We start from the raw sequence: 72,089 nt of genomic DNA on the forward strand, positions 1-72,089 counted from the left end.
TTCCCTAGACCCCTAATGGGTACTTATTTGTAGTTGTTTCCCTCTGTTTTCCCCCCTTTAGCATTCTGTTCTTCACTTGCACACTTTCTTAGTCTTTAAGTTCTGCCTCCCTCTTGTGAGCCTTGCCTTGGGACCCTTTGAGCTCCCTCTGAACTTGGACACTTGAGGGCTGGCCCTTCCACACTTCACTTATCCTTGTTCTAATAATACATTTGGGTGTGAGCATTGCCCGGAGTCCCATTGAGGCTCTTAGAGAACTTTGACACACTCAAATGGGAGAAAGGCTTTGGATCATGATCTCTTGGAGTTGGTTTACTTCATAACTCAGTGAGGAAGTCAGAATCAGGCTTCCTCTAGTTGTACTTTTATTTATATTTTTCTGATGTATTCTTATTTTTTTCCGGGTTGTAATAATTTTTAATAAACTCTTGGGGATGGTTAGTGAAAAAGGTGGGTAACTATGTATGCAAAAGGTAGATACCATAAGTATTTTGAATTCTGCATATTCAAATGCATATAGAAATCATGCCTATAGGTCATTTTGAATTATGCATATCCCAATTCTCACATAGATACCATGTATATAGGTATTTTGAATTCTCCATACTCAAATGCATATAGACATCATGCCTATAGGTCATTCGGAATATTCAATTCTCATATAGAAATCATGTCTATAGGTATTTTGAATTTTGTATATTCAAATACATGTAAAGTCATGCCTATAGGATTGTTCAATTCTGCATATTCAATTGCACCTAGTTACCATGCGCATAGGCCTTAAGCAAAATTCTGCAAACTAGATACAATGTTTGTAGGATTAAAACCAGTCTTATGCATTTAGATACTATGCCAATAAGGTTTTCTGCATTTTTACACCATGTCTACAAGGTTCAAAATCAACAACGCATAAAAAGCATGCCTATAGGATCCTTGTCCAACGCTTAGGCAAGCCTTAGGGTAAAATTATAAGCTGAATTTGTTAATTATTACAACCAGCATGCAGGCCTGATTCGAACTTCTTATCTGAGTTATGTAATAAACTAAAACTGCCTCAGTAACCGTCCTTCTTCATCTATAATAATCAGACCTAAACAGTATGTGTAAGTCATGCTGATTACGTGCTTCTTTGTTTAAGGAGGTATATCTGAGCCTCTGCTTGTTATGTGCTTTCCCTCAACTTGCAATACGTGTTTTGTATGTCGCCTTAGAGTTTTTACCTTTGAAACAACAAATAAGCCCAATATGCCTCCCTTTAGAATTAGTAGTCCTAAATGCCTCCGGAACTGATAGGATTGGGATGGGTAATTGCATGCAATAAGTAAACTAGACCAACCCGCGCTTTAAATACCTTAACGGGGTGGGAATGGTAGATATGGATATGATGACCACGCGATAACGTCATGTGTAACCCCTCATTGAGGAGTGATTACCTGACGTAGTGTGGGGTGATCCATATTTTTAGTAAACCTAGGACCCCCCTTTCCTTTACTCTTATTTCTTTAACATTTTCATTCTAGAATCCGCTTCCTCAAATTGCTCTTTTAAACTTTGTCTATTTTCAAATCTTTATATGTGAAATCCCCTCCTATTTGAGCTTTATTTGTCTACATGTTAATTGTACCCTAAACTCACAATAATTGTCTCGCTGGGAACCACATTAGTGGATTCTGAGGGGTGCCTAACACCTTCCCTTTGGAATAATTTCAAGCCCTTACCCAATCTCTGGTTACTCAAATCAAACCCTCTTGGTGTCCTAATGCACCCTAATCATTAGGTGGCGACTCTTCAAATCAAACCCAATTCCCAAAAGGAATGAGTTGTCCCTCCAAATGTCATAAACCCGATTCCGCAAAGAACAAGGGGGCGCGACACCAATATATTTCCATAATTTTCTGTAATTTTTAAAAGGATTTTAATTAATTTATTATAACATTTTATTATCCAAATAATTACTAATTGTATCACAAACGGTTTTATGATAATTTTATTGCTTAATCATTTTTATTTATACTAAGCTTTAATTATTTCATGAATAGCCATATGTATATACAAGGCTAAATTGCACATTTTACAATAATAGCCCATATGCATGTATAATTACATTATTCATACAGAAAATAACTTTTTATATTTTTATAATATTAAGTAATTATTTTAAATTATTTTCATGCATAAAAATCATTTTTATCATTTAATTAACTATTTTTACAAATTATTTTATCAAGTAATTGGTATTTAACAAATAGCCTCTTTAATTTTCTTAAATTTTTGGACCTAGCCTAAAACTACCCTAGCCCACTTAAATATAACCCATAACCCAATCTCCAAATAACCCGCCCTAACCCGGATGGAATCCTGGCCGTTGATCTCAGAAGATCAACGGTCCAGGATTCATTTCCTTTTTATTAACCAAACGACCCCCCAAACCCTACCCATTTCTCAAACACCGCCACCCCTGAATCCCTACCTCCTCTCGTCTCTATCTTCCTCTCCCTCCCTACCCCACCATTACTTGAACCCCCTTCAATCCATAGGGTTTCTCTTCGATATTAGGCCCTATCCGGCCTCTTATCTCTATTGGTTGTTCGATTTCTTTGTTGTTTGATGGAACCTCAAGGGGATTCGAATAGATTTGGTTCAAATCCCTCAATCTTCTGATGAATCCATCTGTATTCACCATTTGTTTGTGAGTATTATCACTTTTGTATTTTTGTGGCTTCAAATCTCCAATCTAAAACTCGATTTTTACACCTTCATTTATTTTTGGACAAACCTAACTATTTTTGGTCGAATAGGTCGAGATCTCTTTAGATTTGAAGTGTTTGGGGTTTATTTAACCATTTTCCTTTAAGTTTCTTTTATTTTTACCACTATTATCTTCCGATTTCACTTTTTCCCTAAGGACTATGGTTTCATCTTTTCAGTTTCTGCAAATGTTTTAAAACAGTTAAAGGTTCAACCATGGTCTTTCTTCTTTACTACTCGACTGATTGCTTTGATTGATATTTCATCTCCGTGTTTCAATATGCTTAAAGTTTTCCGTTATTCGATTATTTGCCTCACTGATCTTGCCCGTTTATTTTGGCTCTGTTAAATAAACGAATTAATTGGTTTACTTGCTTAATTAAGGTTTGAAATTATATTTTTCTTTTTAAAATTTGTATCTTTCTGAGATTTTCATTTATTCTTTCCTATATGTGACTTATCATTGGTACTGCCTTCCTTAATTATGCTACTGATCTGATTTCTGGGTTTGATTTGTTCTGACCAACCTATAAATGGTCTCTGACTTATTTTCTACCTTATTAACCCTCAATTCTACCCGCTAATTGATTTCTTATGAGATTTTTCCTAATTTAAGGGGTCTTTCCGGATCCTATCATGTTAGTTGATTGAGTTTAGCCTTAATTAACTGATTGAATAATTTGTATACCTTATTTGTGAACTCTCAATTTACTTGACCTTCTTTGTTCTACTATGCTGAATGCTATATAACCTTACCATTCTGATTTTTTTAAAAGACACATGAACACACACGCTCAGACTCAGACACCTATACTTACAAGCACACATTGATACACACTTACACACCTATAGTTCTTTGTTTTGTTGCACTGTGGCCGGCTGAAAGCCAAGGCTAGACCCTTGGATTTCATTTGTCTTCACCACCTTGTTTGCTATCTCCTTAATTGGTATGCCTCCATTTCTGTTATCATGTTCTCTTCTATATGCTATGTAGTTAGACTTCAATATGATTGTGTTTGCCCTTCTATTTCCTATTTACTACTCTCTCTTGACTAGTATGCCTCAAATCTTGTTAATTTGCTTTGTTCTATGTGGTTATGTGATGGGCTTACCCTAATATGTTCCTTTTTGATACATGATTCTTGTTCATCTTGTTCTCACCTCTTATGCTTCAGTTATTGTTGTTCCATGTGATTATATGTTTAGTTTCTGTTTGCCATGTGTTTCCTTCTTGCATTCTCCCTGACTAGTATGCCTCAAATCCTGTTAATTTGATTTGTTCTATGTGGTTATGTGATGGGCTTACCCTAACATGTTTATGTTTGATCCTCGATTCTATTTACCTCTTCCTAGACTAGAGAGTCTTAGTTTCTACTATCCTGCTCTATATGTTTGTTTGGCTGGTTATCTTAACTTCAACATTCTTCTGTTCAATATATGTCTACATGTCCCTACCTAGTGGTAATTAATAAGTTAAATCAACTTCAGCCATATGAAACCTTGTTGATTCAGTTGTATGCCTCTATTCATAACATGTTTAGATACTGCAAATATGTATGGTCAGTTCTATTTGTAATTCAATTACCCCTACTTCTTTGTGGTTTCTTTAGTTGACACAATATTTATACAAATCTGTCTGGATTCTGCTTGTCTAGGTAGAATTCTACTTCTGTTTGCTCTTGAAGAAAAACAATTTTCTAAAAAATTATTCCCTACCCCGTACATGTACTATTTTTCAAATTTCCACTCTTAGACACTTAGGTTCCTACCAACTCCAATGTGAGCACTGCCTAGGGTCCCAAAGACTCCTTTGAACTATGACACATTGGAGCTGGTTTCCAATCTCTTACGAATCTTGTGTTGAATGTGTTACATCCCATGTTTTTATACATGAAAGTATACCATAAGTGAATTGATGAAAGCTCGGGAATGAGATGTTACATCCCACATTTTCGGACATTAAGGTTTCGTCATAAAGTTAATCGACACAAGCTCGGGAATGAGATTATTTTGAGGATATAAGTATTATGCTATTTCAAACAAGGGATAAGTAAATTCGTGAAGGTGAGAGGGTGAGTAAATTGAAGAATGAGTTTCGTTGAAGGTTATCAATTTGGGATAAAATACAGGCCAAGCTATAATACCCTGTATTTATAGACTAGTGTCATACAAGGTACCATATGACCACGATAGTGTGATGTATAAGGTGTATTAAAAATGAGTAGTATTTTAAGTAATTTGAGATAATTCTTAATTACGCGGGTAATTGATTAATTATTGATTAAATGGGATATTGACTATGTAATTAAGGATTTGTGAATAATTTTAGGTGGGGGACAAATCCCCCCACGTGGCAGCAAGTGGAGTAAGGGCTAAGTGACTCTTGCCTTTAGACTATGCAATTAGAAGGCACATGTATAACATTCTTTATCCATTTTACATGTAAGAAGTAGAAAGTATTAGTCATATCTAACTCATGTTCAAGGGAGATTAAATCCATTTGACAAAGATTAGACAATACTACAAAGTCATTGAATTTAAGCTACAAGAATACACAATGCCGTGAATGGTGTAATTGTGCAATTTACAATGTATATATGACTACAAAAATCTAAAAAATCAAGAATTATTTTGCTGTCAATTGTGTGCTAAGTTAATTGGCAACAGTTCTTTTAGTACAAGACACACGTACATTACTGCTTCACAAGATATTCCCTGTGCTAATCCTCATCCCTCATAATTAGCTTTGGAAATTTTTTCTTTTTTCTCGTGGACTTCAACAATTGGCAAATCATATACAACCATGAATGCAAAAAAAAAGAATGGCATGACCGTCGTCATTCTCTTATGCTTTGGCAAAATGGCTGTGAAATTTCTGGATAAGTTATATTAGATATAAGTACTCCAGCTTCCCCTCCCAAATTATTTTCATTAGGAAAATATAATATAGCATATAGAAGGCAAAACAAGGAACGAAGGTGAGGGAATTTTGAAATTCATACGAAATTTGCACTGCGTAATAACAACGAGATTTTGCAATTCTAGAGGAGTACGGTGCAATTCTTCTCAAAAATATCATACGGATTTTTTCTCTGCTCCAGGTATGTTAAGGCTATCCCTTATTTCTTTTTGGCATGATCTATACGACACGAACGAAACGAGTAAATGCATAACTTCTATAAATAACTCTATTCATAGAAACATTAGAGATGCTTATGTTCTTGATTCTCCATGTGTCATATTATTCTATCATCTGTTCATGGGTATAAAAAATATGTAAGTTGGTAAAACTTATTTAATGGTATTAATCAGAGGCATAATAGTCTTATGACGTACCGAGAGATTTTATTAATTTATCTCATATGCATTTCATGCATTTATACATGCACGTTGACCCATGACCAGATGGCATTATATATGTAAATATATATATATATATATATACGCATAAACACGTATATTATATGTATATCAGATATGGGAAAATGTTAAGGCGTTATATACGCACCACCACCTGATCAGCTGGTATATGTTGATGATTTTGCCCATAGTGGCCGAGATGATATGATGGGATGCCCTTAGAGGCTTGATAATGTTATGAACACATGTACCTATGTACGACATGACATTCATAAGCATATTCATGATACTATAAGTATTCCATGATTTACATAGTTGTCCAGACTTACAGGTTGAGTCATTTAATCTATAATTCTTCTATGTCTTTTATGGACTTATTTATGTGCCTTACATACTCGGTACAATATTCGTACTGACATTCCTTTTGCCTGAGGATGCTGCGTTTCATGCCCGTAGGTACTGAAAGACAAGATGAGAGTCCTCCAAGTAGGCTATCAGCTCAGCGAAAGGTGTTGGTGCGCTCCATTTGCTTCGGAGTTGCTTATTTGGTTAGTATGAATAAGACATATATTGATTAGTATGGTGGGCCCCTGTCCTGACCTTTATAACATTTATGTACTCTTAGAGGCTTGTAGACATATGTCGTATATGTGAAAGATTGTACGGCCTTGTCGGCCTATGTTCAGTATACGAGTGATCTTTTTTGGTCTTATAGGCCAGTATGTAATATGTATAAGTTTGTATTCCCCCATGCTTTACTTCAGTTCATTTATCTATGAAATAATGATACGAAAGATACGTTACGTTGGTACTCGGTTGAGTAAGGTACTGGTACTCGTCGCGGCCCATCGGTTTTGGTTGTGACAAAAGTGGTATCAGAGCAGTTCTATCCTAGAGAGTCTACAAGCCGTGTCTAGTAGAGTCTTGTTTATGGGTGTGTCATGTACCACACTTATAAGCAGGAGGCTACATGGCATTTAGGACTATCACTCTTTCTTCTTACTCTAGATCGTGTGGTAGAGCTTAGTTGTAAGATTTCAATTTCCTAAACTCTATCTTAATCGTAATACAACGATGCCTACATCCAGAAAGACTGTTGGTAAGAGATTTAGCTGTGGAAGAGTTGAGTCAGAGGAACTCAATTTTTGCATCATGCTTATGATGGATAAATATGAGGTATTCAGCAGATTATGTATATAATAAAATGTGTAAGCTCCTTGGTAAGGATACTTAAGGCAAGAATACTTATCCACTCTTACGGTGAAAAGGAATAATAGAATCAGAAGGAAGAAAACAAGTTTCAGCAAGTGAAAGAAGAAAGGTGAAGAAGGGTACGGGGTACGCAGTTAATGAAGATTATCATTATTTACCATTCAGGAAGGGAGATATAAGCATTTGAGTTACCTTCACACATTGACAGATGTACGTAAAATCAGCCACACTGATCTCAGTTATGCCCTATGAGAGCTAACGGATATAGTTTAAGAGAATGACGGGTTATTAGGATCCGACTAGGGTTAGAGTAACCCAAAATAGGGGATGGATTGGTAGATTTAGTTGACATTTCTGAAGGATAGTGTAAACATGGTAATGGATCTCCTTGTGAGACATCTAGATAGTGAACTCTAAAATAGTACAGCTAGATATGGGTGCTACAAAGATAGGATCTAGAAGCCTGAAAAGGATAAATATTATCTTAGTATAACTCCAGTTCTAGTAGAGAGATAATGTTAGGCAATTCGAAGAGCCAGTGGATGAAGCAAAGGGGAGCTAAAAGTAAAAGAATATCTTGTTGAAGTTTTCAGTATAAAGTGATGGACAGAAATGTTAGCAGGATATAAGAAGAAAGCTAATGAAGCATTAAGAGTAAGATGTGATACATGGATGACAACGGTAGGTCAAAAAGATGACAGTATTACATAGTCTATAGTCAAGTAAAGGAAAAGACGAAAGGTGACAGGCCTTGAGACAACAAAAGAGTATAGGCCATGAAGTCATATCCTCACTTCGAGAAATAAGTTTGTGAATCCAATGCAACTACCAGAAGGAAAAGTTAGACCCCAAAGTAATAGAAATCAGTACGAATTGGTGAACAAAATAAACCAAACATGAATTAGGGACTGAGTAATTTGATAATGGTCGGCATCATGAGAGTTTCAGATTTCACTCCGGTGATAATAGAATGGACAATAGAAGAAGATTCATGAGAAATTCAAAGAATAGTCATTCAGGAAGACACTTTCCTAAAGCAAGCAATGTGAGCAAAGTTAAGCTTAAGGGACTATTTGTGCTAGTTAAACTAAGTGCCACCCTCGTGAGTAAGGAATTTTATTATCCTTGGTATAGAAGGAATACCGCAAGGCGGGTAAGGGTCATCGATTTGAGAAAACGCCAATGATTAAGAGGTAAAACATCTATAGGTAGATCGTTGTAGCACTATATAGTAGTACTTCCTTAAATGGGAGAATGTGGAGTGAGGTAGCATCAAGTCAGAATTAAGTGGTTCTAGTAATTATGGAATGGTAAAGGAAGAATGCGATAAAACAAAAAAGGGATGAGATTGCACTTATTCAAATCCTATAGATATGCAACGATACCACAACATTATGCAAACACGACATCAAGGGGAGGAAGTAAGGGTTCCTACCCAAGATATTATTGATTAATAAGGAGCCAGTGCGAGAGGTAAGTTAAGACAAAGGAAATGACCCTAGAAAGATTATGCGGAATATTGACACAGGAACGGGCCAACAAGTAGTTAGTAGTTGATTCAGGAAGAGCCTAGCTGTGGCTAGACAAGAGGATATATATAAATCAACAGATTGTGCAAGATAAACATAGGGAACCCTAATATGTGGAATTAAGCCTCGCAATTATGACATCGTGATCCTTGAAATATATCCATATAGGAGTTGGGGAAGTTAAAAAGGTACTGTATGAATGTTACGGAAATAAAAGAGAGTGCCATTGTGAAGACAATCAAAATATTAGTTCAGAATTAATCCTACAAGTACAAGAGCGTGGAGATAAATAACTACGGGTAATTATAGGCGAGGAAGAACATAAAAAATTCCGTCAGGCATACGATATGATAAGCTCGCAGCCTTACAAGAGTTAGAGAACCCCCCCCCCCCAAGTACCACAAGGAAAGACTAGTTGAGGAAATAAGGAAGAAGGCTTCAACCAAAGCACAGTGACCTAAAGAGGAAATAGTTGTATAACAACAGTCTAACTACAAAATTGTATGCACTCCAAAAGAAAGTTGCACCTACCATGGCTAATGAGCGGGGAATAAAACCAAAAGTAATATTCGAGACCATATGAGCTGTACAAAGGTTTCGGCATGCATGAGAACTAAGATAAACGAAGTATGCACGCAAAAGGAGGCAAAAAGACTAGGAAAAGCAATTGCTTATGTTTGAAGAAAGCTGAGATGGAACGAAAGGAATTATACGATTAATGATCAGTCGTAAAAGACTCTGGTATAAGTTAAAAGAAAAGAATTGAGCCCAGGTCATAGACAAAGGATTGAATTATTAGAATATTGTGTCATAGATAATCCATAGCGTCCACGAAACTAAAGTAATAACAAATACCATGAGCTGCAAATCGGAAGATAGCTTAAGCTTACATAAAGGCTGATTAGAAGGAGGATGCAACTAAAGAGTTACACCAACGAAGTAAATTAGGAATATGATTATCGGACCCAGAAAATTATAGACCTCGTGATTGAGAACATTGTCGAATTACACTTAGATATCAGAGGAACACGAGAGATAGTACAGTAGCCATATTCTATAGTGGTTCTACGATAAAGCCAGTTTGAAAAGTACCAGCCTCATAAGAAGTCAGTATGAAGCTCTTACCGAATTGTGTATGCACCGGAGGTGCAAGTATTATAATAGCGCTTCAAGTTATGGATGTACATTATACCTATGTGGAAGGGAGGCCATGAAAGAGATAGAAGATAATATGCAATATTTTAAGGAGAGTAAGGTAAAGGTGGACAACGTACGAGATACTCAAAAGAAAAAGGTTATGAATAATACACACTTCAGATAGAGGGCTAGAAGCGTCGGGATCCTGTATCCAGGAATAATAGCAGTATCATTAATGACATACCTTCCATCCCATGAGTATCTAGAGGTCTAGTCAAAGGAGTAAAGAAGATCTAAAGGCGATGCAGTGTCTCGCTTGATGTTCCAAAATAACATAAGGAAATTTATGGTGCAAACAAGTTGAAGGAAGGTTGCGAGCGGTATAAATAGATATTTATAGATCGCAAGCTAAAGTATGGAAAAGAAACAAGGTTTTAGGAGGACAGGAGAAAGGATAAGAAAGGACAAGTGAGAAGGTGACGAGAATGGATAATTCCTCAGGACTAAGCCCATGTAAACAAGAGAGCTGATGGTTTCTCTAAGTTGTAGAAAGCTCAGTATAGCCGAATGAACTTAAAGGAGTCTAAGACTAATAACATTTAAAAGAGATGGAATACTGACCTAGTAATAGAATGAGGGTGTAATTGTGATAAATAAAGAGATTTCAGGAATTGTATAGTTCTAAAATACCCATGTAAGTGAATCACATTGGGAAGCTATGAAATACAGTTATCGAAGTATAGTATCGTATCACCTCAGGTGGATCAGGAAAATCACTTCATATGTTCCACGATGCAACATGAGCCCTATGATTACGTAAGAGGTTCCAAGTTATCGGTGGTATATTATAGATCAATATTGAGGTGAATCAACAATAAATGGACATAGGTCACAAAGTATGAAGTGAGATTAGGCTGTCATTCTTAAGTTGAACAAGTAATGAGGAAGCATTAAAGGACTTAGATTTATACATATGGGATAAGTAATGAAAGTAACCTGGAGTTCAGTAGCAGACCTCAGTAATAATAAATCAAAGTAAGAGTTATGGTATCGTATGACCTACCTAAATGCAGTAAAGTCATACGAATGGATACGCGAATCTATGAAATAAGATATAACAATATTGGTAAGTTCAAAAAAAGTACCGAGCAAAAAACTTCAAGTATACCTATAAGTGCCCAAAGGAACATCTTGTCAAGCTCAATATATGTTTAAAAAATGAGGCCTAGAGATTGGCTAAAAGCTAGAGGGAAAAGGAGAGAAGAGCCGCATAGGCGCACTTACAAAGTTAGAGTCATATAGGCTACATGACAAGAGGTAGCAACAGTTACGAGATTGCAAAGGTTTCGACCACAAGTCGTGGTATGTGAAAGAAGACTAAAGGGGGAATACCCTAGATTTTGGAATTATTCACAGAACGGTTGCCTAGATGGCAAGGAAAGTACTAAAGTATTTGAAAGACATACGTTATGAAAATGATAAGTGCATCAGTCAACATTCGAGGACGAATGTTCCAAATGGGGGAATGATGTTACACACCATATTTTCGTACATGAAAGTATGCCATAAGTGAATTGATGAAATCTCGGGAATGAGATGTTACATCCCGCATTTTTGGACGTTAAGGTTTTGTCATAAAGTTAATCGATGCAAGCTTGAGAATGAGATTATTTTGAGGTTACAAGTATTATGCTATTTCAAACAAGGGATAAGTAAATTCGTGAAGGTGAGAGGGTAAGTAAATCGAAGAATAAGTTTCGTTGAAGGTTGTCGATTTGGGATAAAATACGGGCCAAACTATAATAACCTGTATTTATAGACTAGTTCATACAAGGTACCATATGACCACGATAGTGTGATGTATAAGGTGTATTAAAAATGAACAACATTTTAAGTAATTTGAGATAATTCTTAAATACATGGGTAATTGGTTAATTATTGATCAAATGGGATATTAACCATGTAATTAAGGATTTGTGAATAATTGTAGGTGGGGGACAAATCCCCCCACGTGGTAGCAAGTGGAGTAAGGGCTAAGTGACTCTTGCCTTTAGACTATGTAATTAGAAGGCACATGGATAACATTCTTTATCCATTTTACACGTAAGAAGTGGAAAATATTAGTCATATCTAACTCATGTTCAAGGGAGATTAAATCCACTTTGACAAAGATTAGACAATACTACAAAGTCATTGAATTTAAGCTACAAGAATACACAATGCCGTTAATGGTGTAATTGTGCAATTTACAAAGTATATATGACTACAAAATCTGAAAAATAAAGTATTATTTTGCTGTCAATTGTGTACTAAGTTAATTGGCAACAGTTCTCTTAGCACAAAACACATGTACATTACTGGTTCACGAGATATTCCCTGTGCTAATCCTCATCCCTCATAATTAGCTTTGGCAAATTTTTCTTTTTTCTCTTAGACTTGAACAATTGGCAAATCATATACAACCATGAATGCAAAAAAAGAAAGAAAGAATAGCATTACCATTGCCATTCTCTTATGCATTGGCAAAATGGTTGTGAAATTTCTGGATGAGTTATAAGAGATATAAGTACTCCATCTTCCCCTCCTAAATTATTTTCATTAGGAAATTATAATATAGCATACAGAAGGCAAAACAAGGAACGGAGGTGAGGGAATTTTGAAATTCATACAAAATTTGTACTGCGTAATAACAATGGGATTTTGTAACTATAAAGGAGTATAGTGCAATCCTTCTCAAACATATCACATAGATTTTCCCCTACTCCAGGTATGTTAAGGCTATCCCTTATTTCTTTTTGGCATGATCTATACGACATGAACGAAATGAGCAAATGCACAACTTCTATAAATGACTCTATTCATAAAAACACTAGAGATGCTTATTTTCTTGATTCCCCATGTGTCATATTATTCTATCATCTATTCATGGGTCTAAAAAATACGTAAGGTGGTATAGTTTATTTCATGGTATTAATTAGAGACATATGGTCTTATGATGTACCGAGAGATTTTATTAACGTATCTCATATGCATTTCATGCATTTATACATGCACATTGAGCATGACTAGATGGTGTTATATACTCGTAAATATATATGTATATATATGTATATGGGATATGAGAAAGGTTATGGCGTTATATACGCACCACCACCTGATCAGTTAGTATATGTTGATGATTTTGCCCATAGTGGCTGAGATGATATGATGGGATGACCTCAGAGGCTTGATGATGTTATGAACACATGTACCTATGCACGACATGACATTTATACGTATAAGAATGATACTATAAGTATTCCATGATTTACAAAGTTGTCCAGACTTACAATTTGAGTCATTTACTCTATAATTCTTCCATGCCTTTATGTACTTATTCATGTGCCTTACATACTCGGTACATTATTCGTACTGACGTCCCTTTTACTTGGGGATGCTGTGTTTCATGCCCGCAGGTCTCGAAAGATAGGATGAAAGTCCTCCAAGTAGGCTATCGACTCAGCGGAAGGTGTTGGTGCGCTCCATTTGCTCAAGAGTTGCTTATTTGGTCAGTATGAATAGGACATGTATTGATTAGTATGGCGGGGGCCTGTCTTGACCTTTATGACATTTATGTACTCTTATAAGTTTGTAGACATATGTCGTGTACGTGAAAGATTGTATGACCTTGTCGTCCTATGTTCGGTGTACGAGTGATCATTATTGGTCTTATAGACCAGTATGTCATATGTATAAGTTTTTATTCCCCCATGCTTTACTTCAGTTCATTTAACTATGAAAGAATGATACAAAAGATACGTTACATTGGTACTCGGTTGAGTAAGGTACCGAGTGCCCATCGCAGCCTATCAGTTTGGGTCGTGCCAGAATGTATGGATCCAATGTGAGCATTGCCCGGGGTCCTTGAGGCTCTTTGGGAACTTTGACATACTGGAAGCATGGCTTAAGGTGTTATGGATCCTGATAGCTCTGTATATCAGACTTGCTTGCTTGAAGGTCTGGTTTTCGAGATTGATGTTGGGCCTGCTAAGGCTCCCTATAGTGTAATGATTCTTATTGTGTAATTTATTCATATTGGCATATAATAATCTTTGTAATAAATAGATATGGGGTTATTAGTAAAAGCTGGGGTGGGGGGGGGTCCATTCAAATAACTCCTGTTGAAATTGGGTAGAAATCCTGTCTATAGGACTTAACTATGCTGATTTCACTATGTGGATATTGTATTGTGATCCTGCCTGTAGGATTTTTATGATCGTTTGATTCTGTTAGAAACCCTACTTATAGGACTTTATGTTTAATTCTGCGCATTTGAAATCCTGCTTATAGGATCTACATGTATTTTCAACTCAACGTACATTGGTGACCATGTCCATAGGTTTCTGTCTGTTTGATTAACAAATTTTCCTGGCAATGTGCTTAAAGAATTCTCCCCCACGTGTGATTAATAGATAACATGCCTATAGGTTTATAATCGTAGATACAATGACTATAGAATTTCAAAATCAATTTTTGCTTTTAGAAATCATGCCTGTAGGATTTCAAAAATCAGTTCATGCATTTATATATCATGCTATAAGGTTTTAAAATCAGTTTCTGCATTTAGAAATCATGTCCATAGGATTTCAAAACTCGTTTCAGCACTTAGAAAGTATGCCTATAGGATATAAAGATAAAACCTGCCTGTTAAAATTAGTAGTTGATTTACAACTTAGATTCCATGTCTATAAGGTTCTGCCCGACTATCACTTAGGCAAGCCTGTAGGTTAATTAAAATTCTGGGTCTAAAAACTATGACTGCTTGTTTAACGTATGCCCGGATTTAGAGTATTAACGAAAAATTAGTAGGCAACTTCTAGGTACTTATCTGCTCGCTTTGGTAAACTACTGCATATTCTGTTTGTGCTCATTTAGATATCCTGCCTATAGGATCCTAAAATCATTTAAAGTTGTTTGTTTGAACAGCGTGCATTTGTTTGTCTACTTGTGGAGGTTAATATGAGCCCACTTAATTGCTCCTTATGTGACAGTCCTACTTGACTTTTGTTTTTCGCTTAGTTTTCTCCTTTTAAACAACATAGGTGAGTCTAGAACCACCTTAAATAGAGGCCCTAAACACCTCCAGGGCCAGAGGTAAGGGACGGATAGTACACGCATAAGGTACATATTGGATGTTATTAGAACGCTTAGGTAATAATTGAAAAGGGAGGGTAATTGGGTAGTACAGGAAATGATGACATGTGCGCTAATGTTATGTGTAGCACCCCAATTTGGGGGCGATTACCAAGTATTGCATAGAAGTGATCCTATAGGCTAAAAAACCTAGGACCCCCTTTACTCCTTGTTTTAAGAGTAATATCTATTTGTTTAAATTTCTTATAAGACTAATTCACTTAAATTGAGTTTGGACGGGACCTACCATTGTGGACCTCAAGGGGTGTCTAACACCTTCCCCTCAAGGTAATTTCGAGCCTTTACCCAATCTCTGGTAATGCAAACTAGTTCATGAGTTATTTGCTTTAGGTGCCCTAACACACCTTAATCCGTTAGGTGACGACTATTCAAATCTCATACCCAATTTCAAAAAGGAAAGGAGTTATACCAAAATGTCGAAACCCGGACTCCGCGAGAAAAAAGAGGGCGCGACAACATGGCAACTCTGCTGGGGATATTTTAGGCTCTTACCATAACAAACTTGTTTTTGTGAATTAGTCTTAAGCATGCTTTATTATTTTAATAACGTGAACTCTTTCCCTTTCCTCCTCTATTTGGAATTAATTGCTTATTTTTCAAGCATTTATGATTTCCTTTATTACAGAAACTGACTTGTCTCCTTGTTTTCTTTCTTAAACTTCTTTCAATTATTAAATACTGCATTTATCATTTTTAACGTACAAATACATGACAACATGCTATTTATTGTTGCATAAATCATGCTCAACATCTTATTCCACTCGTGCGTAATGAATCCTATAGCAACACTTGATGAGTGTTTGCGCCCTTCCTATATGTCACCTTTTAAATTTGGAAAGACGTATTTGCAGTAAAACTAGTCGACCCTTCCTATATGTCACCTTTTAAATTTGGAAAGGCGTATTTGCAGTAAAACTAGTCGATTACCAGTGCAGTCGACGGTTCCGTGCCTTTTCCCCTCAAGTTTTCCACTTGAGGGTACCAGTCTAGACCTCTCTAGAAACCTTACTCTGATTAATTGTTCATGAATCATGGTCAAACCTAGCTGGGTTAATATGTTGTCCATATAATAACCCTTTAAGACAAGCCTCGTCCAAAAAGTCCATCGGGTTTTCCATAATCCCAACGGACGCAACCACGATTGTGTGCATTAATTTTGGAGAAATAAGTGCCAATATGCTAATCATTATTGTATAAATAGTCAGATCTGGAGGGAGAAAGGGCCTAACCATATTTGTTTTGTAGAAAATGAGGCACGAAGTCCACAGGTTCGGTATATTCCATAACATACCACCATTATTTCTAGATTAGTAGAAGGATTTTCCGTCAAGTGATAAAAATAATGTGAAAAGAGTCTTGGGAAATTTGCCTTCTTTATTGGACCTCCAGTCGAACAACATGTTAATTGAAGTTGCCACAATGTTCTGGGACAAAGAAAGAGTTGTGTTTAGCTTTGGAAACATAGAAATGACCCATCTATTGGAAGAATTAAGGGGATTCGCTAGGCTACCTTGGGATAGTCCTGGTTTATTGGTGCCAGAAAATCGCACTACTAAGGGGTTTCTGAAGATGATGGGATTAAAGAAGAATAATGACTTGGAGTGGCTGAAAAATTCCTACATACCCTTCTACTTCCTCTATGAACGATAAGGTCACAACAGATCTTATCGTATTTTTGATGACGAATTCTCCATCACTTCCTTGGGTTGTATTCACCGTAGGGTTTTTATGTTCATCGTCTGTTTCTTGGGCATGTTAGTGTTCCCGATCCAAGGGGACAAAATCCACACCAGACTGACCATGGTAGCCAAAATCTTGATGGATGGGATTGGGGGGAAAACGTATACCATTATCCCTATGATCATAACAGACATATACCGGGCTTTAGAGCGCTGTCAGAAGGGGTACAAATACTTCAAAGGCTGTAATCTGCTGTTACAAGTTTGGTTGTTAGAGCATCTCCAAAAAGGTCAATACCGTCAAGAGCTTTCGCGAAGGCCGTGGAATGACCACATAACTTTTTATCATCCTAAGAGAATGACTTATATTCCAAACAGGTTTGCTCAACCCAAAAGTGCTATAGGATGGGTGCAGTTTTTAGTAATTTTATCAAGGATCAGGTTCAATGGATGTTTGAATGGTTCTCTACCGACGAGTTCATCATCAGATCTAGAGGTATTCCACACTTGATACCGATTAGGTTGAGGGGCATATACCCTTATGCTCCCATCAGAGTTATGAGACAGGCAGACAGAAAGCAGGTCATACCGCGAGTTGCTAAAATAAGTTACTACAGGGTAGATTTTCAGGATGATGACGTCCTATATAAATGTGAAGCTCAACACATGTGGCATTTGAAAATTATCGTGGAAATGCATACCATCGAGCCAAATCGATTTCATGCTGGTCATGCGTACTTTTACCCATTATGGCTAAAGGATAACATAACAGGAATATTCGAGCCAAAGGTTGGTCTAGGAAATAGAGTCATAGATGAAGTTACCGAGGCATAAGTGAAGTACAACAAACAACACAAAAGAGTTTACGAGTCTGAGTCCGAGCACATGGAGCGACACAAGAATGATATGGTACTAATTAATGAATGGAGGGAGAGGGCTGTTAAATCAAGCGAAAGGCTGGAATAGCTGGAGTACAATCTGATGGAATTGGAGGGAAAAATGAGGAATAGAGTCACCGATTGACAGAACACTGAAGGAAGCGAAGGAGGACATTTAGCAAGGGCATACCTACTGCTAAACCAGCGCGAACTGGGGAATTTGATTGATGAAGCCAAAAATATCTAGCCTGGAGAAGGTCCTTCTAAGACCAAGTGAATTAGGTTTATTTGCTTTCTCAAATGTAATAAGGCCAAGTGCCATTAGTGACTTATCTTATTTATTGTCGTTTTAGATTCATCTATTTTACATTAATGAAATGAGGCAGTTATTGGCACTGAAACTCTCCAAATCTATTTGTCACTAGGCCAACCTCGGGCACAACGAGGCTCTCAAATTAGGACTCGAATTTACATTCCCGCAATATGTGTTTAAATACTACAAACACTTTCAGAATCATTACTGACTTGTTTACCTTTTGTTTTTCTTTATTTTTATTATTCCCATCCCCTAAGTTTGGTTCGCACATACTGGCATCATCAACATATCACACCAGATCTAGAGGCCCTCCACCTCTTCCTCCTCCAAGTAATCCGAGAAGCAGAGGGAAAGCTAAGATGGATGATTTGAGTTGTATCTGAAAAGAAAATGCTGAGAATATTGAAACTTCAGATGGCCGAAGTACTCCGGCCCAGAATGATTTGGTCCTACGATTGGAACAAAAGATACTGGAGTTACAAGGAGAACTTAAGCAGGTCCGCAACTTGGCAAACCTCTCCCTCACCCTAAACGTCCCAGACATCAACCAACAAAATGCTCAAAACCCAGCACCTCCTCAAAATACGCCAAACCAACGTCCACAAAATCCTCCCGCACCCCATCAGTACGCCACAACACCTCAAAATCCTAATCCTCTACCGATACTAACCCCTCCACAACACTATCATCAACCAACCCAGTACCCACAAACCACTACCTATCACACTCCTCAGAATACACCACAACCTATTCTCGATCCTCAAAACTCAACCAACGACCACCATTACACCCAAATCTCTGGCTCCCACCAAAACAACCCCATATAAGTGGAAACCCTACCTCGCTCCACTCAACCAATCTCCTATACACCAGAATCCGCTGAAAAGTACTTGCTCATCAAGAACATGTCCGAGGAACTCGAGAAGTTGACAAGTCGAGTTCAGGGTGTTGAAGGAGGTAAAGGGATAGAAGGTCTGAACTACAAGGATTTATGCATACAACCAGACGTGGAACTGCTGGAGGGTTACAAACCTCCCAAGTTCAAAATGTTTGACAGAACGGGTGATCCCAAGGTTCATTTGAGAACTTATTATGACAAGCTCGTGGGGGTTGGAAAGGATGAAAGAATTTGAATGAAGCTCTTCATGAGAAGTCTTATCGGAGATGCCCTGTCCTAGTACATAAGCCAGAATCCCAAGAAATGAGCCAATTGGGTGAGCATGACATCAAACTTTATGGACCGGTTCAGGTTCAATATGGAGAATGCACCAAATGTCTTCTATATCCAGAACCTAAAGAAGAAGCCAATTGAAACATTCCGTGAGTATGCTACTTGGTGGAGGTCAGAAGCAGCCAAGGTCAGACTAGCATTAGACGAGGAACAGATGAACAAGTTCTTTATCAGGGCACAGGACCCACAGTATTATGAAAGGCTAATGGTTATTGAGAATCATAAGTTATCCGATATAATAAAACTTGTAGAAAGGATTGAAGAGGGCGTTAAAAGCGGGATGGTGACAAATTTGAGGCACTGCAGGCCACAAACAAAGCATTACAATCAGGTACCATATCAAAGAAGAAAGAAGTAGGGGCAACAATAGTGGCCCAGAGCCCAAAATCTCCACTCACATACCAAACACCCCCACCTACGTACCAACCCTCACCTCCAAAATATTCTTAACCCACCAGTCAGCCTACTATCATTCACCTCCAACTTGTCCAAATTACCAGAACCCCGACCTAGTTTTGATCGCAAACCACCCAGACAGTACACCGCTATTACTGAACCCATCGACCAGTTGTACAAAAGATTGAAAGCTGCTGGTTATGTCACCCCTATTCCCGCTGTGGCAATGGAGAATTCCTCTGAATGGGTCAACCCGAATAAAACCTGTGCATATCATTCCGGTATGAAAGGGCACACCATTGACGATTGCTAGACATTGAAAGATAAGATCCAGACATTGATCGATAATAAGGTCATACACGCGAAGGAAGCTGCACCCAATGTCCGCAACAATTCTCTTCCAAATCATAGGGGCGAATAGATCAATGGGATAGAAACGGATGAGGAGTGGAACCCCGAGGGATCAATTGGACTTATCAAAGAGGGTGACGATCCTAAGAAGCCCACAGTCATGCTGAATTCTATTGTAATCCAGGTACAACCGCAAGTTGAGGTTGAGGTAACCGCGTCGGTTCCATTTGAGGTAGAAGTAACACCACCTACAGCCACACCCATTCCATTTGAGGTAGAAGTGGCCATGCCTTTCATAGTGACAGTACCGACCATGCCTCTTTTCAAGTCCAACTCCATACCTTGGGATTACGTTGCCGAAGCTAGGCGAAAGGGAAAAGCAAAGATGGAAGAATCTGGTGCCGCACAGGGAATCACCAGAACTGGAATGATCTAGACATCTGAAAATTTGGGAGGATCAAGCAAGGAGGCTGCTACCAAACAACCTGTCATCGAAACTGGACCGGACGATCTTTGGAGGAAAGCACAGATGGGGGAATACTTCTTCGTCGATCTTTTAAACAAGACCCTCTCTTAGATATCCATCTTGTCACTATTGTAAAATTCAGAGGCGCATAATAATGCTCTGATGAAGGTATTGAATGAAGCTTATATTCCTAACAATATCACCAGTAGAGAGATGGCCAACATGGTAGGGCAAGTACTGGAGAGTCACACAATCACCTTCCACGAGGATGAACTACAGCCTGAAGGGTTAAGTCAAAATAGGGCACTACATATCAAGGTACAGTTTGAAGACAAATTCATTGCCAAGGTCCTAATAGATAGGGTTCAAGCCTTAACATTTGTCCATTGACTACTCTGAAAAGGTTGGGCAAAGATTTCCATGAGATACGAGCAGGAAGTATGAACGTGAAAGCATTTGATGGGTCTCAAAGGGCCATGATTGGGGAGATTAACCTTTGTCTGCATATGGGACCAACTTGATTCGATGTTGAGTTCCAAGTACTAGACATATCAGCTACATACAATCTTCTATTGGGTCGACCTTGGATACATGCCGCTGGTGTCGTGGCTTCCACGCTACACCAGGCCGTGAAGTTTGAATGGAACCATCAGGAGGTAATCATTCACGGAGATAGCAGTACCCCCATTTACACCAGTCAAACTATCCCGGTTATCGAGAATAAAAGAACACTAGGTGGAGAAACTTATCACCACATTGAACATGTCAATGCAATTGAGAAGGACAAGTGGTGGAGTAACAAAATGTAAAGCATATTGGCATGGTTTGGGTATGAACCAGGCAAAGGGCTGGGGAAGAAACCCCATGGCATTACTAAACCGATACAGTTGAAATGTCATGGCACAACTTTCGGGCTTGGATATCAATATACATGGCAGGAATATGATGATTGGTCGCCTCCATGGCGTGGTCCTTATTACCCTCTCAAGTAGCCGATACCACACCTAAGTCAAACTTTTTACCTGGCCGATGCAATATGGGGATCTGTAGAGGAAGAAGCTTTGGCTGGGTTGAGAAACTTGTTCCTAGAAGACGATAATATGGATTGCAATGTGATAATTGAGGAGGAGGAGGAAGAAGGCCTCACCATTCATACTGTGGAGAAGGGAGCTGTTCTTAAGAATTGGACTGCCACACCATCCTGGGCCCGTCAAGTTCCTGGGTAGCTTGACAATTAGCCTGATTTGTTTGAATAGACATGCTAGGCATTTAAGATATTTTCAATAATTTTGTCTTAAAGATGCATTTTGTTTCAAAATAATTGCTCGAGTCATCGAGCTTTTACCTGTTTTGGATATTTTCAAATTTAATCAATGCATTGCTATTTAGTATTCATTATTATCTTTCATATTTTTCTTCTACAGCGTTATTATTACTTTTCCTGATGAACCAATGATTGTGACATGTAATGAGACAACACAATATAAGGACAACGATTCAGAAGAACAGGATGAAATACTTGAGGAAGTTGTCAGAGAAGTTGAGAATTTTGAGAACAAACCTAAATCCAATCTGAACGAGACCGAAGTAATCAATTTGGGAGATTCCGAAACCGTCAAAGAGACTCGCATAAGCATTCACTTATCACCGACAAAGAAGGAGGAATACACTCGTTTCCTGAATGAATATGAGAATATTTTTGCGTGGTCATATGATGACATGATAGGTCTGAGCACATCCATAGTGGCTCATAAGTTGCCTACCAATCCAATGTGTCCACCGGTGAAGCAAAAACTCAGGAAATTCAAACCAGATATGAGCCTAAAAATCAAAGAGGAGAAGCACTCATACTTGCAGAAATGGATGGGGAAGTTTGGCCAAAACCTATCAATTCAGATGCAGTCAAGAGATACTACATTTAGACTATTTACATTTCTTCATCTGATGTAACTGAACTATGCTTGACCTGATTCCCATTTAAGAGGGGATACGTAAGAAGCCCTGTGGGTTCGATCATATCTTAATAAAATTTTCATTTCCCTCAGAACCAAAAACTGGGGTAGAATTTTGAGGAGGACCCTCAAAATTCTGGAGCAAGTCCAGCCGACGCCATCATATGCTAGAAAGTCAGAAATCGGTTAAGTAACTGGGACAGAATTTTGAGAAGGATTCTCAAAATTCTGGAGCAGATCCAACAAACTTCGCTACATGCAGAACGACCAAAAGATCAAACTAAGGCAGAATTTTGAGGAGGACCCTCAAAATTCTATTGCAAGGAAGCTGCAATATCTCTAAAAGTGTTACGGTCATTAGTTCATCTAATTTACTTGATATTATGTACCATTATTTTCTGCAATAACTCTATTTCATCAAATAAGTGCATATTTTTCGAAAGCTTTATTTCTATGGTAGCAGGTGTTACCCAGGACAAATCGAACAGGGCCCCCAGAGCAAAGTAAGCAGATGAAGGCACGAACTAACCTCCCCTACAGAACTCACAACTTTTCTTTGGATGCAGGCACAAAAAACATAACAGGAGTATTCACAAGTGTACACATATCAAAATTGCTACCCTCATAACAATCAAGCCACCAGATGCAAATATATCTCCAGCTAAGAAATATTCTTCTCCTACTTTCTATTTGTCCACTGCATGAGACTAAGCTCTGTCTTAAATCTTGCATGAGGCTAAGCCCTACCTCCACATTTGCATAAGGCTAAGCATTGCCTTCTCTTTGCATGAGACTGAGCCCTGTCTGAAATCTTGCATGAGGCTAAGCCCTGCCTCCGTATTTGAATAAGGCTAAGCATTGCCTTCTCTTTGCATAAGACTAAGCCCTTTCTCAGATCTTGCATGAGGCTAAGCCCTGCCTCCATATTTGCATAAGGCTAAGCATTGCCTTCTCTTTGCATGAGACTAAGCCCTGTCTCAAATCTTGCATGAGGCTAAGCCCTGCCTCCATATTTGCATAAGGCTAAACATTGCCTTCTCTTTGCATAAGACTAAGCCTTGTCTCAAATCTTGCATGAGGCTAAGCTCTGCCTCCATACTTTCATAATGCTAAGCATTGACTTCTCCCTGCATGAGACTAAGCTCCATCTCAATCTTGCATGAGGCTATGCCCTGCCTCCCTATTTGCATAAGGCTAAGCACAACCTTCTCCCTGCATGAGACTAAGCCCTGTCTCAAATCTTGCATTAGGCTAAGCCCTGCCTCCCTATCTGCATAAGGCTAAGAACTGCCTTCTCATGGGACAAAGCTTTATTTCCCCTTGCATAAGTGTTGCTCTATTCTAAACTTTGCATTATATTCTTCTCTAAGGGCTAATCTCTGCTCCCAAACTCTCCGCAAGGCTAAGCATTGCCTTGTTATTACCTTTGGTATCATATCTTTGCATTTTATGGGATGATGAATAACCAACTTGTCCAAAGGCATCATAGTCCGAAGGCATCATCCTCATATCTTGAAGACACCATGTTATGGCCTAACGATCTCTCAATACTGCACATCATTATTCAAAGGCGTCATGATTCAGAGACACCATTTTCATGACCCGAGAACATCATTTCATGGCCTACAAATCCCATATCTCATGATTCATAGCCCAAGACGTCATGGTCTGAGGACGTCATCCTCTCTGTCCAAAGACAACCTTCATGGTCCAAAGGGAATTTGCATCATGTTTAAATTTTTGCAGTACTCTATACACTTGCATGCATTGTGTTTTAAGTTTTGTAGGTAACCTAGGAAGTAACCGTTCTTCAAACATGAGCAACCTTCGCTCCAGTTTCCGTTCATACCATTCACATCTTACTGTTATTTCAAACGTCACTGATTCCCATCGATTACCCCCCTTTACTCTGTGACTGTTCAGATATCTGCCTTTACGCTTTAAACTCATATTCATAACTCAGCATAAACCCATTTGATGCTATCGTCCCCAAAAAGGAACCTTTTCGAAATATACTACCATTCCTATAATAATTCCATTGGCTTCATGCACTATGGGGTCCAGAACTACGCATGGCCTGATTCCTGTAAAATCATGGATATGTAGACAGCTCAGAGACCAAGATGCAGCCTTTATTTTTTTCAAAATATCCCATTCGGTCATCTTTTTTTTTACCCAAAAACTCTTTCATCCTTTCCGGGTAAAGAGGGGTAACTGTTGATACCCAATTTTTCTCTCATATATTTTAAAATGCATATATACTTTCAAAATAGTGCATGAGCATCAACTAGTATTTTTCCATAATTTTCTATAATTTTTAAAAGGATTTTAATGAATTTATTATAGCATTTTATTATACAAATAATTACTAATTGCATCACAAATGGTTTTATGATAATTTTATTGCTTAATTTTATTATTTTTATTTATACGAAGCTTTAATTATTTCTTGAATAGCCATATTTACATGTTAGGGTTATAATTGCAACAACTTTGCAATAATAGCCCCATGTGTGTATAATTACCTTATTTCAGAAGAAAATAACCTTTTGTGCTTTCATAATATTAAGTAATTATTTTAAATCATTTTCATGGATAAAAATAATTTTTATCATTTAATTAACTATTTTTACAAATTATTTTATCAATTGATTGGGTATTTAACAAATAGCCTCTTTGATTTTGTTAAATTTTCGGACCTAACCCAAAACTACCCTAGCCCACTTAAATATAACCCAATTTCCAAATAACCCGCCCAACCTGGATGGAATCCTGGCCGCTGATCTCAGAAGATCGACGATCTAGGATTCATTTCCTTTTTGAAACCAAACGACCCCCAAACCCTACCCATTTCTCAAACACCGCCGCCCCTGAATCCCTACCTCCTCTCCTCTATCTCAACCTCTCCGTAACCCTAGCCCGCCGTCACTTGAACCCCCTTCAATCCATGGAGTTTCTCTTTGATCTTAGGCCTTATCTGGCCTTTTATCTCTATTGGTTGTTCGATTTCTTTGTTGTTTGATGGAACCTCAAGGGGATTCGAACAGATTTTGTTCAAATCCCTCAATCTTCTGATGAATCCGTCTGTATTCACCATTTGTTTGTGAGTATTATCACTTTTGTGTATTCGTGGCTTCAAATCTCCAATCTAAAACTCGATTTTTACACCTTCATTTATTTTGTACAGACCCAACTATTTTTGGTCGAATAGGTCTAGATCTCTTTAGATCTGAAGTGTTTGGGGTTTATTTAACCATTTTCCTTTAAGGTTCTTTCATTTTTACCGCTATTATCTACCGATTTCACTTTTTCCCTAAGGACTATGGTTTCGTCTTTTCAGTTTCTACAAATGTTTTAAAACAGTTAAAGGTTCAACCATGGTCTTTCTTCTTTACTGCTCGACTAATTGCTTTGATTGATATTTCATCTCCGTATTTCAATATGCTTAATGTTTTCCGTTATTCGATTGTTTGCCTCACTGATCTTGCCCATTTATTTTGGCTCTGTTAAATAAACGGATTACTTGGTTTACTTGCTTAATTAGGGTTTGAAATTATATTTTTCTTTTTAAAATTGTTATCTTTCTGAGATTTTCATTTATTCTTTCCTATATGTGACTTATAATTGGTACTGCCTTACTTAATAGTGCTACTGGCCTGATTTCTTAGTTTGATTTGTTCTGACCAACCTATAAATGGTCTTTGACTTATTTCCTATCTTATTAAACCTCAATTCTGTCCGCTAATTGATTTCGTATGAGATTTTCCCTAATTTAAGGGGTCTTTTCGGATCCTATAATGTTACTTGTATGGTTCTAGTCCATAATTATCGGGTATTATCACTCGACCCGTATTTTATCCCAAGTTGACCACTTCCAACGAAACTCATTTTCTTTAATTCGTGTACCCTTTATCCTTTATGACACTTATTTCTTGCTTGTTATAAATAGCGTAAATACGTTAACGTCAAGATGATCTGGTCTCCGAGTCTACGTCATTTAATTGAAGACGAAACTTTTAACGTACGAAAATGCGAGATGTAACACATACTGTCTACATACCTCAAATAGAAATATAACTATACAAAGATGGGACTGAGCCACATCATACCCATATATATACATATAAGCATATCGTACCAAAATCAAAAGCAGCTCCAGATCAAGTGGAGCGCGCTAACTCTCGCTGGTCAAGGATCCTAAGAAGGGGAACCGTTTGCTTGCCTACCTACACCTGCAGGCATGAAACGCAGGCCCCGTGAAATAGGGCGTGTGCACGAAAAATTTACCGAGTGTGTAAGGCATGAAAATCTATACGTAAAAGGCATAAATGAACTATGGAATAAAGAAATCCATCTGTAAATGTGAATAACATTGTAAATTCTGAAACATTTATAGTGTTATGCACGTGTATATAATGCATGGGTACAGGTGTACATAACATCATCACACCACTGAGGGCATCCCATCATATCATCTCGGCCACTGTGGACAACATCATCAACATATACCAACTGATCATGTGGTGGAGCGTATATAATGCCGTAACCTTTTTCCCATATCCCATATACATATATTTACATATAGTGGTGTATATAACGCCATCTGGTCATGGGTCAATGCACATGTATAAATGGGTGAAATGCATGAAAACAAATATGTAAAAATCTCAATATTCCTTCCGGATAAACTTTTTCAACTGCGTATTATTCTGAGACCCATGAACAGAAGATAATAACAATTCACACGGGGAATCAATAATATGGACACCCCTAGTATTCCTATGGATAGAGTAGTTTATGGAAACAATGCATTTGCTCGTTTCTTCTGTATAATTTAGACCATGCCAAAAGAAAGAAGGGATAACCTTGACATACCTGGAGTTGGAAAAACTCCGTATAATATTCTTGGCGAAGATTGCACCGTACTCTTTTAGAACCGCAAAATTTTACGTTGCTATTATTCCAACAAATTCTTGTTGGAAGCTTTTGTGAAACGAATTTTGCTCCTAACGTGTTTGAACTGAAAAGCAACGTTTTTGAACTAATGAAGAATTGCTTCTGCTCCTAACATTTTTGAACTAAGAAAGAACGTTTTTTGAACTTTGAAAGAATTGATAAAACAATTTCTCATGGATAAGACTTATAAGCAAGTCTTATTTTGATAAGACTTATATTTAAGTCTTATTTTAGTTAAATTTCCCATAAGTAGCCACATGGCATGAATGACTAAGAGTCATTCTTAGTCATTGTGGCTTTGTGCCACGTTTCTTTGGCGGGGATTAATTTATTTTTTTATCCACTTATTAGTTAACTGGGTAATATCCTGTTAACCGGTAATTAATCAATTACCCACATAATTTAAAAATTATCTCAAATTACTTAGAATTCTACTTATTTTTTCATATACTTTATACATTATACTATCGTGGTCGTATGGTACCTTGCATGGTACTAGTTCATAATTATCGGGTATTATCGCTCAACCCGTATTTTATCCCAAATTGGCCACTTTCAACGAAACTAGTTTTCTTTAATTCGTGTACTCTTTATCCTTCATGGCATTTCTTTGTAGCTTGTTATAAATAGCATAAATGCTTTAACGTCAAGATGATATCATCCCCGAGTATACATCAATTAACTGAAGACGAAACTTTTAACGTACGAAAACGCGAGATGTAACATCCTCCCCCCCAGAAACATTCGTCCTCGAATGTTTAACTCTTAGGGATCTATATAATCTTGGCAGAGTCGCCCTTGGTAACAATACTAAAACCAACTCTTCCTGTAGAAACTTAATAATTTAACGCCACATAGGACCACGACCATCAATAACGATAGTGGCCTCACATGACCAATGACAATAACTATCACCAGAATCCATACACGTGCCTTAAAGTTATAACGTCTCAGCCAGATCCTTCTCTTGAGGAGGAAATAAGTAGGGATATCTAGACTTCATGTCTTCCTCGGCCTCCCAAGTCACTTCTTCCACATTGTTGTTTCTCCAAAGTACTTTCATCGAAGCTACGTCTTTAGTTCTTGATCTCTGAATCTGTCCGTCTAATATAGCAATGGGAGTTTCTTCATATGATAGCTATTCTGTGACCTGAATCGTCAACTAACACAATTCTGGAAGGATATCCGATATATTTACGGAGCATAGACACATAAAAGACTAGATGTACAGGCTCCAAGTTCGAAGGCAAGTATAACTCATATACTACCTAACTTACTTTGCGTATGATCCTTTATGGTCCCATGTACTGAGGGCTAAGTTTTACTTCATTCCCCAACATCATAACACCTTACATCGGTGCTACCTTTTGGAATACCCAGTCATCCACCTGTAATTCCAACTCTCGCCGCCGATTATCCTCATAAGATTTGCTGTTAATAGCCTTTCTTGTATAAGCTTAATTTTCTTGATTGCCAGCTGTACCAATTCTGGTCCTACTAACGTAGTTTCCCTAACATCGAACCACGCTATAGGCGACCTACACTTCCATCCGTAAAGAGCTTCGTATGAAGCCATCTGAATACCAGAATGGTAGCTATTATTATATGCGAATTCAATAAGCGGCAGATGATCATGCTAGCTACCTTTGAAGTCTATCGCACAAGCTCATAACATGTCCTCAAGTGTCTGAATAGTACGCTCAGCATGTCCGTCTCTCTGGGGATGAATTTCTGTACTAAGACTTACCTGAGTCCCCAATACTTTTTGGAAGGACCTCCGGAAATTAGATATAAATTGAGCTTCTCTATCCGAGATAATAGATACAGGGACACCATGTAGTCGTACTATCTCCTTGATAAAAAGCCTAGCATAATCCTCTGCGGAATAGATAGTCCTAATGAGCAGAAAATGGGCTCACTTTGTAAGCCTATCAAAAATCACCCATATAGAATCGAACTTTCGTTGGTCACGCAATAACCTCACGATGAAATCCATATTAATTACTTCCCATTTCCAAGTCAGAATCTCCATAGCCTGCACTAATCCATCGGGCTTTTGATGCTCAATCTTAACCTGGTGACAGTTAGGGCATTGAGCAACGAACTCCACTATATCCTTTTCCATTCTGTCCCACCAATATACCTCCATATCATGATACATATTTGTCTCTCTTGGGTGGATAGAATAATAAGAATAGTGAGTTTCTCCCATAACTTGCTGATGTAGCCCTACAATATTATGGACACATAATCGTCCTCGATATCTGAGGACCCCATCTTCTACAATTTCAAATGGTGTCTTCTCATTCTGAGGGGTGGTATACCTATAATGAACTAACACCTGATCCTCGTACTAGCATTCCTTTACTTCAGTTACTAACTAGGATGTAGTCGTATCCTGAATAGAAATTCCAATATGACTTGAGTCTAGAACTCCAAGACTAGCTAGCTAGTGAACCTCATGGACTATTCTCCTTTTTTTTCTGGCTGTGAATATGACAGGCTACCCATAGATCTACGGCTGAGGGCGTCAGCTACTACGTTCGCTTTCCCTAGATGGCATGAAATATTAACGTCATAATCTTTAAGTAGCTCCAACCATCTTCTGTGACGTAAATTCAATTCCTTTTTCTTGAAGATATATTGGAGGTTGTTATGATTGACATAGATATCAACATGAATGCCATACAAGTAGTGCCTCAACATCTTTAGTGCATGAATCACCAAGGCTAACTCTAAATCGTGGGTTGGGTAGTTCTTCTCGTGCTTTCTTAGTTGTCTAGAAGCATAAGTTATAGCCTTACCATGCTATATCAGCACAAGACCCAATCCAATGCCTAAAGTGTCACAATAGATAACATAACTGTCGGTCCCTTCTGGGAGCAGTAGAACTGGTGCTGAAGTTAATCTGTCCTTCAATGCCTAGAAACTCCGTTCGCAAGCATTGGTCTATTGAAACTTAGTTCCCTTCTGAGTTAACTTACATGGGTATCCTAATAATTTACAATTCAGGAATTTCCCCTATTCGGAGGCCCAAACTTCATCCTTTATCCATCACAATTACGCCCTTATCCCACTATTAGGGTAGCATTTCATCTATTCTAAATGTTACTAGTCTTAGACTCCTTTGAGTTCATTCGGGTTGTACTGAGCCTTCTATAACTTAGAGAAACCTTAAGCTCTCTTATGAGCTTATCCCCAAGGACTTATCCATTCTCGTTACCTTTTCACTCATTTTTTTTATCCTTCCTCCTATCTTCCTAAAACCTTGCCGCTCTACCATACTTTAGCTTGTGACCTAGACATATCTATTTATACTTATTCACAACCTTTATTCAGCTTACTTGCATCATAGATTTCCTTATGTTATTCCGGAACATTAAGTGAGACACCACATATCACTTTGTCGAATGTACTTAGAAGAGAAGAAAATTCCGTTATAGGTTTCAATGCCTCAATCTTTTGTGTATCCACACGGATACCTTCACCCGAAATGATATTCCCAAGGAAAGCTACACAGTTCAATCAGAATTCACATTTAGAGAATTTTGCATACAACTTCCCTTTTTGTAGAACTCTGAGCATAGTACGCAAGTGATATGCATGCTCAGCCTCTGAACGAGAATACACCAATATATATCATCGATAAATATGATTATGAACAGATCTAAAAAGGGCCTGAACACACGGTTCATCAAATCCATGAATACTGCTGGGGAATTGGTCAAACCGAACGACATAACATGAAACTCAAAGTGCCCATATCTGGTCCTGAATGATGTCTTCGGAATATCTTCCTCCTTAACCCTTACCTGATGGTACCCGGACCTCAAGTCTATCTTTGAAAAACACTTGGCACCTTGTAATTGAACAAATAAATCATTAATCTTTGGGAACGGGTACTTATTCTTGTCATATTCAACTGCCTATAATCAATACACATTCGTAAGGAACCATCTTTCTTTCTTACAAACAACACAGGTGCTCCCCACGGTGACGTACTAGGTCTAATAAAACCTTTTTCAAGCAAGTCCCTTAGTTGTTCCTTTAACTCTTTCAGCTCTACGGGGGCCATTCTATCGGGGGAATAGATATTGGATGAGTACCTGGTAGTAGGTTAATGACAAACTCAATTTCTTGATCTGGCGAAAGACCTGGAAGCTCATCGAGAAACTCATTAATTACATGAAAGGATTGAATGGTTGGTAACTCTACTTCCACATCCCAAACCCGAACTCCGTGATAAATATAGTCCTTTCTGATTATCTTCCTTGCCTTGAGATAGAAGATAAATTACCTCTTGGCGATGCCGTATTACTTTTCCATTCTTAAACAGGCTCTCCTGGAAACTGAAATCAAACCATCTTTGATCTACACTTGATGTTAGCATAACAAAAGGCCAACCAATCTATACATATTATAATATCAAGTTCTACCCAACCGAACACCACGTATCTTATCCTTGTTTATTATCAAATCTATCACGGGCCATTTGGGGGCACCTCCATAGATATAGGTAACAATATTAAAACATAACTTGCATAACTAATTTACAAAAAGGTTTATATATATAGGGGTCGACTAGGCCGTAGACATGTCATACCCAAAACTATATACATGATAATATCTGCAAAACCTCTAAGTGGGCATAACCATAATATACGGGGCTCCATACGTCCTCATAAAACAACCTAACACATTTAGAGCCCTGACTTGGTAATATTCCAAGAAGAGGTGGAACTCACCAACCAAAAACTGACACTTGGAGGAAGTTTATAGTAGAGGGTCCTTGCCTCGTCCTATATAAGAACCTCGATCAGACATACTTCGAAGCAAAACCTTCATATCCTTATCGGTTACCTTCCTCCTCTTGGTCCGACTACTATCCTCTTCCTCTGCATATCCCATAACATACAGTGGCGAACCTTGATTGACAGACTCCCAAGATTGTGGACTATCTGAAACCTCAGAAGAGCTGGTGTCCGCAAATGCCTTGACATAGTTTTGAGTCTGAGGGAAACCCGGCTGTGCTAATCCATTCACTACTCCCCTCATATCCTAATCAACGGGCTGTGATAATGAAACTAAGGGCCTTGGTGAGGTTGGAACTCCTCTCACCCCATCTGCTGCCGGCGAAATCAAAACTACTCAAACGGATGACTCATATGGATCCTCGGAAGGGTCCTCCTCAATAGAACCCATGATCTCCGATGGGTCTGAATCCATAGTGTAACTTATATCTCTTTTTAACACTTTCGTAGCCTTCTGACCCATGCTAGCGGCTTGCTCCTGTCTTCTAGTAGTAACTGGCATCGCTAAAAACATAAATAAGGTAAAGATTAAGAGTGGATACTTATGACTCAGTTCTGTCTCACAATCTGGATTAGAAAGAAAAGTAACCATCCTAAATATCCGGTAGCCTCCCGTCTATAAGTGTGGTGCACAACACACCGATAAACAAGACTCTACTAGACACGGTCTGCAGACAACCCTAGGACATAACTGCTTTGATACCACTTTTGTCACGACCCAAACTGATGGGCTGCGGAGGGTTCCCGAGTCCTATCTGTCAAGCACCCCTAAGCATGTGTCTAAGATATAAATCCGAATAACATCAGCGGAATTACGAGAAAAATGTACATGAAGGAAATCTGCCAAAAAGGCATACATATATATACGTGCAACATACGTAGGGCGAGCCGACAAGGCTGCTATAGATAACTATACACCTCAAAACTGGAAGCCAGCAAGGCCCACATACTATCCAAGTAGACATACTATCTACATGCCTCTAATAGAAATATAGTTGTACAATGGCGGACTGAGCCACGTCATATCCATATATATATATATATATATAAAATGTACTTGCGGGCATGAAACACAGGCCCCGTGAAATAGGACGTCAGTACAAAAAATGTACCGAGTATGTAAGGCATGAAAATCTATACGTAAAAGGCATAGATGAAACATGAAATAAAGAAATCCATTTGTAAATGTAAATAACATTGTAAATTCTGAAACATTTATAGTGTTATGCACGTGTTTATAAATGTTGTGTCATGCATGGGTATAGGTGTACATAATATCATCACGCCACTGAGGGCATCCCATCATATCATCTCGGCCATTGTGGGCAACATCATCAACATACACCAACTGATCAGGTGGTGGTGCCTATATAACACCTGTTGATAAGCAATTTTTCCCAATAATATTTTTAAAATGCATATATACCTCAAATACTATGTATTAGCATCAATTAATATGTTTCCATAATTTCTGCACTTTTTTAAAGCGTTTTAATTAATTTATCCCAGTATTCTTATTTATATAAATAATTACTAATTGCATCACAAATAGTTTTATAATAATTTTGTGGCTTAATTTTATCATTTGCATTTGTAATAGGTTTTTATTATTTCACAGATAGCCACATTTTCATTTTTGGGGTTGCAATTGCAATTACTTTGCAATTATAGCCCTTGCATGCATTATTACATTACATTACCAGAAAATAGCCTTTTATATTTTTAAATAGTAGGTAATTATTTTAAAACATTTCTAGGCATGAAAATCAATTTTATAATATGTTAATTATTTTTTTAAAAAATGTTTTATCAATTAAATGAGTGTTTAACAAATAGCTTTTTTTTATTTTTGGACCTAGCCTAATTAAAACGCCCAAATTTGGTCCCAACTAGCCCAAATCTACCCCAGCCCAAACCAATAAATTTCAAACCGGCCCAAACCCTTTTAATCCTGACCATTGATCACAGAGATCAATAACTATCGTTTCCCTTTTCCCTTTTTAGTCCCAAATGACCCCTAAACCTTAGTCATTTGTCTACACCCGTTGTCCTTGAAACCATCTCCTCTCCGATTATCTCTGAGACCAAACTCTAACCCTAATTGCCGCCACCCAAAAACAACCCTAATAGCTTCGGTTTCTACCCATTCCATGGATTTCTATGGCTGTTTCAGACTCTTACTGGTCTCCTACTTCCCTTAGTTTCCTAATTTTGTAATTTCATGGAAAGATCTCGAAGAGATCTAGCCAGATTTTGTTCGAAACTCTTCGAGGGTCCGCCTGTGGTCTGTGAGTGTTACTATCTCAATGTTTGTGGTTTAAATCTCTGGTTCAAGGCCATATTATCTTTACCCTGTTCCTTTTTCTTCAAAACCCTAATCTTGGACATGAATCCATCCAGATCTTTGTGGATATATAACGATTCTAAGCCCGTCAACAACTTTCCTTTAAAAGTTCTCTTGTTTTTTTAATGTTAATCGATTTTTAAGCATTTTGTTATATTAGGGTTTGGTTTTCTTGTTATTTGTTGGTTGAATATCTGTGTATCTAAAGTGTTTTCAAGTTTCCATGACCGTTTTCTTTAAGAGTCTTCTGATTCCCTACTATTAATCAACTCTAAGTATTTTCTCAAAATTAGGGTTTCTGCTTCGTCTATTTTTACAAAGGGTTTTCTGAAATTTCTCATGTTTTGTTTAATCTTTCTATAATGACTATGTTCCAAGGTTGATTGCTTGACTGTTCATTGTTTCATTATTGTTCGAATAATCGACTGATTAGCTAAATTATTTTTGGTTTCATTGTTTGCTGAAATAATTTACTGATTTCTACTTGCATTCCTTAATCCGGAGGTTCCTAATTGGTGTCTCTTGCCTATTTATGGGTTAATTGACCCTCGATTGGTCTCTAATTACCTATGATTGCCTTATTCGTATGATTGATTGCTTGATTTATGGGTTCTAACCCTAATTGGCTGTTAAACCCACTTCTTGCCTTCTTTGAAACTCAATCCGAGTCATTTACGGGAATAATTCCCTGATTTTCTGTCCCTTGTAAAGCTTGATTGATTATGTTTACCGTGAAAATGGTAATAACAATTAAATTCGATCTTGTGGTTCTAAAAAATACGTGATCTATTTTTATGCTAGTTGTTAGAGCAATAGATGCTAAGTGAAGTACTTGGAATCAAGAAAATAGATTAAAACAAGATGTTAACCGAGCCATTCGACTGTTGATCGGGGCCTCGAGCTTGCTTATACGGAGCCTCGGGGTCGAGTCTGGTGTTTTCTGAAGGCAGTCGATGGGTGACTAATAGTTAAAATTAAATCAATGATGTCTCTTTATGGCCAATAATAAGCAATAATTAATGAACAATAAGTAGAACACAAAAAACATGAGCAATAAATGAAGTAATGAGATCAAGAGAATATGTTAGAAAGCAGAGAGAATGTTCTTGTGTATTTGGTATTTTAGCATCACGTGACTACAAAATGACAAGAATCCCCATTATATATAAGGAAAAATCCCAACATAGTACAAATACATTTATTACAAAGATATGGAGATGGGACAACTAGTTGATGTCATGATTCGGGTCTGAATTTAGCTCACTAGACTTTGTCAGCTCCAGTTATGCGCCTTGGGAACTCCTAACTTTTCCATCATAGATGTTGGTATGCATCGCCCTGAGGTCGAGTGTCAATAAGCCTCGAGGGTGAACTTCGACCCTAGTCTCGAACCTGTGAAATATGCTTATGAGGCACCATAATGACGGAAAATTGGACTCTCCAATTTTACCGTATACAGATAGTCCCCGCATTTCTTAGAGTGAAAGTGATAAGAAACGACCTAGAATTCCTGCCCGTATGGTACTTCCGTAACGACGACAGTCATAAGGTGCCAAAAGATAGAGTACACACAGCCCTTGAAAGCCTTCATATAGATTACAGTGGTTGGCTGTCCTTTGGCCTCACTCAACATGTGTGTGGGGACTCTATAAATACTTCTTTTCTCATTCTTTACAACTCACTGCACCGCCAAGCCCCCAAAAAGGTTCCTTCTACCTTTACTTTTGCTCTTTCTTCGAAACGCAACTTCACTTTCTCTTCTGAAATCTTTTAGGAATGGCGAAAACTTCTGCCTCTACTTCTCAGGAGAACATGACCTCCCCCTCTTCACTTCCATTTAAATGCAAAGCGACAATGCCTCCTCATGCTAAGGAATGTGTTCCAGGATTTTTTGCAACGACTTTCGATTTCAAGGTCGAGAGACCTTCTTCGAAGCCGGGGCGTTGTGAGCTTGTGTCTTAGTATATTAGCTCAATAACAGATGTTGAAAGGGTGAGGATTGATTGTCACTGGGGGGACGCGGTGCTTGTAGAGATCCCTACTCGGGAGGAGGATATAACGACATACAAAGACGATTTTCATAGTGTGTATACTTACCCATTTACCCTTTGGCCGGTGGGGCCATCCTTGCCTCCGATTGATCCCATGATTCTCGACTTCTGCCAAAGGTATCAAGTGAACCTCGGCCAAATTCACCCTTCGTTCTGGTGCATTGTCTACATGATCAGGTACTGTGTGAACATGATTGACGGGATGCCTTTCACCCTCGATCACCTGATCAGGATATATAGCCCCCATCTCTTCCGTGGGGGTCTGATTACGCTCAACTGCCAAGCTTCGAGGGCCCTTTTGCTTGCATCGAAGTAGTAGGGAATGAAGGGTGGATGAGTTTCTTTGTCCGAGTTAGGACTTCGGACCTGATCCCGGTGGAAAGGATTCCATTCCTCGAGAGGTGGAACATGGAATGTAAGTAGATACGTTATCTAGCATTTCCTTGCTTCTTTTTAGGTACATTTTTCCACGCACTTAATTTCTTTTGCTAATGCAGCCGTAGCAGTTTACCCCGGCGCGGTCACGGACCTCTTGGGCTGGGTCAGCCACCTGCACTCGATTTGCCCATATGCTGAGCGAGTGTGGCATGATATGTCCCAAGATCGATGGGAAGCTAAGGACCATGGTGAGCCTTCACCCTTGTTGCTGTCGTACCTTCTATTATGAATCGCTACTGATAGAGCTCTCACTCCCTGTGCTTACCTCTTTCATTTTTGTAGGTTTGGGGAAGGTCCCCTTGATGAAGGGAACATCGCTTGGTGAAGAGCGTACTTTAGGACCCGATGAAGGGAAGAAAAGTCAAAGGGCACCGTCGAATGAACCTTCAGAATCCAAGAAGATCAAGGTGGAAGAAACTAAGGCCGACCCGACATACCTAACTCCGAAAGCAGCAGGAAGTCCCCGAGTTCAAGGTGAGGGGGAAAATAATTTCTCGATAGTGTCCGGGGAAGGGAAAACCTGATCGACCCTCAGGCTATAGAGATGGTGGCTCACAAGCCGGAGCTTGATGTCATTGCGGTCCAACTTCAAAATGGAGAGGCCATTGAGGGAGTATCGGGTGGCATCCCCAAGCCGGCTGGTGGCCAAAATACCCTTCGAGCTGGGATACATTCGGTAGGTGGTTCGGAGGAGCCCAAGTCTGGAGCCCTGTATGGATAAGAGATTGCCCTGATTGACCCTGCTGGTGCCGTTGTTGTGAGTGATTCCCCTTAGGGAGCGACCTTACCTCCCAAGGGAATGCAAGATGTCCCAAATGAAGAATCTTCTGATACGGGGGTGCCTATCAGAGATAGAGATGCACTTGAAAGGCCTTCAGCCGCTCCCGAGGACTTCCCGAGATTGATGCTTCACTCATCTTCGGCGAGATGAGCAAACTTTGCGAGCATGTAGTTTCTGTAAATCTTGCCTGTCATTCTGATCTTTGTCGTTCTAACTTGTCTTTTTCATGGTCTCAGGCCAAGGTGCTTTATAATTAGACTTTCGCCCAGTTTTAGGCTAATGTGACCCATCATGAGCTTGAGAAGGCTCATCTTGTTGAACATGTTACATAGTTTTATTTGCTATTGTCTGAATGTTTGCCAGATCCCAGTGTTTTAACATCTTGAATATGATTCGTGCAAGTTGAGAAGGAAGGTGCCCTGCTGAGGGAGGAGCTCCGAGCTAGAGACTCCAAAGTCCTCAAACTCAAACAACATGTGAGAGAGATAGCCTCTAAGAGGGATACCCTCTAGAAAAAGATATCCTTAGTCGGGCGTTAGCTTCAAGATGCAAGGGCGGATTGTGACAAATATAGAGGTCTCAACTCTGAGTTAGTTGCTGCACTATTCGGGGTCAAAAATGAAGCTGAGGCGCTTATATTTGTGCACAAAGAGGGTGTCGTTGTAATAGACGCTTAAACCAGGAGAGTGCCTGAGGAGGCCAAACTGAAATTGACTCGAGCCATGGAGCATGCTCGGTTAGAAACTTAGAGGTGGACTCTTGACGACATACATGCGAGGGATATCAATCTGTCTACCGAGATCGAGAGGGTGAAGACCCTAGAGAAGAAAGCTGCTGCCCTGTTCACTTCTGGAGGTATGGCGGATAGTGGCTTAGAAGATGATGAGAATGAAGGCGGAATCCCCCGAGGATAAGAGGCCGTAGAAGGTCCTGGGAATATAGCCAGAACCGTTGGGGAACAACCTCCGGTGGAGCTGTCAAAGATATATGCTCGATGATAGATTAGGGTTCTGTTTGGGCCCTTCCTTGTAAGGGTTTTTCAAAAGCCTTGTAAACGTATCTCTGCAAGCCATATGTATAATCGGCTTTTCATTTTTATCATTTCTTTTCTCCTTTGCCTTTTGAGAATAATATGTGATACTTTTGATAATCGATCAGAGATCTTAGACCTTGGGTTATACCGTCAGGTTTTTGCTATTGTCGAGCAGCCCGTAACGGTCGAAAGTCGATCCCTGAGTGTTCTCGAGTTAGACTTAGCTTTTATACATTGGGTCACTATGACCTTTGATTTTAGCGCTGGCGATAGTGGCTCTTACACGTTGGGTCGGTACGACCTTCAGTTTTAGCGCTGACAATAGTAGCTCTTACACGTTTGGTCGGTGCGACCTTTAATTTTAGTGTTGGCGATAGTGGCTCTTACGCTTTTGCTCTTAGGCATGTTTAGTTAACTGTTTTGGGTTCAGTCTCCGAATCAGGTTTCGACTCGAGCTCATTCGACCCTCAATTTTTTGAATTTAAAGCTGGCCATTTGGCTCTTACGCATTGGGTCAGTACGACCTTTCGTATGTGTTGGCGACAATGGCTCTTACGCTTTTGCTCTTAGGTATATTTAGTTAACTATTTTGGGTTCAGTCTCTGAATCGGATTTCGATTTGAGCTCATTCGACCCTTACGTTTTTAAATTTAAAGTTGGCCCTTAGGCTCTTACTCGTTGGGTCCGTACGACCCTTTGAATGGGCTGGCGACAATGGCTATTACGCTTTAGATTGGTGCGACCTTTTATAGGCTTTATTTTCCCCTCGTTAAGGACTTTTTGAAATTGTGTTTTCTTAGGTCTTCGGCAGTTTGGAAGGAACCTTGATTGTGAGTCGTTATATGGAGATGATCGAGCACCTCGGGAGGTTTGGCTTGGTTGCTGAGTATCTCGACGACTTATAGTTGGAGTGACATGGTCAAAGCTCTTTTGCCTATGTCGATGGTATCCTGTTTAACCGGTTCTTTTCGAAGTATATTTGAAGTAATTGAGTTTGGACTCAGTCCCGAGTGAAGTAGTTTCAGCGTCTATATCGAGGGTATGCCTTTTTAGGGGTCTTACAAGTTCGATATATAGCCTTAACTTTGAGATCAGGTTTATGCCTTTAATAAGTTGTTACAAGTTTTACATGCCTTTGAGGTCTTACAATTTTGGATACTTGGTACAAGTATAGTTCATGCCATGCTTGAGGACTTACTGATATTTTCACTTGGTAAAAGTGTGGTTCATGCCTTACTTGAGGTCTTACAGATATTGTTGTTGCCTTATATAGGTCTTATGAGACCGAGGCTACCTGCATGTGGTCTTATGGCCTCGGGTTTTGATAAGTCGATGGAGGTGGTGATTGATGGTAGTCCCCGAGTCGTCGAGGATTTCTCAGCTCGTGAGCCATTACTTGTAAACTTGGTATTGCCTCATTGAGGGCTTATGATTTTGGAGTTTCCGACCCGGAGGTCATGTGGCCTTGAGTTTTCGATCCCAGTCCCCGAGTGTACATCAAGTTTTTGGCTCTGTAGCTATTTTGTGATCTTCTTGTTGCCTTATTGAGGGCTTACGAGTTTGAAGCTCCGACCCGGGGGTCGTACTGTTTCGAGTTGTTGATGACAGTTCCCGAGTATTCGGGACATTTTTTGGCTTTGGGGATGTTTTTTGCAAAGAATATCGAGCTTCCTTGAAACGCAAAATGATTTTGGGAAGTATTCTTTGATTACTTGGTACAAGTATACATGCCTTTACTGTTAAGGGCTTCAGTTGTTCTATACGGACACAATTTGTTCGACCGTTTGGCCCGGTACATTATTTTCCTCTTGAGACCCCTTTTGGTGTATCATGGCTTCTCCGAGTAGGTGACCTTCTGGGGGTATGCCCCCCAGTATTCTAGGTTGATTGCAAAGGAAGACTTGAATACTTGTTGAGTCATCCTTAGGTAGCATATGGATGTTGCCTCGTTAAAAACCTTGCTGGTAAAGCCCTTTTAGGAACAAAATCCGGTCGAAGGAAAAGAGTGCAATGCATGCTTTTAAGAGCCCGAGGTTCTCGAGCTCGAGGGTGTTTTAGAATCTTCCATCGGGCACCTTAGCAGTAGTATTGTTTCAACATTGATATGTTCTAATTGCTTGGAAGCTGCTCGCCTTCCATGGTACCGAGCTTGTAAGACCCTTTGCCAATTACTCCGAGGATGCGGTACGGTCCTTTCCAATTTTGGCCTAGCTTTCCTTCATTAGGGTTTCGGGTGTTGAGAGTGACTTTCTTTAAGACCAAGTCCCCGACTCCGAGATGTCGGAGGTTTGTTCTCCTGTTATAATACCTTTTTATCCTTTGCTTTTGGGCGGCCATTCGGACCATCGAGGCTTCTCGCTTTTCGTCCAATAGTTCGAGGGATGTAGTCATGGCCTCGTTGTTCGAGCTCTCAGTGGTGTGTCGGAATATGGTGCTTGGCTCCCCGACCTCTTCTGGTATCAAAGCCTTGGTGCCATACACTAGAGAGAAAGGTGTTTCTCCTATGATTGATTTTAAAGTTGTTCGGTATGCCCATAGCACTTCGGGCAATGTTTCTCTCCATCTTCCCTTAGCACTTTCCAACTTCTTTATTAAGTTTTGGATGATGGTTTTGTTTGTGGACTCGTCCTGGCCATTTGCACACGGGTGGTAGGGCGTTGATATAATTCTATTGATTTTGTGATCCTCGAGGAATTGTGTTAATTTGCTTCCGATGAACTGCCTCCCATTATCGCATGTTATCTCAGAAGGAATCCCGAATCGGCACATAATTTGATCCTAGATGAAGTCAATGACTTCCTTTTCTCTTATCTTTTCGAAGGCCTGTGCTTCCACTCATTTTGAGAAATAGTCAGTCATAAATAAAATGAATTTAACTTTACCTGGTGTCGTTGGTAGAGGTCCAATGATATTCATTCCCCATTTAATGAACGGCCATGGCGACAAGACCGAATGTAGTTGTTCGCCGGGTTGGTGAATCATAGGGGAAAATCTCTGGAATTTGTCGCACTTTCGGACGAATTCCTTAGTGTCTTTTTCCATGTAGTCCTAGTAATAGCCTACCCTGATCACCTTTCAGACTAATGAATCGGTGCTGAAGTGGTTTTAGTAAGTACCCTCATGAATTTCTCTCGGAGTACATAATCTGTGTCTCCTGGCCCCAAACATACTGCTAGGGGCCATCGAAAGTTCTTCTGTATAGAGTCTCATTTTCATCGAGCGAGGACCGGGATGCTTTGGTTCGCAGGGCCCTCGATTACTTAGGATCCGTGGGTAATTTTCTGTCTTTCAAATAGTCAATATATTTATTTCTCCAATCCCATGTTAGGTTAGTAGAATTAATCTCAGCATGACCTTCCTCGACCACTGATTTGGACAATTGAATAACAGCCCCAGGGAGTAGGTCATCTTCTTCAACAGCACCAGTGTCCATTCTTTGAAACAATATAGTGTGACTTGGATTTTGTCCAAATACCTTTGCATCCTGTCTTCTTGGACCTCGTAGTTGCCATATACCTGGTTTACTACTCGCATTTCACTTCGACGATCTCAGCTCTCATGCTTTTGGCCAATTCCAGACCTACAATCATAGCCTCATACTCGGCTTCATTGTTAGTCAATCTTGCTTTTTTTATATATTGCCTGATTATGCCACCCATAGGCAGCTTCAGGACTATACCGAGTCCGGATCCTCTCACGTTTGTGGTGCCGTCAATGAATAGGGTCCATACCCTGGAAGATGTGCCTAATTTTAGAAAGAGTTCCTTTGCTACCTCGGGCACAAAGGAGGGCGAGAAGTCGGCCACAAAGCCCGACATAATCTGGGACTTGATGGCCGTTCGAGGTTGATACTCGATATCATACCCCCCGAGTTCGATGGCCCAATTGGTTAATCAGCCTAATATTTCAGGCTTATGAAATATGCTTCGGAGAGGGTACATTGTTAAAACACAAATATGGTGGCATTGAAAATAGGGTTTCAATTTTTGCGATGCCCTTATTAACGCAAGAGCTAATTTTTCTAGGTACGGATACCTAGTTTCGGCATCCCCTAGGGTCCGACTTACATAATAAACAGGGAATTGCGTACCTTTATCTTCTCAAACCAGCACATCGCTTATCGCTATCTCAGATACGGCCAGGTATAGATACATTGTTTCATCCTCTTTTGGCATCTGGAGCAAAGACGGACTAGTTAGATATTGTTTCAATTCCTGTAAGGCGTGTTGGCATTCTAGAGTCCACTCGAAGTTGTTTTTCTTTTTGAGTAAAGAGAAGAAATGATGACTCCTGTCTAACGACCTCGATATGAATCTGCCCAGAGCTGCTATCCGCCTTGTTAACCGTTGCATGGACTTTACATTATTTATCACTGTGATTTCTTCGATGGCCTTGATTTTGTCGGGGTTGATCTCGATCCCCCTATTTGATACCATGAAGCCTAATAATTTGCCCGAACCCACTCCGAAGGCACATTTCTCGGGGTTAAGCTTCATGTTGTAACTTCTGAGGATGTCAAATTTTTTTCTTGCAAATGAGTCAAATAGTCCTCTGTGCGCAGGGACATAACTAACATTTCATCAATATAAACTTCCATGGATTTACCTATTTGATGCTTGAACATTTTATTAACTAGACGTTGGTACGTAGCCCCTACGTTTTTCAGCCCGAAGGGCATTATATTGTAACAATAAGTACCATCCTTCATGATTAATGAATTCTTTTCCCTATCATCGGGGTTCATCTGAATTTGATTATACCCCGAGTAGGCGTCGAGAAATGTGAGGGTCTCATGGCCAGCCATAACATCGATCAGACGATCGATGTTAGGCAATGGGAACGAATCTTTGGGCATGCCTTTTTTAAATCTTTATAATCTACGCACATTCTTAACTTATTTCCCTTTTTGGGAACTACCACTATGTTGGCCAGCCATTCGGGGTACTTGACCTCTCTAATAGACCCTATTTTAAGGAGTGTTGTTACCTCGTCCTTGATGAATGCGTGTTTTACTTTGGACTGGAGTCTTCTTTTTTGCTTCACCGGTTTAAACCTGGGTTGGCACTTAATTGATGGGTGGTTATTTCTGGCGGGATTCCTGTCATATCTAAGTGGGACCAAGCGAAACAATCGATGTTATTAATAAGGAATTGAATGAGTTTTTTCCAGAGTTCGGGGGTTAATCCCATTCACAGGTATACCTTCTGATCTGGGAGATGCTCGATCAAAACAACTTTCTCTAGTTCTTCAATTGTCGATTTCGTTGCATATGACTCTTCTGGGAAATCTTCCTCATCATCCTCGAGGGTCTTTACGCTCCCAGACTCATCCGATGTGGAGTGTATAGGATTCGGCATCTCCTGGTAAACCGCGAACATTTCTTTTGCCACATACTATTCTCTATGTGTGGTTGTTATACCATCATTTATTGTAAACTTCATCATCTGGTGCAGAGTTGACGGCACTGACCTCATGTTGTGTATCTACGGCCTGCCAAGCAATGCGTTGTACCTCATGTCACTGCCGATGATGTGGAACTTGGTGTTCCAAACTGTATCGGACATGTTAACCGGGAGGGCGATCTCCCCTTTCGTTACTTCGCCGGCCATGTTGAAGTCGTGGAGGACCCTGGAGGCGGCTACGATCTGATCGAGCAACCCAAGATATTCTACTACCTTCGACCTGATTATGTTGGCCGAGCTTCATGGATCCACGAGCAAACGTTTAATAAGAAATGAAATTACCAGCGCATCGTTGAGTGGTTCTGCCAAGGTCTCGAGATCCTCCTCGCTGAATGCAAAGGTGTATTCGGTCATGCGGTCTCGGATCGACCCCTCTATTCCAGTGGATATTTTTATCCATTTGATCATGGGTCCTTGTGGAATGTCGGTCCCCCAATAATCATATGAACGACATGCCGAGAAATCTCTCTTTTTGCCCAGGTTGGATTTTTCTGAGTTTACCGCTGAATTTCTCGGTGTTCTCCCTGGTTAATGTGAGGAGCGACGTTAATGCATTGGGTGTCACATGAGGCCGTACCCTTGAGAATCGGCTCCAGTGTGCTCTCAGGGTTTCATGGTGGCACACCCATACCTAGAATAACCATGTTGCCCTTTCCGTAGTTTTCGATGCTGTTATTTTCAAGTACACTTACTGGTTTAGGCATTTTGACCTTAAATCAAAGATCTTGGGCAAGAAAAAATGTGAAAGATAACTTGCGTTGTGTAGTAAAACCAGCAAAAAATAATCACTATTATTTTTAGCCCCACAGTGGGCGCCAAACTATTTACCGTGAAAATGGTAATAATAATTAAATTTGATTTTGTGGTTCTAAAAATACGTGATCTATTTTTGTGCTAGTTGTTAGAGCAATAGATGCTAAGTGAAGTACTTGGAATCAAGAAAAGAGCTTAAAAACAAGATGTTAATCGAGCCGAATGGCTATCGATCGGGGCCTCGAGCTTGCTTATTCAGGGCCTCGGGGTCGTGTCTGGTGCTTGCCGAGGGCATTTGATGGGCGACTAACCATTATAATTAAATCAATGACGGTTCTTTATGAGCAATAATAAGCAATAAATCATGAACAATAAGTATAACACAATAAATATGAGCAACAAATGAAGTAATGAGATCAAGAGAATATGTTAGAAAGCAGAGAGAATATTCTTGTGTATTTGGTATTTTAGCATCAAGTGACTACAAAATGAAAAGGATCCCCTTTATATATGAGGAAAAATCCCAACATAGTACAAATACATTTATTACAAAGAGATGGAGATGGGATAGCTAGTTGATGTCATGATTCGGTTCTAAATTTAGGTCACTAGACTTTGTCAGCTTTAGTTATGCGCCTTGAGAACTCCCCACTTTTCCATTATAGCCATTGGTCTGCATTTCCCCGATCTCGAGCATCGATAACCCTTGAGGGTTAACCTCAACCCTAGTCTCGAACCTGTGAAATATGCGTACGAGGCACCACAATGACGGAAAATTGGACCCTTCGATTTTACCGTATACAAATTATTTGATTACTTCCTTTACCTTATTTACAATAATTACCTGCCTTGACTTAATAAGCTATCCGTATGGTTTAGGGATTCTTACAGATTCCCTATTTGGTATGATTTGGATTCCTTACCCTAATTAGATCTTTTTGGTGTGACCGTTAAGTAACTACCCCTAATTAATGGGTCTATTCCGGACTCCCTTACATGAATTGATTATGTGATTATTTGATTGTTCCCTAATTGACTAACTTCTGATTCTCTTTACCTTATTTTCTCTACTCTCTAAGTGCTATATATACTCTCATTCTGATTCTTCTAGACACGAACACAATTCATAAGGAAACTCTCACTCACACACATACTTTTCTCTCATTTCGTTGCTACTTGTATTTACTACATTTTCTAGCCCGCTGAAAGCCAAGGCTAGACCATTGAGTTCTGCACATTCTCATCTTTTGTTTGTTGTCTTTAACTGGTATGTCTCCCCTCTTAATATCCTCTCACACGCATTGAAGCTATACCTATGTGTTTTCCTGTTCATTGCCCTAACTATTTCTGTGTAGCCAAATCCATGCCTTCTCTTGTTTGTTGATATCAATTAACATGTTTACTTCTATATTTAAACTTCTGCTTTCCTGTTTATTGCTGCAAATTAGCATGATTACTTCTGTATTTAGGTCTTACTGCTTTTAATCAGCGTGGCCACTACTGCAATTAGTTCTATGTCTTTCCTGTCTACAACTTTAAGTTAGCATGATTACTTTTGTTACTATGCCCTACCTAGTGCTATGTAATCTGGCCTTTTAAACTTATGTGTTTGTTGTCTATCACTTCTAATCATCACCATTAGGTCCTATTGAGTGCTATGAAATCTGGTTGTTATAATATGCCAACTGGCTTGGTGTTAATCAACATGCTTCTCACCTTGTTTTATGTGTTCCTGATTCAGGATTCCTCTATTCCCAACCCCTGCTCCCTTCTATGTGTAGTTGTTTGTTCTCAACATGCTATATGCCACCTAGTGTTACTCATGAACTAAGCTAAATCTGGGCAATGTGAATCTTTGCTTTGAAACTTGGTGACCATGTTTCTGTTTGCTATTTGGTTGCTGAAACATTTGCTTCAAAGTGCTGCAATGACTCTATTTACTTCTAAACCATTTTCTTAAGACTATTTCTATTTTGAAGCACTACTCCTATTCTTAGAACACCTAGGGCCTTGCCCCTCCAGTGTAAGAATTGCTTAGGAGTCCCTGAGGCTCCTCTGATCTTTGACACACTGGAGTTGGATTTCCAAAACTTGCTCACAAAGGATTACTTTGAGGGTTTCTTGGTTCAGCATTGGCCGGGGTCCCTGAGGCCCTTGGGAACTTTGACATACTAGGATACTATTGGATGCACTATGAGGTTATAGCACTTTTGGAATTTTCGAATGCCTGGTCTGCCAGGTTTATCTTTTGGGCATATATTCAGGCTCCCTATAGTTGTAGCAATTTCACTTCTGTAATTCATTATTAATGTTGGTCTGTAATAATAATTTCTTGTAAACAGATATTGGGGAAATTAGTAAAAGGGAGGGTTGCTTATACATATCCTGTTGGGAAAGGGTAGATACCATGCCTATAGGTTGTTATAATATCTTGTCTTTCTAGATACCATGCCTATAAGCTGTTACAATGTTTGTTCACTTAGCCATCGTGCCAATAGAATTCAAAAATCGATTCTGCATTTTAGATAACATATCTATAAGTTTGTTGCAGTGTTTGCTTAGATACCATGCCTATAGGGGTTTTAAAATTAATCACTCTTGCCTGAAAAAGATCAGATTCTACGTACTAACAATGTTTAAATCAGTTTTCAGAATGTTTTAAAACTAATCACTGTATTTAGATGCAATGCCTATAGGATTCTAAAACCAGTTTCTGCATTTAGCTGCCAGCATTTATAAGTCTAAAATCAGTTATTCAGTGCCTACACCAGCATGTCTATAGGACTTAATAAACTCAAACTGTTTTAAAATGGTTCTCAGAATTCTGATTGCATTTAGACAGCATGTGTATAGGGTATTACAGATTCACACCTAGGCAAGTTTATAGGTAATCAAGGTCTAATAAAAACTATGAAACTACTTCGCTTATTTGTGACTGCCCATATTCAACAGTTTCTAAAAAATCAGTAGGCAAACTGATTAGGTCTCCATCACTTCGCCTTAATACAATGTTGCATATTCTCTGCTTGCCATGCTCACCTACATATCCTGTTCTAGGACTTTTATGAAATACCTGAAATCTGTTATTTGAGACGTGCACTTACTTTCTCTATTTGTTGAGGTAAAATGTGAGCCTTTAACTGTTCTATCCTTGGTCCAGTCCTACGTGTTTTGTTTGTCGCCTAGAGTTTTCTCCTTAGTTACCATAGGAGAGTCTAGATCCACATTAACTAGAAGTCCTAAATACCTCCGGACTATATAAGTAAAGGGATGGGTAGTGCACACATAGGATACATCTTAAGGTTGCTAGAACGCTTTAGGCTATGACCAAGGGGAGGGTAATTGGGTAGTAAATGATATGATGACCTGTGCGCTAATGCCACGAGTAACCCCTCTATTTGAGGAAGTCTTACTGGGTGTTGTACAAATGTGATCCTATAGGCTAACAAACCTAGGACTTCCCTCATCTTATTTATATATGTGTGCTTAGACTGCTTATTTGTCAAATTTCCTTTATCTTATATGTGTGCTTATACTACCTATTTGTTAAATGACTAATTCGAATAATTGAGTTCGGCTGGGACCTACCATTGTGGATCACAAGGGGTTCCTAACACCTTCCCCTTAAGGTTATTTCAATCCCTTACCCAAGTCTCTGGTAATGCAAACCGATTTCATGAGTTATTTGCTCTAGGTGCCCTAACGAACCTTAAATCCGTTAGGTGGCATCTCTTCAAATGCCTAATTCCTAAAAAGAAATGAGTTGTTCCCAATGAATGTTGAAACCCGGACTCCGCGAGGAAAAAGGGGACACGACAACATGGCGACTCCGTTGGGGATATTTTAGGCTCTTACCATAACGAACTTGTTTTTGTGAATTAGTTTTAAGCATGCTTTATTCTGTTAATACATGTGCACCCTTTCCCTTTTCCCTTTTACTTTGGTTTAATTGCTTATTTCTCAAGAATTTATTATTTCATTTATTTCCTAAAACTGACTTATCTCCTTGTTTTCTTTTGTAACTATCTTTTAATTATTTAAATATCGCATTTATCGCTTTTAAACGTGCTAATACTTGACAACATGCTATTAATTATTGCATAAATCATGCTCAACATCATATTCTACTCGTGCATAATGAATCCTATAGCAACTCTTGATGAGCGTTTGCACTCATTCTATATATCACCCTTTAAATTCGGAAAGGCACATTTGTTGTAAAACTAGTCGATCAGCGGTGCGTTCAACTGTTCCGTGCCTTTCCCCCTCAAATTGTCTGCTTGAGGGTCCCAGTCTAGACATCTATTACAACCTTACTCTGATTAATTTTGCATGCATCATGGTCAAACCTAGTTGGGTTTATATGTTGTACACATGATAACCCTTTAAGACAAGCCTCACCCAAAAGTCCATCAGGTTTTCCATAATCCCAACGGATGCAACCACGATTGTGTGCATTAATTTTGGAGAAATAAGTGCCAATATACTAATCATTGTTGTATAAATAGATGTACCTAGAGAGGGAAAGGGCCTAACCTATATTTTGTTTTGCAGAAAATGAGACACGACGTCCCCAGGTTCGGCATTGTCGGTAGTATACCTTCACTTTTGCTAGATTGGTGGAGGGATCTTCCTTCAAGTGACCAAAATCATATGAAACGAGTATTAGGAAATTTTCCTTCTCTGTTGGATCTTCATCCAAACAAAATGTTGATCGAGGCTGCCACCATGTTTTGGGACAAAGAAGGGGCAGTGTTCCGCTTCTGGGACATAGAAGAAATAATGGGATTTACTGGGTTGCCTTGGGATAGCCCTGGTTTATTAGCGCCTGAAAATCGCACCACTAGAGGATTCCTTAAGATGATGGGGCTGAAGAAAAATGATGACTTGGAGTGCCTGAAAAACTCCTACATACCTTTCAACTTCCTCTATGAACGATACAGTCACAGTAGCTCTTATCGTATTTTTGATGATGAGTTCTCAATCACCTCCTTGGGATGGACTCATCGTAGGGTCTCTGTGTTCATTGTGTGTTTCTTGGGCATGCTGGTATTCCCAATCCAAGGGGACAGAATCCATACTAGGCTGGCCATGGTGGCCAAAGTTTTGATGGACGAGATCGAGGGGAAGACATATATCATTGTCCCTATGATCATTGTGAATATGTACCGGGCCTTAGAACACTGTAAAAAAGGAATCAAATTCTTCGAGGGTTGCAATTTGTTGCTGCATGTTTGGCTACTATAGCATCTCCAAAAAGGTCAATACCGTTAGGAATTTCGCGAAGACCGTGAAATGATCACATAACATTTCATCATCCCAAGAGAATGACATATATTACAGACATGTTTGCCCAACCTAAGGATGCTGTAGGATGGGTGTAGTTTTTCAACAAGTTAATTGAGGACCAGGTTCAATAGATGTTCGAGTAGTTCTCTACCGTCGAGTTCATCATCAGATCCAGGGATGTCCCCCTCTTGGTACTAATTGGGTTAAGGGGCATATACCCTTATGCTCCCCTCATGGTTATGAGACAGGCAGGAAGGAGACAGGTCATACCACGAGTCACTAAAATGAGTCACTTCATAGCTTATTTTCAGGGTGACACCTTCGCATATAAGAATGAAGCACAACACATGAGTGTGAGCACGTGATTTTTGCCTTACGAAAACTACTCCAAAATAAATCAAAAAATAAAATAAATTTCTTTTACTGTGTAATTCTTGAATTTGCGTGGTGTTAAATATTTGTGTTATGTCCGTAAATGTTTACTTTGTCATAATAAAATGAAAATTAAAATAAAATACATGTTGCATGCATATAGGATTTAATTATGTATTTGAAAGATAATTTAAATAAAATCACCAAAATATGCATTTCGTTCTATTTTTTATATTCCACTGTGTGATTAATGTTTTATCTGTATGTTGAATAGTTGTTATGAAGTGATTAATATTTTTGTGTAAGGTTAAAAATTGTTTTATAATTTTTGTTAGGATTTTTAATGATAAATAATAAAATAGAATAAAAAAAATAAAAAATAAGTTGTAAAATAAAAATCGGACCTGGATTAAAATCCAGGCCCAAATCAAATTACCCCCCCCCACAGCCCAATCCAACATCCCCCTGTCCGGTCCAATTCGAACAAGCCTAAACGACGCCGCATGAGATACCTCAAATCTGAGCCGTTGATTCATTGCAATCAAACGGTCCAGTTCAGCTTCTGCATAAATGAAACGACGACGTTTAAGGGCAACTAGATCTGAACCGTTCATCCATCTTGATCCCACGGTCTTAAAAACTCACCCAAACCCGATCCATTTCAACCCCGGATTGACCCCTTTCCCCAACTTAAATCAAACGATGTCGTTTGGATAAGTGGATTGATCTCAACCGTGCATCTTAATTGATCCAACGGATGAGATCAATCCACCCCACCCCTATATAAGGCTCAAGCCCCTACCCCGGCCCCTAACTGAACACCCCCCTCCTCTCACTGTTCATCATCGTCCCCAAACCCCACCCCTAACCCTAGCCGCCCTAGAATCCCACCGCCTGAAACCCGGCGGCATCAACACCGCCGGTCACCAAAATAACACCCTAGAACCCCCTGAACATCCTCTACACAAATCTGACCTTAGTTTCCTTCGAATCAGACCCCAACTCTTCGAATACTAAATCGAAGGTGGGTCTGAAAACTCAAACCTTTCCAATGGCTTCCAAAATAACACCATAGTATCCCCTAGCATGCCTCGTTATGGATCTGAAGTTTGTTTGGCTCGAATCATTTCCGAGCTTCTCGAATCTTCTTTTGAAGATTCGGACCAAACAAGAACAAACTCAGATTCCTCCCAAATTAACACCAAATGACCTTTAGGCTTCCCTCACCCTTGTGCCATCTTTGGTTTCCCTCGAATCCACCCAGAAGTGTTCAGATTTAAAAGCCAAGGTCTGAAACCCTAAATTTTCCAGCCTTGGCATCTTTTTCACTTCAGATGAAAGATTGAGGTTTAATCGACCTTAGTCAAAGTATTTTCAGTAGAAAATACTTCGACTAAGGTCTGTTTAATTTCAAACAAAATCCAAATCCAAGTTGAGTTGAGTCCGGTTGAATTTGAAGGTTCAGAGGTAATTTTCTGTTTCTTGTGTGTATTCTACGTATACTCTATGTTCGTTTCATTAGTTTGTCTAAATTTTCATAATTTTCTAGTCAATTTTGTTATACTGTCCCCTACCCGTCTACTTGATTCTAAATGTGAATTGTTTCTGTTGATTGTGATTAAGTACAATGTGTGTAATCGACTCGATTAAGTTCGTCGATTAGTTGTATTGTGAATCTTGCTTCTGAAAATGTTGTTTGTAATACCCTGTTTATCTGTTTGGAGTTGATTATTATCATTGAAATTAATCAATTAGTTCTTCCCAATTAATTGATTCTTGTTTAATAAATCAGAAAGTTTGTCAATGGTGTGTATATGTTGATTTCTGAACATTGAGTTTCAGGGCATTGTCAGTATATTGACAATGCTCCTGTGTTTGTTTGATTTTGTTCAAAGTTAAAGTTCGTTTGAATCATTATACTGAACTCAGTGTAATATTGTTGTGATGATAAGTTTGAATTCAAGTTTACAAAAGTTGGTCAAATACAATTGTGTTAGGAGGTTCATAGGATTGGTTATAACTGTAAATCAGAAGAATAATCAAGTTTATACAGATTATAGAATCAGTTTTGCAGTAGGTTCTGATTTTTTCAGTAATAACAGTAGGAGTCAGGGGGCATTTCTGGGATAAAACAGTAAGGGTAATGTGACATAATAGTGGGTTGAAAGTGGTTTGTTAATGGTTTTTAATTTAATAGGATAGTGGGAAACAAAGGGTAATGGGCTGCTGAAAAACAGGATAATAGCACTCAATAGGATTTAAAGTATTCAAAAGTAGTTTTAATGGAAAACTTTCTGATTTTAAAAGGAGAAAAGGGTCCAGGCAGCACTAGAAGGGCACAGGACAGCCCTGTATAAATAGAGGGGGATTGGGACTGATTTAGGGGCAGATTTTGAAAGAGAAAAATCTGATAAGAGAGATTTTTGAGAGTTCAAGAAAAATCTGATTTAGGAACCTTTTCAGACAGAAAAGAAAGGAAAGAGAGAAAATCAGTAGTTCAAAAGAAAATCTGATTTAGCAGATTTTAAGAGAGTGTGGAAAATCAAGCAGAAAATCAAAAATGAAAATCTGAAGAGGAAAAAGAAACAGAAAAGAAACAAAAGAGAACAGTCACACACACACACACACAAATACAGCAGCAGAAACAGAAAATCAGAAAAATGGGAATTTGAAACTGAAAAGAAACTGAAATCTGAAATATTGTTCTTTTGTTGAATCTGTTCAACTTTATTTGATTCCACTGTTCAGTTAAAATCTGAAGTGTCTTTAAAAAATACTGTACTGTGCATCTGGTTTCCTCGGGTCGTATTATTGCTCAAATCTGTGGAAATACTGCTATTCTGCTGAATTTGTTACTGCTGCTACTGCTGAAATTTTAACTCCTTCCTTCATTGCCAGGTACACATCTTTTAAACTTATGTTGTGATGGGTTTCAACATGACAATAAATACAGTTTGAGTTGTAATATTACTTTCTATTCATTTGAGCTCTTTAGCTAAAAATTCAGTTTTGTTTCTTGATCAAATAAGTAGTATATGTCGACAGGATGACTGTAAGTTAAATGTCCTTTATTGCAGTCTGTATAAGTGTTGTAACAAGGTTAAATTTCTAAATTTTCATTAAAGTATAGTTATGATTGAATGGTTAAGATAGGAAACTTGGCGTAAAGTTGGCCATTATTTAAACTTTATGGTATTGTTAGCTAGGTATAGCATAATATGGAAATATCAAGGAAAATATGCTATTAGTTTATTCTGTTAGTTAATTAGTTCTTGTTCAAAGCTAGTTAATGATTGGTTGCATTTTATTCATATATGGTGTAATAATGATTATGGTTAACATCAATAGTTGGAAGTTGCATTAGTATCCTCCGCTATGTTTGCAAACGTCAAAATAGGGCGAATAATGTTGTATGCAAAATTACTTATTAAGTCAATTAGGTAGATTTGTTCTCTTTCTTAAAATAACAAATGGCCTAGGAATGTTATAATGTGAAAGTTAGCAACAAGGGTTCTCATAAATTGAGAATCTAATCGGATTAATTATATATATATCTTACATTTACATTTAACCATAAGCAGAATCAACAAAATAATTAGGCCTGTTAGATTAAAAGTAAATATATGAGAAAAAGATGAGATGTACAAGCACAAGTTGCAACACTTTATATCAATGCCAATTAAAGATAGAATTTGTACTAAATAAATAAATAAAAATTGTTCAAAAACACTTCTTCCCTTCATAAATCATTTTTATGAGTTTCATATGCAATTCATCCTTTGGTATATGTATATAACGCATTTGTGAAGAATAGTATTAATTATGTTCCTATTCTTTACTTTGAATTTGAATAGTCTGGATGAATATAATTTATACGCGGAAAAATATAATCGACTGTCTATATTTAATAAATTGTGAATTCTTTTAAAAGAATTCAAAGCTCCATTAAATGTGAATTTCTCAGGATTTTCATATAAAAAATGTGTAGATATAATAAACAAATTTTGTGGAAAATCCATAATATTATTACAAAAATTTTACGCAATTAGGGATGCGTTCGCGTACCCTGATTATTTATTTTTTTTAAAAAAAGCAAATTCGGATTATGCATACGCGCAATTTCGAGCGAATATTTAAGAAAAGGATTTTTCCAAGGATGTTAAAATAATTTCATATAACCCGAGGTGTGCAGTTCATTATTTAAATAAAAAGGGTGATGATGTTCCTGATTTTATTTTAAATTTCGAACATATATTTTTATAAAAACTATAACATGGACAATTTTATTGTGTACACGTACGCGTGGCATGATCCCCGATAATTATAAAAAGTATATAATACGAATATACGTACGCGTAATTCGTCCATATAATTGTAAACAATAAGTAAAAAGCGGTAGTAAAATCATGCAATAAAAACGTATTTAGTAAAATCAAGATAATTAAGCCAATAATAAAAACAGTTAAGCGACCGTGCTAGAACCACGGAATTCGGAAATGCCTAACACCTTCTTCCGGATTAACAGAATTCCTTACTCAGGATTTCTGGTTCGCAGAATAATAAACAGAGTCATATTCTCCTCGATTCAGGGATTAAAATTGGTGACTTGGGACGCCTTAAAATTCCCAAGTGGCGACTCTGAAATAATTAAATAAATCCCGTTTCGACTGTCCTTCAATTGGAGAAAACTTCCCCACGCGCCCCGCGGGCGCGGTAAAAAGGAGGTGTGACAGCTCTGGCGACTCTGCTGGGGACAAAAGTGTAAACTGTAACCCAGAACCATTGGTTCAGGGTTTAAAGAATTCGAGCTTAAAATATCTGTGTTAATTGGCTTTATTTACTATATGATTTTCAACTGTTTATATGCTAATATGCTAAATGTTGCTTTTTACCGCTTTAATATTATTTGAATTGTGAATATATACAACTGCTACGAAACCCCCTTCTTTCTGAGTCTTCTGAATTTATGGTGTACACGTGCGCGTGACCCACCTTTCTGTTAAAGTCATACCAAATAAGACGGAGTTGGGACAAGTAACTAGGCCGGGCAGACTTTCGTGCTCCCGGTACGTTGCCCCCGCTTCGGCTCAAACTGTCCGTTTGGGTAAGCCAGGTTTAGAACAATCAACCTCAGGTTTTACACTTAGAATAACTCAGCCATGTACCGGATCCCTAGTAGGAACGTCTATTTGAATCATATACATTTGGCCTTGGAGACTCAACACAGGGGTTGGGTCTGTCTAGGACAGGTGAACCCGAAACAAAAAGACCATCCTGATGCATCCTACTTGCTACTTGTGCATTCATTTGCCTCGAACATGCTTGTTGACCAGCTTAAACGAAATCATGGTGAGAAGAGAGGAATAAAATGGGGTTTTTTTTAATCTTGAAATAAAGATATTTAATAAATAAAATGATTTTTTTAGTGTAAATTTTAAAAAAATATAAAATTCTGAAAATAGTTTTTTTTTTATTTTCAAAATGAGTCTTAACTCTATTAAATTAAACTTCAGATACAAAATGAGCACCACACAAAGTCCCTCATCCACGAGTACAGAAGAATTTCTCTTTTAGCTTCAAATGTGGTGGTATGATTTAGGCGAAGACGGTCAAAAATGGGTCGTCAAGCATTTGGGAAATCTCACGGACATTATGAAAGTTAAACCCCGTGATGATCTGATTGCGGCGTTAATAACATTTTGGGACCCTGTTCACAATGTCTTTCGTTTCTCTGACTTCGAGCTAACTCCTACATTAGAGGAGATAGCTGGATATGCTGGTTTTGACGGAAGACTAAAAAATCAAAGCCTGATATTCACAAAGGCTCCTTCGGTACTTCGATTCTTCGGTCTTCTGAACATCAGCAGTCAAATCAGGAAAAGCAATGTCATCAATGGATGTTGTTCCTTCAACTTTTTGTATTCAAGGTTCGGAAAGTCAGATGGGTTCGAAATTCATGAGAAAGGCCTTACTAACAAGCAAAACAAAGACACTTGGCAGATTCACCGTCGCTTTGCCTTCATGGTGGCTTTTCTAGGAATCGTGATCTTCCCAAACAAAGAGCAAACAATTGATATTCGCACCGCAAAAATTGTGCAAATCCTTACCACCAAAGAAAATCACACCCTTGTCCCCATCATTCTATGAGACATTTATCGGGCTTTGACTTTATGTAAATCAGGAGCAAAGGTCTTCGAAGGATGCAAAATTTTGTTGCAAATGTGGGTAATGGAACATCTCCAACAACAGCCCAAGATCATACAGTATGGGTCAAACAATGATAATTGCATCGAGAGCTATGAGGAAAGAACAAAAAATTATCAGGCTCCAGAAGTAATAGAAGCATGGGTATCTCATCTAAAGGCTTTAACGGCAAATCAGATTGAATGGACTTTGGGATGGCTCCCGATGAGGGAAGTAATACACATGTCAACCTTAAATAGTTATCTACTACTATTGGGATTGAGAAGCATTCAACCGTATGCGCCACTAAGAGTCTTAAGGCAACTAGGGAGATATCAAGTAGTTCCTGATGATGAAGATTTGAGTATGCAAGTAATCGAATTACACCCAGAAGCCAATATTCCCGAGGCTCTACTTCAGCAGATGTGGAATGGATGTCGATACTTAAAAAGTGATACTCAAGTCCCAGACACTACAAAGGGTGAGATAAATCCTGGATATGCAAGGTGGTTTGAAAAACGGTCTCGCGTGGATGATGTACCAGAGCCTGAGCTAAGAAGGCCAACAAAAAGACCCCATGTTCAAAATTTCAATGATAAAATCCAAGAGCGGTTGATCTGGGGAGAAAAGGAAAAAGGTTACAAAGCAACTATCCATGCCCTAAAAGAAAATCTGAGAAGCCTCAGTCTGGAGAAAGATTTGCAAGAACAGGAAGCCGAAGGCGAGAAGAAGAGTCTAGCTTGTGAGAATGAAAATCTTCATGCTCGATTCCAAAAAATGAAAAGAGTTTCTGAAACACCAAAGAGAAGCTGGAAGGATCAAAAAACCATCGCCACTCTTTTTGAAAGAATGCAAGATTATGATTCCATTCTTACGGAAAACGAAAGGGCGTTGAGCAAAGCAAAGGAAAGGATCCAACAATTAAACGAAGAAGCCAGATCTAATAAGGAACGCCAAGATAGGCAATCCGAAAAAGACAGGGCACAATTCAAGAAGGAAAAAGACCATTGGATACGATCAGAAAACCAGCTTCGTGCACAACTAGAAGAGGCAAGAAGATGCAACAGAGAACATCAACAAACAGACCTCGACAGGGAAAGAGCGCAAGCAAGATTAGAGCAGGCCAGACTTCGAGCTCTATTAGAATCAGCTCTAGATCGTGAAAACCGTGTCAGAGATATAGCCACCACTCGCCAGCAGCAATTGCAGGACCAAGACCAACATCTCCAAGGTTTTAGGGCACAAATCCACGACTTGGTGGTCTACACATCTCAAAGTTATGTAAACTGCCAAGGAATGGATTATGAAAGGTTTACAGAACATGTACCCACTTTTGCCCGTCATCTAGCATTGGAATTGGAAAGGATGTATCGTACGCTGGGAGGTCATCCAGGTCAAGCTCCACATTGAGCAAATAGTCTAATAATATACAACACAAGTGGAAAGTGGGGCACGTTGTGAGATGTTAAGAATTGTATCTTTTATTTTGATTTAAGTGTGTGTGTTTCAAGCCATTTTCTTAAAGTTTTCAAATGTAATTCCATCTTTGTGTAATGAATAAAAGTGATTGCCTTTAGTCCTAACTATGCAAGGTCTGATTCATGTAAGGGCATGATACGTAGGCAATCTCTATAAGATTCGACCACCACGATAAAAGACATATATAATAAATAAAAGTGAATAACAATAAAAATTTCAAGAAAGCTGGGACGACACAAGCAGCCGAGCAAATGCATAATAGAAAGGGATTATTTGTCTAGGAGCATTGCATCTCAACGTGTGATTATATATGTGTTAAACTCTCAAAACTAACAAGTTTGTTCATTGCCAGAATTCAAGCAGTTAGTTTCTCTAAAGAGTATACTGGCATATTATCACTATCACACAAGATCAAAAGGACTAATACCCGAAAGTATGTCTATCCCAGATGTTGACATAGGTATGGAGCTAGAGGAGATGGATGTCAGGAAAATGAAAGAAGAGATGTTTAAACTCAAGCAGCAAATGGCTGAGATGTACCAAGTCTGGTCTGCAGGACAGTTACCCCCATCTTACCCAAATAACCCTGCTCCATCAATGACCCAAACTCAGGATAATATTACCACTGAATTATCCCCAAACTTCCCCATTTACCAGCACTACTGAGGCACCACCTCTCAGACAACACAGTCTCCACCTCCGAAACCAGTTCCATACTTTCCTCCACCTATGACTCCTGTTTTCGTAGCACCTCCCCCTGCTACATTTCACAAATCTCCTAGTGAGCCTACATTCCAGGTCCAGGACAACCAAAATTACCTCCCAGAGCCCACCCTCAAAGCCTCCGAAATTAATTCAACTGCTCCTCATTTTGATCTCCCAACAGAAATTGACAAGCCAGCCAAAAATGCTGAACAAGAAGAGATGTTCAGGAAGGTCAAAAGTCTAGAACAATCATTCAGAGACATGCGAGGATTAGGTGGACAAGTCAGTGTAGCATACAAAGATTTGTGCTTATTCCCCAATATACAATTATCAGTTGGCTTCAAGATGCCCAAATTTGACCTATACAATGGGCACGACGACCCAGTAGCCCACTTAAGGGGATTCTGTAGCAAGATGAGAGGAGCTGGGGGAAAGGATGAATTATTGATGGCTTACTTCAGTCAAAGTTTAAGTGGATCAGCTTTGGAGTGGTATACACGCCAGGATCATGGGAGATGGTACATCTGGGATGACCTGGCACAGGCATTCGCATACCATTTTCAATACAATCTGGAAATCATCCCAGATCGATTATCTTTGACAAAATTTGAGAAGAAACACAACGAAAGTTTCAGAGAGTACGGCTTCCGGTGGAGAGAACAGGCAGCAAGAGTGGATCCTCCTATGAAGGAGAGTGAAATGGTAGACTACTTCCTCCAAGCCTTGGAACCAACTTACTATGCCCACTTGGTTTCAGCGGTTGGGAAATCATTCAACGAAGTAGTGAAGATGGGAGGTATGGTGGAAGAAGGCCTCAAGACAAATAAAATCATGAGCTATTCAACAATTAAGGCGACTACTCAAGCTATTCAAGGCGGGGTAGGAGGAATCGGAAGAAAGAAGAGGGAAGAGGCAGCAGTAGTTGATTCAGGAATTTGGTCAGGACCAAGAGGTTCACCGCCTTACTATAATCAACAACGACCTCGCCAATCAACTTACCACCATGATTTATCCCAACACTACTATCACCCTTCGGAGTCTCATTTCTCCATTAACCATGCTCAAGCATACAATCAGCCACCTGTTCACGCCAATTGGCGTGCTCCTGTCATACCAAGTACTTACCCACGAGCCTATCCCGGACCAGGTTTCAGGCCGAGGCCAGCATTCAGGGGGGAAAGAGAATAGAAAAAGAAAACTTACACTCCATTGGGTGAGTCTTACACTAGTCTGTTCCACAGGCTGAGACAGCTGGACATGCTGAGACCAATACAATCCAAGCTACCCAATCCTCCTCCAAAGAATCTGGATTACACCATTAGCTGTGAGTATTGCTCCGGTGCATCAGGCCATGACACGGAGAAATGCTGGCATTTGAAAAATGCAATACAAGAACTGATTGATACTAATAAAATCGAGGTTCAAACCCCAGAAACTCCAAATATCAATAGAAATCCAATGCCAGCCCATCAAGAGGCTAATATGATAGAAATCATACAAGCTGATAGGGAGACAAAGAAGCCGTCACAAACTGTCATGATGATCAAGTCTCATGAAGCCAAACCAGATAAGCAGTTAACAAAGGAGAAACCGGTACCTAAACAGAGCAGAAATGGCGATGAATCATCTGTGGTAGACAAGGAGGGATCATCGAGCAAAGTTGCTCCAAAACAAGAAAGGTCGAAAGTGATAGTACAAGGGGTTGCTAACAAACCCATTGTATTTGTGGAAGGAGCCCGTACAGATCGGGTTATTATCGCACCTGTAATCCAGCTGCCGGTCATCAACAACAAAGCCATCCCATGGAACTATGAACAGATGACTGTAATGTACAAGGGAAAATAAGTCAAGGAAGAAGTGTGCGAGGTACAAGGCTTGACTCGTTCGGGAAGATGTTTTACTCCCGAAGAGTTAAGAAAAACTAAAAATAATCCAACACCAACAAAGAGAGCTGTGACGGAAGAAGAGGCGGCAGAGTTTTTAAGAAAAATGAAACTCCATGATTATTCTGTTGTGGATCAATTAAAGAAGACGCCCGCTCAAATTTCATTGTTGTCATTACTGATCCATTCAGAGGAGCACCGTCTGGCTTTAATGAAAATCCTGAATGAGGCTCATGTTCCTGAAAAGATCTCTGTAAATCATTTGGGAAGAATAGCCAACAGAATCTTTGAGACAAACAGAATTACATTTGCTGATGATGAATTACCTGTGGAAGGTACCGAGCATAACAGAGCTCTTTACCTCACCGTGAAATGTGAAAACTCCGTAGTAACCCGGGTATTGGTTGACAATGGGTCAAGTGCAAACATATGCCCTCTATCCACTTTAAGCAAATTAAAAATTAAAGAGGAGAGGATCCAGAAGAATAGTATCTGCGTACGGGGGTTTGACGGTGGAAGCAGAGATTCATTTGGCGACATAGTGTTGGAACTAACTATAGGGCCAGTTGAATTCACAATGGAATTTCAAGTGTTGGACATAACTGTTTCTTACAACTTGTTGTTGGGTCGACCATGGATCCATGCTGCTAAAGCAGTCCCGTCAACACTACATCAGGTTGTCAAGTTTGAATGAGATTATCAAGAAATAGTTGTGCATGGGGAAGAAAGTTTAAATGCTCACAGCAGTACCATTGTACCGGTCGAGGGAACAGAAAATGACCAGGGACCATGTGTATACCAAGTATCCGACATAGTGTCGGTAGAGAAAATTCCAGAGGGGAAATACCTTCCGAATCCAAAGATATCCTCTGCATCAGTCATGATAGCTTATGAAATGTTAAAGAATTGGTTTATACCCGGCAAAGGCCTGGGCTTATCTTTGCAAGGAATTATACAACCAGTATCACTCCCCGAGAACTGGGGAACATTCGGTTTGGGGTTCATACCCACCGTAAATGACGTGATAAAGGCCAGAAAGTTGAAACATAAGGCATGGGATCTTCCAAAACCAGTCCCACATCTGTCAAAATCTTTTGTCAAGACCGGTGCTAGAAATCGCCCGATAACAACAATTCCTAAATCCCGGGTCAATCCTGAGGAGAAGTTGATTGAAAGATTCGAGAAGTTGTTTGATGATGTGAATATGTTGGAAAGCGGAGAAGGGTGTAGCAACGCGGAAGTTCAATTCGTTGGGCCAGAAACAAAGCTTAATAATTGGAAAGCCACTCCTCTCCCCATTCGAAAGGAGTCTTGGTAGTTTATTTTGATTTTCTTTCAAGTTTGTTTGGGTTACTTCAGGGTTGTAATCCCAAAACTTATCTTACAGTTTGTTTGAAGTGTGCAAACCTTGTTATCTTTCATCATCCAATAAAAAGCAGTTTCCTTTTTATTGTCATTCCTGATAGTTTTCTTTTTTTTTCTTTTCTGTACAGTTCTTGTTACGCTGGCTCTAGTGATATGGCATGCATGAGGAATCCTCAGCCCAGTCTTAAAATCAATCTGGTTCCGAAGTAATAATTCAAGAAATATATTGTGATTATGAATCAGAATATGATGAAGATGAGGTTTTTGAAGAGATTAGTAAAGAGTTAATTCACTTTGAGGAAAAAATCAAACCTAACTTGAGTGATACCGAGGACATCAATATAGGGGACACGAGTAATGTCCGGGAAACTAAAATAAGTGTCCATCTCGAACCAAAAATCCGAGAGGAGTTAATTAAAGCACTCGTAGAATTCAAAGATGTTTTTGCATGGTCGTATGATGACATGCCGGGCCTGAGCACTGATTTAGTGGTTCACAAATTGCCCACCGATCCAATGGTGCCTCCTGTCAAGCAAAGGCTGAGAAAATTCAAGCCTGACATGAGTGTGAGAATTAAGGAAGAAATCACCAAACAATTGGAAGCAAAGGTCATTCGAGTCACTCGATATCCTGTTTGGTTGGCTAATATCGTTCATGTACCAAAGAAAGACGGCAAAATTAGAGTATGCGTTGACTACCGCAATCTCAACAAAGCAAGTCCAAAGGATAATTTCCCATTACCCAATATCCATATTTTGATCGATAATTGTGCCAAGCATGATATAGGATCTTTCGTGAATTGTTATGCCGGGTATCATCAAATTCTAATGGATGAAGAAGACACAGAAAAGACGCCATTCATCACACCATGGGGAACTTATTGCTACCGGGTAATGCCATTCGGTTTAAAGAACGCCGGAGCAACCTATATGAGAGCAATGACCACAGTGTTTCATGATATGATACACAAGGAGATTGAAGTATACGTGGACGATGTGATCATAAAATCAAAACATCAGGCCGACCACGTTGGGGATTTGAGGAAGTTCTTTTTAAGACTTCGTAGGTACAACCTCAAGCTTAACCCTGCCAAATGCGCATTTGGAGTTCCATCTGGAAAATTGCTGGGATTCATAGTCAGTCGACGAGGTATCGAGCTAGACCCATCAAAAATCAAAGCCATCCAAGAATTGCCACCTCCCAGGAACAAAACTGAAGTAATGAGTTTGTTGGGAAGGTTGAATTATATCAGTAGGTTTATTGCTCAGCTCACAACAACTTGTGAGCCAATTTTCAAATTGTTGAAAAAGGATGCTGCGGTCAAATGGACCGATGAGTGTCAAGAAGCGTTCGATAAAATAAAAGGGTACTTGTCGAACCCACCCGTGTTGGTCCCGCCAGAGCCAGGAAGACCTTTGATTCTTTACTTAACAGTTTTGGAAAATTCATTTGGTTGCGTATTGGGGCAACATGACCTCACTGGCAGAAAAGAACAGGCCATCTACTACCTTAGCAAGAAGTTCACAGCTTATGAGGTTAAGTATACTCATCTGGAAAAGACATGTTGCGCCCTAACATGGGTAGCTCAAAAATTGAAACACTATTTGTCATTCTACACTACTTACCTCATTTCTCGGTTGGATCCATTGAAATACATTTTTCAAAAGCCTATGCCAACGGGAAGACTTGCAAAGTGGCAGATATTGCTCACAGAATTTGACATCATCTATCTGACTCGAACTGCAATGAAGGCTCAAGCACTGGCCGATCATTTAGCCGAAAACCTGGTCGATGAGGAATACGAGCTGTTGAAAACCTATTTTCCTGATGAAGAAAATGCATATCGACGAGGTGGAGCGAATTGAAAAACCTTGGTGGAAACTTTTCTTTGATGGAGCCGCTAACATGAAAGGAGTTGGGATAGGAGCCGTAATAATTTCTGAAACAGGGCATCACTATCCTGTTACGACTCAATTGCGATTTTATTGCACCAATAATATGGCTGAATATGAAGCTTGCATTTTGGGGTTAAGGCTAGCCGCAGACATGGGTATCCGAGAAATCTTAGTCATGGGAGATTCGGATCTTTTGGTACATCAAATTCAAGGAGAATGGGAAACTCGAGACTTGAAGCTCATACCATACCGACAATGTCTACATGATCTTTGTCAGCGGTTTCAATCAGTGGAGTTCCAACATATTCCAAGAATCCATAATGAGGTTGCCGATGCATTGGCTACCTTGGCATCAATGTTGCATCATCCGGATAAAGTTTATGTAGATCCGATACATATTCAAGTCTACGATCAGCACGCTTATTGCAATATGGTCGAAGAAGAATTTGATGGTGAACCATGGTTCCACGACATCAAGGAGTATATCAGGATGGGGATATATGCCGCACAAGCCACAGGAGACCAAAAGAGGACCATTAGACGATTGGCAAATGGATTCTTCTTAAGCGGATGAGTTTTGTATAAAAGAACACCAGATCTTGGATTATTAAGATGCATAGATGCCAGACAAGCTACAACTATCATGTCTGAAATACATTCGGGAGTTTGCGGACCCCACATGAGTGGATATGTATTAGCAAAGAAGATCCTCCGTGCTAGTTACTATTGGCTTACCATGGAGCGAGATTGTGTCAGTTTTGTGCGCAAGTGTAATCAATGCCAAATACATGGAGATTTGATTCATTCTCCGCCATCCGAATTGCACACAATGTCGGCACGATGGCCCTTCGTTGCTTGGGGCATGGATGTGATTGGACCAATTGAGCCGGCAACATCCAATGGGCACAGGTTCATTCTGGTAGCCATTGATTATTTTACCAAATGGGTTGAGGCCAAAACATTTAAATCAGTGACCAAGAAAGCTGTGGTCGATTTTGTCCACTCAAATATCATATGTCGATTCGGAATCCCGAAGGTGATCATCACAGATAATGGTGCTAATCTTAACAGCAACTTAATGAAGGAAGTATGTCAACAATTTAAGATTACACATCGCAACTCTACCCCATATCGGCCCAAGGCGAATGGAGCAGTAGAGGCAGCCAACAAAAACATAAAGAAGATACTTCGGAAAATGGTAGAAGGTTCAAAACAATGGCATGAAAAATTACCATTTGCATTATTGGGATATCGCACTACTGTTCGCACTTCAGTAGGAGCAACTCCTTATTTGTTGGTATATGGCACTGAAGCAGTAATTCCTGCAGAAGTTGAGATTCCTTCCCTTCGGATCATCGCCGAAGCAAAGATTGATGATGATGAATGGGTCAAAACCCGTCTGGAACAGTTAAACTTGATTGATGAAAAACGATTGGCCGCAGTATGTCATGGTCAATTATATCAAAGAAGAATAGAAAGAGCATACAACAAAAAGGTGCGTCCACGGAAGTTTGAAGTGAGTCAGCATGTGCTGAAACGTGTTCTTCCACATCAGGTTGAGGAGAAAGGCAAATTTGCCCCGAATTGGCAAGGACCATTCATTGTGACCAGAGTATTGTCGAATGGTGCACTATGCTTAACAGATATTGAAGGCAAATACATGGACATGGCGATCAATTCTGACGCGGTAAAGAGATATTACGCATAACTTTTGAATGTTTGTATTTAACATTATTTCGAAGATTGGAATGACAAAGGCAATTTATTCTGCTATCCAAACACTATACCCTTTTGCTTCCCCTTTTGAGCCATATTTGTTTCGTTCCTACCCTCTCTTGGAATCGATGAAAATCAAATTGAAGTAACAATAATAATGGTAAAAAAAAATAAAAAATATCACTATTATTTAGTGAACTACGTTTGACCTGATTCCTCAAAGAAGGATATGTAGGCGCCTCACGGCTCGGTCATAGGGTGCACAACATACACAATGTGCACGAAAAGAAACATTAAGAAACCCCAATCAAGAAACTGGGGCAGGAATTGTATTGGAAATAAGAAAAGATTCCAAGAGTTATAATTTTAAACCCATACCAAAGCTATTTAGCTTTTAATACCTTTTCCATTTCTAACCCCATACCAAAAAGACCTTTTGATCAATCTTAGAAAAATGCTGAGACAAGCAAATGAAGATGGTTCATAACACTCTGGTACAAACAAGAAAAGAAAGTAAAAATGAGAGAGTCTTATAGGTGAAAACCCACACGGGCACCATAAGGCGACGAAAGTTGAGAGAAAAGTAAAAATGAGAGAGTCTTATAGGTGAAAACCCACACGGGCACCATAAGGCGACGGAAGTTGAGAGAAAAGTAAAATGAGAGAGTCTTATTGGTGAAAACCTTCGTAGGCACCATAAGGCGAAAAGGAAGTGAGAAATGAACAAATGAGGAAGGTTTATCGATGAAAACTCTTTGAGATATTGCAAGTCCAACAGGTCTGTAAAATGAAAAATGAAGTTGGATTACGGAAATTTTGGGGAAAAATAAAAATGAGACAATTGAAAGGAGATTGATTAAAAGACTGGGTTGATTAATCCGAAATGCATACCCTGATCATTGGTGCCAGTAACTCCGATCAGATAAGTTTTTATTCTTTCTCCAACAGTCATCCAAACTTGGATTTTTCTTTTCATTCTATAATTGTCGAAATCAGCGTGTTTCGTCACTAATAATCTTACTTTTCTAAAAGCTTTGAGATAAGTTTTATTCCAAACAAATAAGAAGGAATGTCAAGGTATACTACCAAGATTTAGGTTACATGATGCAAAATACGGCCATGAAAGGCGGGAGATAAAAAGATATTGGTGTAAGAAAAGTGAAATCAAAAGTGGATCAGCAAAGTCAGAAGGGACATATGATTACAGTTAAAAGGATTTGAAGGAAAACATACAGAGGGAAATCCTATAGTCAAGTATCAATTACAAGGACAAAACGGTCTTTTTCAACCATTCCAAGGCAATAAAAAAGAGACGAAGAGAAGCCTCACCATCGGCAAGAATACCCCAGTTAACCACCCTGCTTTGAACTAACGAAGTTTTCTTTGATTTAAAACAGGGGCAAAGACAATATTTGTGTCAGGAAATACCTGGAAAAGAAGAAGTCAGGCGTCCACCTGGAGAATGAGGATGAGAATTAAAGAAGTCAGGCGTCCACCTGGAGAAGAGGATGGGAAAAGAAGAAGTCAGGCGTCCACCTGGAGAATGAGGATGAGAATTAAAGAAGTCAGGCGTCCACCTGGAGAATGAGGATGAGAATTGAAGAAGTCAGGCGTCCACCTGGAGAATGAGGATGAGAATTAAAGAAGTCAGGCGTCCACCTGGAGAATGAGGATGAGAATTGAAGAAGTCAGGCGTCCACCTGGAGAATGAGGATGAGAATTAAAGAAGTCAGGCGTCCACCTGGAGAATGAGGATGAGAATTAAAGAAGTCAGGCGTCCACCTGGAGAATGAGGATGAGAATTAAAGAAGTCAGGCGTCCACCTGGAGAATGAGGATGAGAAAAGAAGAAGTCAGGCGTCCACCTGGAGAATGAGGATGAGAATTAAAGAAGTCAGGCGTCCACCTGGAGAATGAGGATGAGAATTAAAGAAGTCAGGCGTCCACCTGGAGAATGAGGATGAGAAAAGAAGAAGTCAGGCGTCCACCTGGAGAATGAGGATGAGAATTAAAGAAGTCAGGCGTCCACCTGGAGAATGAGGATGAGAAAAGAAGAAGTCAGGCGTCCACCTGGAGAATGAGGATGAGAATTAAAGAAGTCAGGCGTCCACCTGGAGAATGAGGATGAGAATTAAAGAAGTCAGGCGTCCACCTGGAGAATGAGGATGAGAATTGAAGAAGTCAGGCGTCCACCTGGAGAATGAGGATGAGAATTAAAGAAGTCAGGCGTCCACCTGGAGAATGAGGATGAGAATTGAAGAAGTCAGGCGTCCACCTGGAGAATGAGGATGAGAATTGAAGAAGTCAGGCGTCCACCTAGAGAATGAGGATGAGAATTAAAGAAGTCAGGCGTCCACCTGGAGAATGAGGATGAGAATTAAAGAAGTCAGGCGTCCACCTGGAGAATGAGGATGAGAATTGAAGAAGTCAGGCGTCCACCTGGAGAATAAGGATGAGAATTAAAGAAGTCAGGCGTCCACCTGGAGAATGAGGATGAGAATTAAAGAAGTCAGGCGTCCACCTGGAGAATGAGGATGAGAAAAGAAGAAGTCAGGCGTCCACCTGGAGAATGAGGATGAGAATTAAAGAAGTCAGGCGTCCACCTGGAGAATGAGGATGAGAAAAGAAGAAGTCAGGCGTCCACCTGGAGAATGAGGATGAGAATTAAAGAAGTCAGGCGTCCACCTGGAGAATGAGGATGAAGAATTGAAGAAATCAGGCGTCCACCTGGAGAATGAGGATGGAGAATTGAAGAAGTCTGGCGTCCACCTGGAGAACGAGGATAAGAATTAAAGAAGTCAGGCGTCCACCTGGAGAATGAGGATGAAGAAGTTAAAAAGAAGTCAGGTGTCCACCTGGAGAATGAGGATGAAGAAAGAAAAGAAGCAGTCAAGGTACCCACCTGGAGAACGAGGGAATGCAATTGAAGTGTTGAAATCAAAAGCCCGCTCATATGAAAAAGGAGCACACTTAGAATCAATAAAGCAGAGGAATCCAACAAAATCCCCAGCAAGAAACAACTAGAGTCCCAAACAGATGAAAGAAATACGGGACACAATGAAAAGGAATACAGAATAAGCCAAATGCCCAAGAGTCACCAAGATATCAAGACAACAAGAAACGCAAGGGCATGATCTAGATAAGATTTTTATAATTCATGTATCATAGTCTAGTTTAGCTTTTTGTATTACCTTGGAAGTAAGGTGTAATAAGGAGGTCAGCAAGCAGTAAAAACAGCACGAAGCAGCAGTAACATCACAGCCCCAAGGTAGTCCCAGCTACCCAAAACTTCCCGAACTACATTGACCTGATTCCTTTATAGCCAAGGATATGTAGGAAACCTTTGAAGCAGAGGTTCGGTCAAATCTTTCAAAAAATGCTTCCCACGGAGTATTCGAACGGGCAAAAATCGCTCGTATCCGCTCACTTTATCTTTGCACGAAAACTCTTCGAGTTTCCGCACAAAGAGGGGCAGCTGTGAGCACGTGATTTTTGCCTTACGAAAACTACTCCAAAATAAATCAAAAAATAAAATAAATTTCTTTTACTGTGTAATTCTTGAATTTGCGTGGTGTTAAATATTTGTGTTATGTCCGTAAATGTTTACTTTGTCATAATAAAATGAAAATTAAAATAAAATACATGTTGCATGCATATAGGATTTAATTATGTATTTGAAAGATAATTTAAATAAAATCACCAAAATATGCATTTCGTTCTATTTTTTATATTCCACTGTGTGATTAATGTTTTATCTGTATGTTGAATAGTTGTTATGAAGTGATTAATATTTTTGTGTAAGGTTAAAAATTGTTTTATAATTTTTGTTAGGATTTTTTAATGATAAATAATAAAATAGAATAAAAAAAATATAAGTTGTAAAATAAAAATTGGACCTGGATTAAAATCCAGGCCCAAATCAAATTACCCCCCACAGCCCAATCCAACATCCCCCTGTCCGGTCCAATCCGAACAAGCCTAAACGACGCCGCATGAGATACCTCAAATCTGAGCCGTTGATTCATTGCAATCAAACGGTCCAGTTCAGCTTCTGCATAAATGAAACGACGACGTTTAAGGGCAAATAGATCTGAACCGTTCATCCATCTTGATCCCACGGTCTTAAAAACTCACCCAAACCCGATCCATTTCAACCCCGGATTGACCCCTTTCCCCAACTTAAATCAAACGATGTCGTTTGGATAAGTGGATTGATCTCAACCGTGCATCTTAATTGATCCAATGGATGAGATCAATCCACCCCACCCCTATATAAGGCTCAACCCCCTACCCCGGCCCCTAACTGAACACCCCCCTCCTCTCACTGTTCATCATCGTCCCCAAACCCCACCCCTAACCCTAGCCGCCCTAGAATCCCACCGCCTGAAACCCGGCGGCATCAACGCCGCCGGTCACCAAAATAACACCCTAGAACCCCCTGAACATCCTCTACACAAATCTGACCTTAGTTTCCTTCGAATCAGACCCCAACTCTTCGAATACTAAATCGAAGGTGGGTCTGAAAACTCAAACCTTTCCAATGGCTTCCAAAATAACACCATAGTATCCCCTAGCATGCCTCGTTATGGATCTGAAGTTTGTTTGGCTCGAATCATTTCCGAACTTCTCGAATCTTCTTTTGAAGATTCGGACCAAACAAGAACAAACTCAGATTCCTCCCAAATTAACACCAAATGACCTTTAGGCTTCCCTCACCCTTGTGCCATCTTTGGTTTCCCTCGAATCTACCCAGAAGTGTTCGGATTTAAAAGCCAAGGTCTGAAACCCTAAATTTTCTAGCCTTGGCATCTTTTTCAGTTCAGACGAAAGATTGAGGTTTAATCGACCTTAGTCAAAGTATTTTCAGTAGAAAATACTTCGACTAAGGTCTGTTTGATTTCAAACAAAATCCAAATCCAAGTTGAGTTGAGTCCGGTTGAATTTGAAGGTTCAGAGGTAATTTTCTGTTTCTTGTGTGTATTCTACATATACTCTATGTTCGTTTCATTAGTTTTTCTAAATTTTCATAATTTTCTAGTCAATTTTGTTATACTGTCCCCTACCCGTCTACTTGATTCTAAATGTGAATTGTTTCTGTTGATTGTGATTATGTATAATGTGTGTAATCGACTCGATTAAGTTCGTCGATTAGTTGTATTGTGAATCTTGCTTCTGAAAATGTTGTTTGTAATACCCTGTTTATCTGTTTGGAGTTGATTATTATCATTGAAATTAATCAATTAGTTCTTCCCAATTAATTGATTCTTGTTTAATAAATCAGAAAGTTTGTCAATGGTGTGTATATGTTGATTTCTGAACATTGAGTTTCAGGGCATTGTCAGTATATTGACAATGCTCCTGTGTTTGTTTGATTTTGTTCAAAGTTAAAGTTCGTTTGAATCATTATACTAAACTCAGTGTAATATTGTTGTGATGATAAGTTTGAATTCAAGTTTACAAAAGTTGGTCAAATACAATTGTGTTAGGAGGTTCATAGGATTGGTTATAACTGTAAATCAGAAGAATAATCAAGTTTATACAGATTATAGAATCAGTTTTGCAGTAGGTTCTGATTTTTTCAGTAATAACAGTAGGAGTCAGGGGGCATTTCTGGGATAAAACAGTAAGGGTAATGTGACATAATAGTGGGTTGAAAGTGGTTTGTTAATGGTTTTTAATTTAATAGGATAGTGGGAAACAAAGGGTAATGGGCTGCTGAAAAACAGGATAATAGCACTCAATAGGATTTAAAGTATTCAAAAGTAGTTTTAATGGAAAACTTTCTGATTTTAAAAGGAGAAAAGGGTCCAGGCAGCACTAGAAGGGTACAGGACAGCCCTGTATAAATAGAGGGGGATTGAGACTGATTTAGGGGCAGATTTTGAAAGAGAAAAATCTGATAAGAGAGATTTTTGAGAGTTCAAGAAAAAATCTGATTTAGGAGAAGAGAAGAAGAAAAATCTGATTTAGGAACCTTTTCAGACAGAAAAGAAGGAAAGAGAGAAAATCAGTAGTTCAAAAGAAAATCTGATTTAGCAGATTTTAAGAGAGTGAAAAGTCAGATTTGAGTGTGGAAAATCAAGCAGAAAGTCAAAAATGAAAATCTGAAGAGGAAAAAGAAACAGA

Source organism: Nicotiana tabacum, chromosome 22 (assembly GCF_000715075.1).
Source record: "Nicotiana tabacum cultivar K326 chromosome 22, ASM71507v2, whole genome shotgun sequence".
Lineage (NCBI taxonomy): Eukaryota > Viridiplantae > Streptophyta > Magnoliopsida > Solanales > Solanaceae > Nicotiana > Nicotiana tabacum.